Genomic DNA, 72,089 nt, shown 5'->3' with positions numbered 1-72,089 from the left:
CTGACTCATAGAGACCCTGTGGGAGCAGCTGGTGGATTCAAACTGCCAACCTTTTGGTTCGCTCTTAACCCCTGTGCCACCAGGGCTCCATCTTATAAGGACATAGTCATATTGGGTTAGAACCCACCCTAATGACTTTGATTACATCTGGAAAACCCGTATTACAGATATTGGATGTTAGAATTTTAGTATGTCTTTTTGGACGATACATCCAACCCATCATAGGTGGGAACAAAGTTTGGGGGTATATCCAAGTTACCACAAATACACCTTGGATGATTTTGTGGTTTTCCACTTCTTTTCTTCTTTCTACACTCTTGCAGTATGCTTTCATTACAACTGAGATGCTTGGCTGGGAGTAGGAGAGGGAGTGGAGGACTGGGTGGCAGGTTGTTCCTGTACCTATGTTTCAAAATCTCTTTTGTTGAGGAGTGAGACGGTGCTCTGCAGTTGGAACCTTGCCAAGATTCTGATAACTGTTCTGCCCACCCACAGCCTCTCCCATGGCTGGCCCATTTTCCCACAATGCCCTCATCTGTGTTCTCTGCCCCAATCATTAACTGGCCGTCTCCTTCCCTCCTTCCTTTTTCTCCTCATTTAGCATTTAGCACATGCCCTCAGCTGGATCTTCATACTTTTGGAATCAGAAATAGCAATGCTTTGCCTCCACTGTCTCCTTGAAGTGATTGGGTCCTACATGCAAGCGGGTAGAGAGCAGGGTTGGCGCCTTCAGGGTAGGATGGTTCTTTAAGGAGAGGGGCACTAGTGGGAATTATGCCATGACAGCAGGCATCACTGGGGGTCTTCTCAATGAAGTGGGACACGTGGCTGTCAGATTTGGGGTCTTGTCCTCCTCTTGCACCTCAATAGCAGAAACCTCAGGGAGGGACTAGACTAGAAAAACCTCACCATCTGTGCTCATTTCTCTACACCCATCCTGTTAACCGTGCTCAGAAACCCGACCATGCAGTGCTGCGTCACCAAGGCGGCGGGGGGGGGGGGGAGACGGGGTGCGGGGTGGAAACCTTAGTTGAGAAATGTTTCAGCAGGTGGAGGAGGGCGGGTATGTGTCTTGTATCCTGTTTAAAAGAGAAAAGAAAAAGCTCTGCTTTTCACCAGTCTATTTCCCCATAATAAATAACTTGAGGTCTTCAGAGAAACTGTACTCACTATGGAGCAAACTTGACAGAAAGCATCCACAGTGACACACCAAAGCACAGAAGGCCAGGTAGTGTTTGTTTGAAAGACTAGCCAAGAGTGACCCCAGAGGCACAATTAGGAGCTGAAGATTTATGAAGTGGAAAAGTGGGCATTTAGGTTCTCTTTCCTGTGGGCCAGAAGGAGGAAGAAAAAGAAATTACATATATTTATATATATGAATTAAAACCAAATGTTTTCACAGCATTGTAATAATGTGTTTTGTGTTTTTACCGTGGACTGCAATGGCTGCTCAAACAATAGGTGAAGATGAATTATGATGGCTCAAAGATGGCTAAGGACTTGGTCCCTGACTCCCTGTCCACTTCTATTTAACATTGCCTCAGAGTTCCTAGGCACCGTAATGAGAATATAAAACCAGATGAGCAGCATAAAGATAGGAAAGGCGGAAATACAACTATAGCCTTGGAATGTCATTGGGACTGGTTTGGTGTGGGAGGTCACACAGAGCAGGTCACAAAGAAGAGAGGCCCAGCGATGGCAGGAAAGTGGATGGCAGGATTTGTCAGATAGTTTCTTGCTCTCTGTGGGAATGAGGAACAAAGATCTCTGTTGTGACTTGTGAGGTGTTTTTTTTATTTCAACAAGTGTTCTTTTGGCTCCAAAGACATCATGTAACCTAAGACTCTGGGAGAAAGGCTCTGGGGAGCTCATGGCTCAGCCCTGGCCTGGGTCCAGATGCCCAGGCCAGCCCCTCTCATTGTCCTCCCTGCTTCTCTCAGCAGGAGAGAACAGGCATTTGCAGGGTGCATTTTTGCTCTCCAACTTTCACACTGTGCTGTTTGAATGAGATGTGGAATCGATGAATGAACTCCTAGCTGGTGGTAGAATGAGAGAAACTGAACCTTCTTCTCTTCCCCTAAATCATATCTACCTGCCACCTGGGTCTGTTCCTGCAATGGTTAGTTATAGCAGTGCCATTGGACCCAGTCTGCGGAAGTGAGTGTGCATGAGGGTGCATGCAGGCGTGTACTCCATGCACGTGGATATGCGGTGTGTATGCATACCTACATACACATAGAGTCACATATTTGCTCTACACATGTTCAAGCAGGAGAAGCTTGCAGAGTGTGCTGGCCATGAATTTTTGATCTGGCGCTCTATGCCATTACTCCATAATGAATATTGGTGAATATCACTTTAACTTAGGGATCATCCTGGGGTAAAAATGCCGTCCATCAGAATTTTGGAGAGGAAAGTTCCCGTGGCAATCCATTCACAAGGATGCAGATGTATGTGCATAAGCAGTGGAAATTGAAAAACTGTGTTAAGTGGTTGGAAAGCCTCCAGCAGGAGATGGAGACCAGCCGCATGGACAGCGCTGTCAGGTGCATGGTGCTGGGAGAATAAAAGCCTCGTTCCGCAGCCATGGGGAGGGGGCCCTGACAACACAGACAAGCAACTGCATCTTCCTTTGGACTATCCAGGTCAGTGTCCTCAGGCTCCTACCTTGATGAAGTAAAAACCTCGGGAAGGACAGCCATGGGGTGGAGGCAGCTTTTGGGGCCAGCTCTTCTTCTCCCCTGTGAACTAAGGCAGCCCTCAAGAGGGCTTGGTCGAAAGAGTGGACACAACACCCAGGCTCCAGCGTCCAACAGATGTATGGGGGGTGGGAGGGTGATGGTGCCACACTGTTGAGGCAGTGAGAGGCACACGGGCAGGCCCATAGGAGGAAGAGTTGATCTACCCAATATGCCAAGAGCACCGCAGTTGGGAGACCCAGGTGACTGCAGGGAGTTGAATGTTATCGGTGGGTGAGTAGGAACAGCAGGTCCACAGCAGACCACAGGTATACTCAGGCCTGAGGAGTGGCACCTTTCTGCTAGAAAGCCCTTCGCATGCTGCATCCCAGTCATAGAGGGAGGTACAGAAGTAGGAGATGGGGAAACGTGGGGTCCTTTCAGTAGGACTCTTTTTGGATAGGTGACAGAAACCTAGAATAAAAGGAATTCATCAGCATTCATATCTAAAATGCCAGAAGTGGTGTTGCCTCCTGGTCTACTGCCTTAGAGTTGGGACAGTGTGCTCACATCAGCCCCTATCTCTCTTTCAGCCTGTTAACAAAAGAGTTGCAGCAGCTCCAGCCCTCAAATACAGACTTGAAGAGAATGTGAACCTATAACCCAGCATTCCCAGAAATAATTGTTTAGCATCTCCTTGGCTCTGAATGGGTCACATATCTAATTCTAAACTAATAACTGTGGACAGAGAACTGTGAAATGCTGATTGGCTTAAATATAGTTCACATGAGCCACTTCTGTGCCAGGTATGGAAAAGCCTAAAGAAAAGTGCCAAGTGCTGGAAAAGGGAGTAGCCTAGAGCCAAACTAGAAAACCTGGGTAGTATTGCCAATGAAAGGGTGAATATGTAAAAGGCAGCAAAAAAAAAAGAAAAGAAAGATGCCCCCTGCAATGAAATTCAAAGGAAGGAGAGCAGGGAATGGGAGTCCAGGGACCTGGCTGCGGTCCCAGCTCCATCACAGAATATCTGCATGAACCTTGGTTACCCTCTGGGCCTATTTCCCATCCTAGGACCAGCGACTGCTGAAGTCCCTGTCAGACCCAAGGTGAAAATTCTCAAGAACCTTAGATTTAGCAAAGGTGGCTACTTTACACTTCAAAGGCCTCTTAGAAAGTCTTTCTTAAAATAAAACTTAAAAAAGAAAATACAAAGGCTATGGATCACTCCCAAACTCTGGGAAGCATGGTCCTTTGTCCTTTGGGGGGAAAAAAATGCTGATAGATTATTGATGAATTGTGGGGGGTAATTTTGATGGCGCTTTGTTTAGCACCAAAAGTCAGCAAGGACTTTGGGTAAAACTTTGGAAATTTTGTAATTTCCAACCCTGTGGAGAGAAAAAGCACTGTACAAATCACGGCAGGAACATAATGAACGCTATTTTAACATTAGCTTTCTTGGACGTGTCTTTATTCTGAAGATTGTTATCTCAGGGAGTTCATCCATTGGGCTCCTGGTGGCCCGAGGGGACCTGCATTCTCTGGCTTTCCTCTGCGGGCACTCTGCTGCCTGCTGGAAACACCACAAAGGGCCCTGCACTTTTGCAGGTTATGTTCTATCACACATCAGTCAGTAATCTCCCCCAAACATTGTGATGGGTTGAATAATTGGTGGTCTTCTTGTATTAAGGGGCGACCTAATTTAGACTGAAGGGTCAGGGAAATTCACTATGAGGAAGCAGCATTTAACAGGATAAAGGTGAAAAGGGGTTGGCCAGGGCAAAAGGGGTGAGAAAAGCCTTCTGGAATGTAAAGGGCATAGGGTTTGAAGGAACTTGGGGATTTTGAAGCCAAGTCAGTGTGGCTGGGACTGGCGACAATGTAGGGAGTGAGGGGAAGGAAAGTGGAGAAGTAGGCAGAAGCCAAACCATTTAGGTCTTTTCCGGTCAGGGGAAGGATCCTGGACTTCATCCCAATAGCCAGAGGACTTTTATTTTCGTGCATCTATTTTTTTTTTTTAAGCAGGAGAGTGTCTTGATCTGGGTAGCATTTTAAAATACCATACTGCAGGAGGGAATTTAACCTTATTTATATTTTAAGAGATTGCTCTGGCTACTGAGTAGTAGGGGAGCAAGAACAGAAGGCAGGTGACCAATGGGAGGCTATTTCAATAACCGAGATGAAAGCTGAATGGAAGATGGTATTTGTAAATCACATATCTGATAAAGGGCTTGTATCCAAAATATATAAAGAACTCTTACAACTCAATTAAAAAAAAAAAAAAGATTGTTTTTATTTTTGTTGTTAGCTGCTGTCAAGTCAGCCCCTGACTCATGGTGACCCCATGGACGACAGAATAAAACACTCTCTGGTTCTGTGCCATACCCATGATCAGTTTCAGATTGGACCATTGTGATCCACAGGGTTTTCGTTGGCTAATTTTTGGAGGAAATTTCTAGGTCTTTCTTCCTAGTCCATCCTAGCCGGGAAGTTCCACTGAAGCCTGTTCAGCATTATAACAACACACAAGCCTCCATTGACAGAGACGTGCACTGGTGAGGAATTGAACCTGGATCTCCCACATGGAAGGTGAGATTTAGATAAATAATCCAATTTAAAAAGTGGGCAAAGGATCTGAATAGAGCTCTCTCCAAAGGAAACACACAAATGGTCAAGAAACACAGGCAAAGATGCTCAACATCATTAGTCACTAAAAAAGAAACCCAAAACCAAATCCACTGTTGTCGAGTTGATTCCAACTCATAGCTACCCCATAGGAGAGAGTAGAATTGCCCCACAGGGTTTCCAAGGAACATCTGGTGGATTCAAACTGCCAATGTTTTGGTTAGCAGCCATAGCTCTTAACCACTAAGCCGCCAGGGTTTCCATTACTCACTGAGAAAATTCAAATCAAAACTAAAATGGGCTATCACTTCACACTGACTAGGATGGCTAAAATAAAAAAGACAGATAATAACAAGTGTTGACATGGATGTGGAGGAATTGAAATTCTCATCATTGCTGATGGGATTGTAAAATGGTGCAGCCACTTTGGGAAACAGTTTGGCAGTTCCTTAAAAATATTGAACACAGAGTTACCATACGACCCAGTAATTTCACTCCTAAGTATATACTCAAGAGAAATAAACATATTTCCACACAAAAACTTGTACGTGAATGTTCATAGGATCATTATTTATAATAAAACCAACCCCCCCCCCAAATGGAGTCAACTCAAATGTTCAACTGATGAATGAATAAATAAAATGTGGTATATCCATACAATGGAATGTTATCCAGCAATAAAAAGGAATAAAGTACTGATAAATAGTACAACATAGATGAAGCTTGAAAACATAATTCTAAGTGAAAGAAGCCAGTTACAAAAGACAACATATTGTATGATTTGTATGAAATGTCCCTTATAGGAAATTTTATAGAGACAGAAAATAGATTAGTAGTTTCCTGGGACTAGCATGAGGGGTATGGAGGAAATAAGAGTGACTGCTAACACATATGGGATTTTTTCTTGAGGTGATTAAATGTTCTAAATTAGATTATGGTGATAGTAGTACAACCCTGTGAATATACTAAAAACAATTGAATTGTACACTTCAGTGGTGTGAATTTCATGGTATGTGATTTATTTCTAAATAAAGTTAAAATTAAAAAAAAGCTAGATGTTCACATGCTGAACATTTAGAAAAAATAAAGAGCCAGGGCTGATGGGTAAAATGAGGAGCCCTGGTAGTGCAGTGGTTATTTACTCAGCTGCTAACTGAAAGGTTGGTGGTTTGAACCCACCAGCTACTCCATGGGAGAGAGATGTGGCAGTCTGCTTCAGTAAAGATATAGAGCCTTGGAGATCCTATGGGGCAGTTCTACTCCATCCTTCAGGGTTGTTATGAATCGAAATTGACTTGATGGCATTGGGCGGGTTTTAAGGGGTAAAACATGAACTCACATGAGCCAATGATCATGAAGATGGTGCAGGACTGGGCAACGTTTCTTTATGTTGTACATGGGATTGCCATGAATCAGAACTGATTTGATGGCAACAACAAAGGGTAAAATGCCTTGTGTCCTGTGGTAGGGGTAGAGTAGTTGCAAAGGGAAGGAGCTGAGGGTCCTCTGACTTTTAATGAATGTTTCCTGGAGTTGCTTAGTCTAAGACAGAACAGTAGGGTTCCTGGGATCTCGGTGGTGGATACACGAGGAGTTCTGGACTCCTCGAGCTGAAGGGCCTGGTGTCCTTCTCTTAGCATCTGTCTCCTGATAAACCCTGGATGAATTATCAGCTCTTGTGCTGAACATGCAGAACCTACTGTTTCTCATTGGAGGGTTGAGGATGAGTGTGCACAATTCAAAGTTCAGTGAGGGAAAACAGTGCCATCTGGTTCTCACCACATCCTTCTCACTGGTGTCCTTACCCCACCCATTTCCCAACTAAACTAGGTTAGTTTTCCAAAGCCACAAACTGACTGCATGCATAAAAAAAAAAAAATAACCCTGCCTAAAATCCCACAGTGACTCCAGGTACCTAGAGAATAGATTCCCTAAAATATCTCATGCTACTTGCACACACCTGCCTTTACAGTTCCATCTTCTGGCCCTACCCCATAACACCATTGCATCAGTTCTTTAGAGTCCTCAGATCTCTTCACTCCCTTCCCCCTCTAGACTGGCTTTGCATGTCCATTGTGGAGACCCAGCCCAGGTGTTCCCTCATCTAAGCACCTTCTTCTGGCTTTGACTTGGATGTTTCTCCTGTATGCAGCCCAGCACCTGTCATCAGCCTATTGTGCTCTGGATTGTATCATTGTTGCCATTTCTTTTCTGTTTTCCACTCCTTGAGGGCAGTGTCTGGTCCTGGAGCTGTTCCTCATAGAGGGTCAGTGATGATGGCTGAGTCTATAAACCACAGAACTGCCTGCACCTCTTTGGCACTGTCCTCCCCACCTCCAGTGTCCTCCCAGTGGGCAGTGAAGTGTCTCAGGTGTGGCCAGAAGTGGGGTTGCCCTAAGTGTTGGCAGGATAATTCCTGGATGTCAGAAGGAAAACCATGGATAGCATGACCAGGGTTAGACTCTTTAGAGATAGAGGAACCTAGAGCTGAGGCACAACCAAAGGAACAAAAGCCACTGTACAAAGGAGGGTGACATTGAGGCTTTGGGATTGTCTGCCCTGGGAAAGAGGAAGGAAGCTCGATGCCTGGGAACCATTTAATGGCCATTTCCATGTCCACATAGCGTTATTACAGGGTAGGTCATTCTGTTTTCTTTGAGGGCTGCATGACAAATAACCAGAAAACTAAGCTCTTCATTAGGGTTTACTGCCACATTTCCTAACCCTAACTGCCCACACATCAAGTGTTTCATATGCACTTCTCTTCTCGTCCTCCAAAGCTTAGCTGTCCTGCAACCTCCTTCAGGAAACCTCCCCAGTATTCCGCAGCTGAAGAGTAGTGGATCTGTACTTCCATTGCTTGTGTCTCTCTTTTGGTCTTGAGTTATAGTTCATCGCTTCATGCCAGGCTCCCAGCTAGCTTGTGAGCCTCTGAGTGCAGTGGTGATACTTCCTCCCACTGTGGCCATGCCCCACACTGGCACAGCAGGCACTCAGCCAATGTCCACCCATCTAACAACACCCCTTGTGCCTTGGTGTTTCATGTCAGCACTGCAAGACAGAAGATGACAGTCTTACAGAGGGGGATTGAGGCCACACAGCTGTGTTGGGCAGAGCAGGATCTGTCCTCTGGGCCTCTGCCCTGGCTTCCCCAACAAACACAGCACCTTTTACAGACTTAATGTTTGGTGATGAGAAAACACCTCACTAGAAAGTTGCCTTTACAGTGTGCTCCTATGGGCTACGGTGGAAGCTGTAGCCGTTGCTCAGGTGAGAGACAGCTGGCATGGAGATCCCATCCGAATCCTGAATGGTGAAGATGGTGCTTCTGAGGGTCAAGTGAGGGAAGTGAGTGAAACCCGAGAACAGTCTTCTTCCCCCGTTGTAGAAGAGTCAACACACACACACACACACCCCTTGCCCTTTTCTGGAACTGCTCAGCTCTGACTGTCGTCTGGAGCTGTTCTGACCCCCTGTCAAGGCCTTTCTACTCGTAGCTTGTCAATCAAACCATCAGCTGCAATGAACTGAGGACAGGCAGGACAGAATCGTAGACATGTCAGTGGGAAACCATCACCAGAAACCATTCTGTTCACTCCCCTTCCTGCATGTCATAGAGTTAACCGTCGTACTTTACAGAACTTTACAGAAACCAACACTCGAAAACTTCAGGTTGAGAACCCTGCTCAATTAGAGATTTCTTGTTCACATTTAAAGACTAGGAACACACTTTACAAAGACATTCACTGTGCGATTGCTTTAGATAATGGATTCCTTTCATTATTCCCTTTATAATAATTTTTTATCATTTCTTTGCTAATTTATAAATTAAAAAAAAAGTTAACTTCAAATTTCTGAAGTTTTTCCTGTACATTTTAGGAAAATTTGGATATACTAGTAATGGTGAAAATGAAGATCACCTGTTGCCTGTAATATCACCAACTAAAGAAAATCACTCAACGTTTTTTCGTATAATCTTTCAGGCTTTCCTTTATAAATATAGACACATGGTTCAAATCTGAAAGACATCTATACAAGTTAGGTTATACAGTGTATTCGTTTATTTGAGTTTAAATACAGTCCGATTTGCACCCAACTCTTCAAGGCACAGGCATGTAATTTCGAAGCACTTTCTCCTCTCTAACTGTCCCAAGAGAAATCTTTTGTCTCCCTGACCTTGTGTCCTATTTGTCCATTGTCCCATCACCTCTGTACCATGACACTTCCTGATACATTGTCAAACACACTTGTGCTTTTTTCCTGGTAAGATGAAAATGGGTAAAGGAGTCACTGATGCACATAATTAAGAAAATAAGTTTCGTTTAATGATTTTAATGATTGACATGTAAAAAAAAATGTAGTCCAGGGAAAATGCTCTTGTATGATTTTTTTTTTCTTTTAATTGTTGGCTAACAATTCATATACTTTCCCATTACTTTTCAGTCGATTCAAATTTATAGCGACCCTATAGGACACAGTAGAACTGCATCATAGCGTTTCCAAGGCTATAGTCTTTACGGAAGCAGACGACCACAGAGTGGCTGGTGGGTTCGAACTGCTGACCTTTCAGTTAGCAGCTCAGCACTTTAGCCACTGCACTACCAGGGCTCATTTCATATACTTTAGGGGATGCCAAAAAAAAAAAAAAATCTAATTTAACTTCTCTTGATTTTTTTTAAGTCTTTGGTCTAAATGCCCTGTCAATGAGAACAATGAAAAGTCTATACCTGCCTTTCAGAGACCTTACTTTGCAAAGCCGTGGACCAATGGCCTCTTGAATCTTTAATATGAGATAGATTTTGAAACTAATATTTGAACTTGGGTACAGAAACATTTCCCATCGTCCATCCAAACAAAATGAAGTCAGCTTTGACTGTGCAAAACATCGATGAATTCTTCAGAGTAAATCAGCCTTGTCAGGGTGATGCAGAACCGTCAGCTCTTTGTGACATAATATAATATGAAATGATATTGAACAACATGCTTTTGCCACTAAATTGTTAGCGGGTTTTAGCTTTGACAGCGGCAAGTTTATTGCTTTAATACCAAGGTCTTTTAACCCTCTTTGACATAAATTGAGGTTGGCTTTTGTGGAAAAAAAAAAACCAAAAAACAAAAAAAAACTCCACTTCACTCTCTCTTGCTTTACCTAAAACTGCTTTTAACAATTTATGCTAGCACATTAGACACTTATTTTGAGTGACAAAAAGAAAAGAAAAGAAAGATCTATTAGAATAGAAGGGAAAGAAGGCCAGGTTAGGCTTAGCAGTCTGTGTCTCTTTAGGCGCACATGCCGCAGTTTTCTTCAGGTGGATATGCACTTTTCCGTTTTTGTGGCTTCCACAAATCAGGTAACACTGGGTAGAAGGCTCAGGCAAGGTGGAGGACAGCCACTGCCAGGAACAAAGGCTTATAATCGGAAACAGAAGCCACTTTTGTATTTTGTTCCAATTGAATGTATTTCCATTTATGGGCCCATTCCACCCTTTTCTACCCTCTACCTCTCTCCATTGTCAGAGATCAAAGATGATTTTTCTTTTATATAAACAGTTTTGAAACACTGATTTAATAAGTATGGCATATAAATGGATTCCTCAAATTCTGTATCATAATTAAAGCACCAGACGACTGGATGGGCTGCTAGGCTGTCCACAGAACTAGAGAAGCGGTGAGGGCTGTGGGTCCTCTCCCTCAGCTCCCTCCCGTCCTTCAGCCAGGGAACCCCCCAGGCTCTGCTTGAATTCTTTTGGAGATGGGGCACTTACTACCTCACATGTGGGATGGTTAGAAAGTTCTTTCTCCTCCACATTGTTGTCCTCACTCAGCCCGTCAGCCCTTGTTGCGCCTGGTGGATGACCCCAGAGGGAGTCGGATCTTACAGCCGCCTGATCAGCCTGCACCTCTCTGAACACAGCGACCATGTCTTCTCTTTCCTAGATTGAATATTTCTGACTTTCTTCATCCCAGTGAGTATACTTTCGGGAATTCATGCTGAAGAAGTAGTCAGAAAAAATGCAATAGATGTGTGTAGACAGTAAAAAAAGACAGTAGATTGAGGTAATTCTGAGTTTTGGCTACAGCATCAGACAGACTTGGGTTTAAATTCCAGCTCTGTTCCTTGCCCAGAATGTCACAACTAGTTACTTACATTCCCTAAGTTCTTATTTTCACATCAATAAAATAGGGAAATTAACAGTATCTCCCTCTTAGGTTATGTGGATTAAAGGAGATAAAAGCATAGAAAATGCTTCCTTAGTACAAGTCCCACCAAAACAAAACAGAACAAAACAAAACAAAAACCAAACCCATTGCTGTTGAGTTGATTCCCACTCATACTGACCTGATAGGACAGAGTAGAACTGCCCTCTGGGGTTTCCAAGGAGTAGACGGTAGATTTGAACTACAGACTGTTTGGTTGGCAGCCAAGCTCGTAACCACTGTGCCACCAGGGCTCCCAAGTCCCAGTAATTATTATTGTACCAGCATCATTACAGTATTGTTTACAGTCATGAGAATCAGGATCAACCTGCCCTTGTTAGTAAACGACAGCGCAGGAATGCCATCCGGCCCCTGAAAGGAACCTTGTATATGTGCTTTATTGACATGTTGTACATGCGTATTTGCAACATAGATTGCTCTATAAAATCATGCTCACATGTATTGCTGATTGAAATAAAAGCAGACCCCGAAACCATATGATCTCAATTTTACAAACCATTTATAATATAATGCAGTGTATTAAAGTTTAAAAAGGGCACGAATCTCTGGTTGTTGAAATTGTCTGTGATTTCTGTTATCTGTTTTATTTTTTATCTTTTGTTGATCTGTATTTTCCAGATTTTGTTAATATATGTATTTAAAATCCTTGCACAACAAAAAAAGTTTAAAATCAAGAGAAAAAAGCGTGCTTCTCAACTGATCTCCCTAGGACGTTGTTGAAATTCCTTCTCCACCTTTCATATTAACTATTGGATCCCTTAGTTTATCAATGCCCCTCTTATCATATGGGTCCAGATGTGCACGTGGTACCCCAGGGGCTGACTCATCAGGGTGCACAGCCAAGTGGAGCCAACGTCTCCTTTCCCAGTACCAGTGGTGCCAATCTATTTGTACCTAACCGAAAACCACCTCCAGACCATCTTCACCAGATCTTTAGATTCTAGGTCATTGTCAAGACCGGATGATAGACCTTCCTTGCTTTCCCATCTCTGCAAACTCTGGGATTGTGTCTCATTTTGGCAGTGACCATCTTCCTCCACCATTTCAGCTTCCTTCCCTCTGTAGCATGTCCCAGTTGGGGTGGCATGGGGATGCTCTGAAGTCATTGCCAAAGACAGTGACCAGTTATTTACTCTTTACATATGTGTGTCTTATGACATAGGCTGTCAGCTTCCTTACTGCCATTTCTATTTCTAGAGGTTGAGATCTTGCTAATACATTTCTTTCCAGTTTGAATCTGTTATGCAAAACTAGGCTCAAGCTTCAATTATTTTACAAGTGGTTCAATAGTTCAGTAAATTATTCAGGGTTACAGTTCACATGCTTTAACCAAATAAACAGATCTGGATATGTGAGATGACGGTAATCAGACCATGGGTGGGCACATTACTCTCCCTTTGCAGTTTTTTCTATTAAAAAAAAATGCCAACAATTCATACATTAATTACAGCTGAGGAAGGAGGAAAACACCTCTCTACTAAGACTCATGACGAATGGCTCTAAAAGCCACTAGAAGGAGACAAGAAGCATGGAGGCACCTCTAAGGACCTATCAACAGGAACATTCTTAGGCCACCTTTGGAGATGTCACTTTCCTTCATTTGGAGCTAAAAGACCCCAGCTTCTTTCAGGCTGTGTCTGGGTAGGTTGAGAGGATGGGGTGGGGAAGATAGTGTGTAGGCGGAAGCAGTGTTCAGAGCAGAAAGAGCTATTTCCAAGGGAAGCCATCAGGACATCAGGATTGTCCCTTCTGCTCTGCTGATTGACAAACATATTACCTTCTTTAGTGCCTGAGAACACCCTGAGGAGGTCCTGAAGGCCTTTATATCTACCCGATAGCCACCTGCTGTCAAGACTGGCTGTGTGGGAAGCTGCGTCTGAGGTGCAGGGAAAGAACAAATGCCTTCCCTGTAGCTGTCCAAGGCTTTCTTTATGACCACGAGATGATACCCCACTCGGCATCTTTGGAGGGGCCCTCCAGCTCTGGGAAGTGAGTAGATCAGGAACAGTCAGTGTGGTTTGATGATTGAGTATGGAGAACTCAGAAGGTTCTGGAATACCGTTAGCTGTGAATCTGCACTTACTTTCCCCTGGGCCTGATGTCCCTTGGAATCTTGGCAGGGAATGACCTCCTTATCAACCACTGTGAAGTTGCTTGTGGTGTGTGCTCTGATCTTTGGGGAATCACAGCTTATCGACTTCCTGGCTAAACACGCCTCTCAGTCCTCCAGGCTGCTGAGGTCATGTTGACCTTTAAAATGACCTTCTGTTAAGGGTGATGGAAAAAATTGGGAATGGATAAGGGTAATAGTTGAACAACATGATGAACATAAGTTACTGTCACTTCACTGTACATGTGAAGAGTGTTGAAGTGGCCATTGTTCTGTCATACATATATTTACCACAAAGAAAGAATTACGAGCCATTTGGAGAACTCAGTACTTTAGAGCTAGAGGGAAAAAAAAAAAAATTTCTTGGCAGTAGGAACCAAAGTGTGAACCCTAATGTAAACCTATAAACTTTAGTTTGTAATAATGTATCAACAGAAGTTCATCAGTTATAACAAATGCACCACAAGAACGCGAAATGCTAATAAGAAGAGGAACAGTGTGTAGGAGCAGATGGGAGCACGTACACAGGAGCTATCTGTAATTCTGCACAAGTTTTCTGTAAAACTGCTTTAAAAAATAGAGTCTATTAAAAATACATATCTATTATAAAATGTAAATAAAAATGTCTTGAACCCAGTCCCACCTACTGTGGGAAGCCCAGAAACCTTCCCAATATCTCTGAAGATTCCCGTGTGACTTGTGTTTCTCTCATTTCCTTCACATACACAATTCCTGACCCTTCTGGAGTCTTCACTCTTGGGGCTGGGCCTTCTCTACTGACCACATCAACACTGGCGTGGAACACTGCACTTTCTCCTGATCTGCATACTCCCCTTACAAATCGTAGCTGGGTGTGGTAAATTTCCCTGCAGATGGGGAGATGGATAGTTTTTTTTTTCCTTTTGGAATAATTCTTAAAAAAAAAAAAAAAAATATTGGGCTTTAGGTGAAATTTCACAGCTCAGGTTAATTCCTTATTCAAAAATTTATACACATATTGTTTTGTGATGTTGGTTGCAATCCCCGCAATGTGACAGCATGCTCCCCTTTTCCTCCCCTGGTTCCCTGTGCCCACTCCTCCAGTTCCTGTCCCTTCCTGCCTTCTCGTTTTTATTTGCAGCAGCGCACAGCACAGCACACACAGGCCTCTGAACCCCACATTCTGCTGCCTTTTCTAAGCAGCAAAGATCTACCCTCTCCTTACGGACTATGTCTGGAGATTGGGCTGGGGAGGCTCTCAGTCCAGACCTACTAACAGGGCTTTGCGAGAAAACATCCCAGCCCAGAGAGAAATGATGCACCTCCCCCAGCAAGCAGATGTGGCTGCGGTCATTTGTGGTTTTAAATAAGAGTTATTTTTTTTTTTTCTTTCCCCTAGACATAGTTCATGGAGCCCTGGTGGCATGGTGGTCAAAGCGCTCGGCTACTAACCGAAAGATCAGCAATGTGAACCCACCAGACGCTCTGAGGGAGAAAGATTTGACTGTTCGCTTCCATAGAGATTTACAGCCTTGCAAACCATTGGGGCAGTTCTTCTCTGTCCTATAGGGTTACTATGAGTCAGAACTGACTTGATGGCAGTGGGTTTGGCTTTTTTTTTTTAAACATAGGTAAAAATTGGTATCAATGGTGACATCTTAGGACTGTGGTTGCAAACTCGCTGCCTTGGACAGTGTCTGGCTCACAGATGTGATTTGTTTGGCTTACAGTGAATTTTTTTTTTTAAACATCAAGCCAACATGTAAAAATCAGTAGATTTCACACATACACACACACACAATTAAATTTATATCTTCTCTTTAAACATCAGGTTACCTGTCAACACTGAGATCACATACCAGCTTGGGCGTGATTGGCCAGGGGTAGTGCTGCCCCAAAAGCATCCTTGCCATGGCGCCCACTGGGCACAAGGCAGCCCTACCATGTCACCTGGCTTTGGTAGGCATATGTTAGCCTCTCCAGTCCCAGAGCCCCAGGGAGTATTGGAGCAGCCCCAACTCTTGAGTTTGGCAATGATGTGTAGTGAACAGAAACTAGGAGTCAGAAGACATTTAGCAGTTCATTCTTTTTTTTTTTTTTTCCTCTGTAAAATAAGGATGTCTGCCTATTGTAAAATTTTGCATGAAAAATGTTCATGAAAAATGCTTTGAACTCTTCAGAGGTGGCTGATAAAGTAAAAGTGATGGTTTTAGACTCTTGGTACTTCAAACTTCACGAAACATCTGCATCGTACGTTCTTTTATACTTGAAATTGGATACTCTTTTAAGAAAGAAATTTCAGTATCATAGAAGTGACAAGTTGAAAGAGTTGGCAGTTCTCTCTGATTTGATGCCCAGACACATGTTGACTTGAACACTTTGAGAGTCAAAGCGAAGCCTTGGGTGTAAGTCTGGCATTTTGGGGTGTCACCATTTCTTTCAGGCCACTTGGACTACGTCTTCATGTAATTATCACATTTGCACGTGGGGTGTGTTTGATATTCAGGAATGCTGAGTTATATGCAACGCTCAGAGAGAAGTGATGATGAGAATGTCCTAGGATAGGCGGCCACATCTTCTGGCCCCGAGGGAATACATTGGATTATCAACAATGCCGCAAACCAGACCCCACGTCTCAACTTCAGGCAGTTGTTGCAAATGCTTGCATGTGAGAGCAAGTTTACAAGACTCATTTCATTCATTCGTCTTGGAACATGGCGCCTCAGCCATGTCAAGCCTCCACTGCAGTACTGTGATGGTCACCCAGTGGCATTTCATGGACCATAGAAGCCCTTCTGGGGAACAGGCAGGATCAGAGGCCCCTGGTAGACACTTAACCTCTCCTCATCCCAGGAACACCCTGGCCCAGGGGCCCCAGGAAAACCAGGCAGAATTTCTCTTAGCCTCTTTGAAAACTTGGTAGCTGCTACTCGAGGGTGACAGTTGTGGGCCTGGGACATCTAAAATAGATGTTCCTTCCATTCAGTGCTTGTGAGTGGGTTTGGGATTTGGGTTGCTTTCCAAGCTTTTGCATGAATCTTCATCTAAATTCTTACGGAGGGTTATATTCAGAGAAGCCAAGGATTTCAGCCCCCACCAAACTGGTGATTCGTTCCTGAGCTTGTCTCCTGGCACACACTGTTCTTGTGTCAGAGCCCCCGCGCTGCCAGCAGAAGTGAGCAGGAACCCCCACCTGGCAGGCCCACTCGCCCATCTCATTCTAGGAGGCCTGAAATTGGGAACAACCACTGTTGATTTTCACCTCCGAGTCATTGCCCAAGGATAACATCTAATCACTTAGCTTCAGCCACCAAACTTGCTCACCTGTGTGCGCGTGCGCTCACCTTGATTCACCTGGGACTGGCCTGGGAATAAGTGGGCGTTATGATGTTGATTACCCATGCTTTCCAGTGTGTTTGTTGTTGTTTTCAGCTCCTACTCATGGTGAGTCCATGCACAACAGAAGGAAATGTTGCCCTGTCTTGTGCTGTCTTCACTGTTGTTTGTATGCTTAAGTTCATTGCTGCAACTACTGTGTATTTTGAGTGCCTTCCAACCTCAGAGATTCATCTTCCAGCACTATATCAGACAGTGTTCTGTTGTGATTCATAAAGTTTTCATCCGCTAGTCTTTGGATGTAGATCACCAGACTTTTCTTCCTGGTCTGTCTTAGTCTGGAAGCTCTGCTGAATCCTGTCCACCATGGGTGACCCAGCTGTTATCTGAAATACTGGTGGCATAGCTTCCAGCATCATAATAATGAGAAAACCACCACAGTACGACAGACAGGTGGGTGGTAGTACATTGCGTTTAAACAGGTCTTATTCTAAGGTGGCGCAAATAGTTTGCACTCAGCTGCTACCATAAAGATTGAAGGAACAAACCCATCCAGCAGTATCATGGAAGAAAAAGTCTGCCCATCTGCTTCTGTGAAGATCACAGCCAAGGAAACCCTGTGGGGCAGTTCTACTCTGTAACACATGGGGTCGCCATGGGTTGGAATCAGCAATGAACAGTAACAACAACATTCTGAATTTGGGATCCCAAGCCCAGTAGGTAGAATGTACTCAAACCCACTGTCTGCAGTGGCTACATTTTCACCAAATTTATTTTTCTTCCTGGTTATCGCTTAACAACTTGTCCAGAGACAGGTGGGAGAATCTCTCCAACCCTAAGTGTACCATGAGACCAGCCTGGCTAACTTTTCAGTGAACATTTATAATATGTAACAATCCATAGTGGAAAAGAATAAATTCAGGAAGTATGGCCCATACATAATTCCTAACAGTCCTCCTGTCATACTTTGAGTTTTCTTGACAGACTTTAATAAAAATGCTGCTTCTATCAAAGCCTGGCTCCTGCTGCCCCCAGATTTCTGGAAGAATGCAGTCGACACCAAGGGTGCAACCTCAAGTCTACTGAATTGTCAAATGATAGCGCCAAGAAAAGCTACGTAGGGAAAGGTTGGTATGTTGGTTGCTTGACTAATGGGCTTCTAAAACCAATGATTTATTTTCTATATGTCATAACTGTGTAAGGAATACAGGGTTGGACTCTCCACTCTCAGGTCTGCTCCTTCTGTGTCCCTACACACCACGTGAGCAGCAGAGGTCTTGGAGTCTGGACAGATTTGTAGACAAGACTGCCATTCTCTGATTCTCCACCTCCTTGTGCACAGGCTGGCATGAGGAAGGCAGAGGCCTGGTGGGCAGCAAAAAGATTGAGATTATTCCCTTCCTCCTCCCCTCCTGCTTGGTTGCCACTCTTTACTTTCTGTACAAAGTAAGGAGACAAAAAGGCTCATCTTTCTTCCTAATCTTGCCATTCCTCGGAGTTCACTATATCCCATAGCGAAGGGTGGTTGGCGTTGCTTCTTGTGGTTACCTTTGAGATGGTAAACATCTTTGGGATGGTGCTTTGGCTGAGCTAGATGCCCCCATGACCCTCCTGAGACACCAGCTTTGCTCCTACTACCTTTTCTCTCTAGAAGCCTTTGGCATTATTTTTATCTTCTTTTTCTTCTTTTTTTTAAAAAAATTCAGGTTTGAAGTTCATTGCATCCTTTCATCATGGAGCGTTGCCATCATCGCTCTGTGTGAGGGCCTGCTCTTGTTTTATTTATTCCTTCACTTTATCTCCATCCTCTCCCCCCGTAGGCAACCATTTTGATGTGTTTAATGTGTACTTGCTGTTTTTCTTCATATGTGTTCTTGTAAGATGTATACTCTTGATTTATATGTATGCAGCTTAATTTTATATACATAGCTTGTGTGATACATCTTTTTTTTTAAACTTCCCTCACTCAGCACTATGTTTTCAAGACCCATCCACGTTGATATGTGTGCATTGAGACTGTTGCTTCCAATTGCTACTAGGTGTTCCCTTATTTGCTGCCGCCATATTTTATCCCCACTCTCCCAGTGACAGACAACCCGGGGCTCAACACTTCTCACACAATGCCACCATGAACATCCTGTACATGTCCATGTGTGGACACGTGTGGGAATTTTGGGAGATACATGCCAAATTGACTAAGAACTGCCTGATTTCTCCCCAGAATTGCTGTACCAGTCACATTCTTTCAGGCAGCCAATGACATTCTTATATACGCCCTCCAACACTTGGCATTATTCTGCTTTTTAATTCAGCCAGTCTAATATGTATAAAGTGATATCTTATTATTGTTTTAATTTGCATTTCTCTGATTATTAATTATTTTAAGTATCTCTTCAATGTGCTTGTTAGCTTTAGAGTTTTCTCATCTATAAATTACTATTCATATCCTTTGACCATTTTTCAATTCAGTTGACATTTTCTCCTTGTTCCTATGCAAAATTTCCTCATATATTCTAGAAACAGCAATTCCTTGTTATTTTTGATAGTGTAAATACATATTTCTTGTTCTATCATTTAGTAACTGTTCATGGTTTCTTTGAACAGAAATCATTTATTTCAACATAATAAAGTTAATCCACTTTTTTGTTGATTTACAGTATTTATTTTTGAAATTTTGTCTAAGAGGTCTTGGCTGAGGTTATGAGGGAACAAAAAGAAATCAAAGTTGTAAGAATTGGAAGGGAAGAGATAAAACCGACATTATCTGCAATTGATATGCTCATCTACCCAGAATAATCAAAGGAATCAACACACACACACACAATTAGAACTAAGAATAGAGTTCAGCCAGATTGCTGGATTCAAGATCAACATACAAAAATCAATAGCACTTCTCTACCCCAGCAATAACCAACTCAAAAATAAAACATAAAAATGAGTGGTGATTTTCTACCTGAGCATGTATTTCGTAAACTTTTTGTGCTTTATTTACTTACGGGAATTGGTTCTTTGGTGTGAAACATTAATGGACACACAGTGAAAACTACTATAGAGAGTAAAGAACAGGGTGGGAAGCCAGAGAGAGAGTGATCCACTAGACTAGAATGTGCTAGTGGTCGAAGGTACCAGAAGGTACTGGAGATAAAGGAACTTGAAGGTATTTTAGGATCTGTAGATTCAGTGTTTTGTTGTAAGTTTCTTTAGGTGAGGAACCCATGTCTGTCTTTCTCACCTTTCTATCCCTAGCACCTGGTGTCTGCCACGTAGTAGCTCATCCATATTTATTGACGAATGGTATACCATATTTACCAAGGTTTTCATGACCATTCATATATAGCTTTCAATGAAGTCCCAGGAGAAAGCTTTCTAAGGGTAGAATTTATTTTGACAGATGAGCAGGGAAACAAGTACAATATTCCCACCTTAGGGGATAGGGTACAGAAGTATTCTTGAGGGTAAAGATTTTCTACCCGCCTACCCAGGATTAGCTGGGTCCCCCATTCGAGGTCCCATGTGAGCATCATGTGGGCCAGATAAGTCATGGAGATGCAAAGTTAAATGTAATAACTGGCTGCTACTCCTTAGTTTCTTGTCGTTTTGGGGAGAAGTTATATATCTGAGCTAAGAATTTCAGTACAGTCTGACGAGTTGTACAACAGAGGTATGTAATGACCCCCACAGAATGGAGCCACTTTCTCCCTCTGCCTAGCTCAGAGGTTATAATTAAAACTGGGTCTTCTTGAAGGATGAGCCGCTCATCAGCCAGAGTGTGGGCATCTTGGTGCTTTTGGCAGAGGGAATAATATATACACAAGGATGACCAAGGGTAAAACTGGTTGCCATTCAGTCGATTCCAATTCACGGCAATCCCATGTGTGTCAGAGTAGAATCGTGATCCACAGGGTATTCAGTGGCTGATTTTGGACTTGAACTGCCAACCTTTGAATTAGCAGCCGAGTTGGTTAATTGTTTCTACCTCCCAGGTACTCCACGAGGAAGCCTGAGACTGTTGAGTGGCCCCATGTGGCTAAAGCATGAGCTGCATGTTGCAGGGAATAAGAATGGTTGAAAAATAGGTCAGGGCCAACATTTGAAAAGTTCTGTCTTAAAACTACAGGGAATAACTTACGAGCAGACAAATGATGTCAGTTTTCAAAAGATATGGGCCGTACCACAGAGGGTTGACAAGGAGAGGTGGAAAGGTTAGTTCAGTGGCAAGTTGAAGTGATTTGAGCAAGGGTTGTTGGAGGCTTATGCCAAGACAGTGATACCAGAATAGAAAGAAAAGCCAAATCGAAGGCATGTTAGGTGGTAGAATTGGTGGAACTTACATATTTACCCACCTTCCTATATAAAATAATACGTTCATATGATTTTACAAATACAAGCATGAAAAGCACTCGATGAGAATACTCCCTCCTGTCCAAACGTCCATCTACCCAGCATGCCCCCCAGCCTCAAAAGTACTACCGTTATCAATATCTTCTGTATCCTTCTGGAATTTATTTATGTATATGCAAGCTAACACAAATACATATTCTTATTTTCCTCTTTTTATACCAAAGGCAGCCTAATATACATAGTCTGCAAGTCTGTTTTTTTTTTTTAATGATCTACCTTAGCAATCTTTCTATATTCATATATAAAAACTGTCCTCATTATGATTTTATAGCTTCGTGGTACTATATTGTATGGATGTACCATAATTTATATAACCAGTTCCCTCTAGATGGACGTTTAGTATGTTTACCATTTTTGCTTTACAGGCAATGCTAATGAATCACTTTGCACAGACTTTTCACACATGTACAAATGTGACTGGAGGATAAATTCCCAAATGTACAATTGATGGGTCAAAGGGTATATACATATATAGTTTTGATAGATGGTGCTGATTTGCCCTCCACAGGGGTTATACCAATTCATATTCCTGCCAGCACTATGCAGTGCCTGCTTTTTTCCCACAGCCTTTCTAACATAGTCTCTTATCAAACTTTTGGATTTTTACCAATCCAAAAGGTGAAAAATGGCATCTCAGGGTAGCTTTAATTGAAAGATCTCACATTAGAGTGCAGTTGAGTTCCTTTTCTTATGTTCGAACCACTTATATTTCCTTTTCTATGAATTCTGTTAGTCCCCACTTTCGACAAGGTCAATTTTTTCGTATTAATTTCTAGGAAATTTTTTGCATATTAATCAGGCATTGTTGAATTTTAACAATTATTTTTGCTTAGTCTCTATGAGATGATCATACGGTTTTTCTCTTTAGTAATTGGATGACTTATTTAGCAAATTTCCTGGTTTTTACCATTTTTTTGAATTCTCAGAATAAAACCCACTTTGTCGTAGTGTATTAGTTTTTAGTATTCTAATGGGTGCTGTTTGCTAGTATCTCATATCTAGTTTTTGCATCAATATGCATAAATAAGGTGAAGCTAGAGTTGTTTTTATTGTTGTCTTTTGTCCAATCTTTAGCAGGTTTGGGCATAATGTTATAGTTGCTGTAATAAAATATTTTGAGATTTTTCCTTTTTAAAAAATGCTCTAGAACAGTTTAAACAGTATTGCAGCATCTTATTTTTAAAGACCTGATAAAATTTCCCCAGACTGGCTTCTTTTGGGGCCTTTATATCAAAAGCTTCTTGACGTATTTCTGTAATTTTTTTTTTGGAAAGGAAATTGGTCTGTGTACATTTTCCTTCCATTTTCTTGTACTTTCTTCTTTCTTTTTCTTCGCTAGGTTAGTTAGTAGCATATCTATGTGATTTTTTTCTTCCCCACTCCACCCCACCCCACCCCACCAAAGAAACAGCTTTTGGATTTATTCTTTATTTCTGTAAGTTTCCAGTTTTCTAGCATCCATTTCTGCTTTTATCTTTATTAATTCTTTTCTTTTCAACTCTGTTGTATTTCTAACTTTTTGAGTAAGTGGCTGATTCATTTGTCTTTATTCTTTATATTTTTATTTATATATGCTTTTGATTTTTTGACTTTTTCTACGAGTTCTTTTTAACTATGCTTTTTTTTTTTTTTTTTTTATAGGTTATAGGTTTAGATATATAGTGTTTTCATTACCGTCGTTTAGAAATTCTCAGGTTTGGGATTGTGTTTCCTCTTTAACCTAAGAATATGTCTGAGCGATTTTGTTTGTTTTAAATTTTCATGTGGAAATGACTGTTTTGGTTTTGCTTTTGTTATTTGCTTCCCTTTTTTTTGTGATCAGAGAATACCGTCTGTACTGCTCCTACTCCTGGGGAATTTTTTGTGGCCTAGAATGTGATCAACTCTTTTATGAATGTTTCATGGGCATTTGCAAAGAAAATCAATGGCTTATTTTCAAGGTATGCACTCTGTATGACTCAGTACAGTCTGTCTTATGAATTATGTTATCTAGGGATGCCACACTCTTGTTTTTTGTCCACTTGTTCTGTCGTGGACTGAGCTGTGACTTGTCTCCTGCTATTAGTGTCGCTGCTGTTTCTCCTTGAGCCTCCTGTAATTTCTGCTTGCTAAGTTGCCGCTGCTGTGTAATCTGATCCACAGGAGTTCAGAACCATTATATCATGACTGTGGATTTCTGCCTTTAACATTTTAAAGTACCCTTCTGTGTGTCATTTTATGCTTTTATCTTGAATTCAGGAGCCCTCGTCACACAGTGGCTAAGTGCTCGGCTGCTAACCAAAAGGCCGGTGGTTTGAACCCACCAGCTGCTCTGCTGGAGAAAAATGAGGCCGTCTGATTCTGTAAAGCCTTGGAAATCCTATGGGGCAGTTCTGCTTTGTCCTGTAGGGTTGCTATGAGTCGGAATCGACTCGACTGCATTGGGTTCTTGGTTTTGGATCCTGAATTCTGCCTTTTCACGTGTTAAGAGTATGGCCTCTGCTTCTTTTTGTTTATCTCTGTCTGGTGCGTCTTTGAATATCCTTTCGTTTTCATCTTTTTTGGCTGACTTGGTCTTACAAAGTCCCCTGAATACAGCATAGAGTTGGCTTTGCTTTGTAGGACATCCTGAAAATCTTTCTGATAAATCAGTTGAGCCCAGCTGGCATGACACATGTATTTGGTTTTAATTCTAGAATAGCATTGTATATTAATTTACTTTATTTTTTAAAAGTTCCCTCCTATGCAATCTCTTTGCTTTGTTTATTGTGTATACCAAAAACCAAAACCATTGCGGTCAAGTCAATTACAACTCATTGCAAACCTGTAGGACAGGGTAGAACTTCCCCACACAGTTTCCAAGGAGTGAGAGGTGGATTCGAACCATGGACCTTTTGGTTAGCAGCTGAGCTCTTAACCACTGTGCCACCAGGGCTCCTTATTGTGTATGGTTCTCCTCATATTTAAGAAAGTTTGTGTTTTGTTCTAAACATAACTCCAATAATTATAACTTTATGTGACACCTTTAATTCTGGTGTCTGTAAGCAATATCTTTTTTGTTCCCTACCATGACTAATGACACTCAGAACTTAAGCATTGGTGGGCACAGCCTGGACCATCCCCACCAACTAATGGCCTTACCACTGTTGGTGATGACATAAGGGTGTGGTGTAATTTCCTGCACTGGGTTGTCAATAATACTGATTCTTTTTGGGTGACATGGACATAGCCCTCAGGCCTATAGTTAATGTAGCTAATAGCCACACATAACTCTGCACCCACATGAATGCTGGGCAACCACAGGCTTGTGCCAAACACGCACCAAAACAGAGATATGGGGTTCTGGATTACAGTTTTTACTCTCCAGTTTATTAAAAAAAAAAAAAAAAAAAATTAACTACTTTGAGTTAGACCTAACAGGAAATGGTAAATGTTAAAAAGAGACCTGTCCAATTAAGATGGCATTTGTGTTTGAAATACAGTGTCCCTCTGATGTTCCCAGTGATACCAGGAGGAATGGATAGCAATGGGCGTTATAGAAAAGGCAGAGACACACTGATTTTCAGGAACTGTGCTCTTTCACTGTGTATGTGTGTGCTTGAAATAAATTGGTCACTAATATTTTACAAATATTAATATTAAAAACTAATATTTTTAAAATATTTTTTAACGTGGAATCACCCCGATGTGTGAGAAATGTTAAAACAGTTAATTTTGTGCTCTGCCTATTCATTATGCCTTTTGATATTTTCATTTCCAAATGAAAGAGGGTACTGCCATTGCAGTGGCTAATACGTGCCATGCTTTGGGATAAGTGAAGTCCCTTAGGTAATGTGATTAAACATGTTAAGAAATGAAAAACGCTGAGAACAGCGTCTGAAACACAGCACTATAAAAGTATGTGTTATTTTTATTATTGTTAGTTGCCGTCAAGTCAGCAACTGTCCCTCCCACGGCACTCTCTACTTCTCTGCTGGGTTTGATAATTCATTGCAATGGCCACATAAAACTTAGAGACAATACTCATGATTATGGGGCTTACTGGGGGAAATAACAGGTTACAATTCAGGTTCAGGAATGTGCAGGATACAGTTCTTCCATCAGCATAACCTCTTCTCAGTCATGGCCACAGGTACACCTCTCTCGGACCTCTCGGCCTTTTGGTCCCTTGGCGCAGCCTTTGCCGTGTTCCGGCAAGTATTACAAAGCTCTTTTAGCTCTGCCAATAAGTGCCTGGAGGTACCTCACTCTACCAGTAAGGCTGTGCCCGAAGGCACTCAGCTTTCTTGCTCCATGAGCCAGGAGCCAGCATCACAGCTGTTTCTTACTGTGGTCTCTCACCATCTTCCGTGTTACAGCTCCCTCTGTCTCCTGGACCCAGGAGGCTCTCTGTGAAGGGGTCCCGAGTCCTGTGGACATCCTTCATTCCTGGCTCTTCCTTCTTAGTGGTGTTGAGATGTTCCACTGCTCTGGAATTGAGTGTTCTTTTAAGCCTCGAAGGATGGCAAAACTAATCAATCTCCTTCTAAGGCTTCCATACACATTATTTGGGTGGTCCCATCCCCACAAGGGTGCCATTTCCCTTATTTACATTATTAGCAAGCTATCCAATACCCTTGGTGGGCCACAAGCACCTCATTTGCATAATTCCCACCCATTCATTTGGTGGGAGTTTAAAAAAAACTATGACTAGAAGGGCCATAGCAAGCAATTCACCACACGGCACAAGAGGCTACTTCCAAAAGAAACAGAAAGAGTGCACCTGAGTCTTCAGCCACCAAAGCGTTGTAACCACTGCATAGATCTCTCTGCTGTCATTTTGATTTGGGGAATGCTAAGAAGCCCATCGCAAGTCGGAATAGACTTGATGGCAACAGGTTTTTTTTTTTTTTTGGTAAGAGGCCCATTGTCAAGTGAGAATTACCATCTCCCGTAGCTCCTTCTCTTTGTCTTCTTTGGACAGGAAAATAACAACCAATACATACAGAGATGTTACATTTAAGGGTTATTACCTATAGACTCTTTATACATTCAGGTGTAAACTTCCTCCCCATCTCCATTTGTTACATCCTTAAGCAAGAGAATGAATTCTCTACATGGAGATTGCAATAGCCTCTGCTTCCATTAATGTAAATGCCACAATTACAAGCAGGAGTAGCTGGAATGAAGATTCTTGAACTGAAGTTAAATAGGGTCAGTTAATCCACATTTTCAGCTCCTTTCAGAAGTCTGAAACTAGTGGATAGAATTAGGGATGTGTCTGCCAAAGGGCTTTTGATAGAAAATAACAGAAAATCGAACTCAAACTGGCATAAACAATAAAGAAACTTTATTGACACATGTAAATGAAAAGTTCAAAGGTACTTAAGCATCAGGTGAAGGTAGATTCAGCAACTTAATGGCTTTTGTCTTAGTATTGGCTCCTGTTTTAGTTATATATTGCTATGTAACACCTTCCCAAAAAGTTTGGTGGCTCACAACAACAAAAACTTCCAGTTACTGTGGGCTAGGAATTCAGAAGCAGCGTAGCTGGGTGGTTCTGGCTGGGCTTTCTCATGTGGTTGCATTGAAGACGTCAGTTGGTACTGTCATTACCTGAAGGCAGGCTTGACTGGGCCTGGGCACCTGCTTCCATGGTGGCTCACTCACATGGCTAGCAACTTGGTGTTGGTTGTTGGTGGGAGGCCTCGGTTTTTCCCCACATGGGCTTCCTTACAACATGGCAGCTGGCTTCCCCCAGAGTAAAAACTCCAAGAGTTATGGATAGCCATGTGGTTGATATCCTTTTTTTTTACGACCTAGCCTTGGAAGTTACATAGCATGGCTTTCACCACATACTATCCATGAGAACCAGGTCACTAAGTCTAGCCTATTCCAGGGGAAGGGAATTAGGTGGCACCCTTTGAAAGAAGGCAAGTCACAAATTGAGTGGACTTATCTGAAAACCACTGGTGCTCAGCTCTGATCTCAACAGCTCCACTCACAGCTTCTTATGAGTGTAGCATGGCTCCAGCATCTCTCAGGCCTCAGGCTTCTCATTCCAGCTAGCAGAGAAGTGTGTGTCCCCAGAGCTTCAGTCTGATTGGACCAACTGAGGTCAGTGCTTACTCTTGAAAAGGATCCTTGTGGTCAGGTGGGTGAGATAATTCTGATTTGTTTAGGCCAGAGCCACATGCCCCACAATAAGCTCTGGGAAAGCATCAAAGTCTCTTGAAGCTCATGGGCTCCATGGGGAAAGAGAGGAAGCACAAACATAGCCCTGGTTATTTTCCCAAGAGGAGGGAGAGTGGATCCATGTCAAAATGACCTTTGTGTGCAGGCACCTGTGCACGTGCCACTATACTTGTGTATGCAGTGGGGTCTCGGTGGGGGTGGGGAAAGATCATCCAGAAATTGTTTAAAAGTGAGTTCTGTTGAGCAATCTGTTATGCAGTCCATTTTACCCAGTTTCAAATTAGTTGGTTAGAAAGAACAAAGAAAAATATCCACAAAGGTGGTTTATGATGATGGAGAACAGACAGAGCCATCAGCTCACTTGCACCATTTCTTACTTATTGACTCCTTTTCATTTTAGGAAATGGCCTATTCTAATAGGGTTGCTTGGTTGGTAAAGCTTACCTCAGTGCCCAGCTTCAGATATCCAAGAAAAAAGCTTCAATTTCTTTTCCTATCTCTCAATTAAATGTCTAATACAAGCCCTCATGTTGTTAGGTTGAGAAAAATAATCTTAGCCGAGTTGGGGCCTTTCCAGGTTTCCCTGGAGTATTATGTAGTGATGAGGTGTTCGTGACAGAACTGGTTGTGATACCCAGTTGGTATTTCTCTGTTCTGTGTTTGGCCGTCTCTGTGTCATGGCTCATTCTTGTCCAAGGTCACTGTGGGTGCTCATATCATCCTGTTGGGACTCAACCCTAGGGATGGCAGCGACCAAGCCCTTCTTGGGGACCTACCAGTGACTAAGCTCTTTTTTCCCTTCTCTTCTTCTCCCCTCTCCAACCTCTGGACCATTTATTTAGTCTCTGGGGCAGGAAGCCAATTTATCTTATATTCTTTGTAATCTATTGTTCATGCCTGGAGTTTGTTCTTGTTCCCTTCTCTGCATTTAGATTTCGAGACTAGAAAATCCTAAAAGAATTATGTTTCTTTATTTTTGGTTAGCTCATCTTTTCCCCTGAAGCTATGTGGCTTGAATAGGAGTGGAGGAGATCAAGTGGTAGGAAATAAAGGAGGACAAAACTTTGGTTATTGTGTTAAAAACGACGTCATTGGGAAATACAACTATAAGGCAGGCAGTGAGGAACTTGGAGGATGAGGGTCACTAGGCCTCAGGCCCTTTGGGAAAGTTCCTGGAGAAGGGACAGAGTGAAACTGGAAGGCAAATAGGAGCATCTGGAGAAAGGGCAGGGAGAAGAGAATGGGTGGATATGTGGACGTGTGTGTGTGTGTGTGTGTGTGTGTGTGGTGGAACTAGGGTAAGGATGGGGTGGGTGGGGCTGTGATTAGGATTCAGAGTAAGGAAATTGTGGGAGATAGCACTGAAAAGGTATTACTTCATTTTTAGAGAAAGGAGTGATGGAGAAGTAGCTTTTTGTCAGACAAGGTCCTGCCATTTAGACAGTTGGTCCCGGCATGAAGAGGGCCAGACAATGGACCATTACCCAGTTTGCTAAATTAGAAGAGGCCACCAGTCATGATAGGCCATGACCACTGTACAGCCCCCACCCTCCCCGTGCAGAGCAGGGGCTGCAGCAGCCCCTGCTGACCGACCCAATCCCCAGTATCAGCCTCCCTTAACTCCCAGTGAAGTAGTGTTCTTGTGAACCTCCAAGACGTGTGTGTGTGTGTGTGTGTTCAGGCTTCTTCAGAACATGTTTTCCACTCATCATTGCTGTTAGTTGAAGTCAAGTCAGCTGTGACTCATGGCAATCCCATGTACAACAGAACAAAACATTGCCTGGTCCTGCATCATTTTCAAGATTGCTGATATGCTCGAGCCCACTGTTGCAGCCACTGTGTATTTTGAGTTCCTCCCAACCTAGACAGCCCATCTTCTAGCACTATAAAAAAAAGGCAATAATTTTCTGTCATGACACGTAAGATTTTCACTGGCTAATTTTTGGAAGTAGATCCATAGACCTTTCTTCCTAGTCTTAGACTGCAAACTCTGCTGAAATCTGTCCACCATGGGTGACCCTGCTAGTATTTGAAATACCAGTAGCATAGCTTCCAGCACCATAGCATCACAAAAGCCATCAGAGTATGACAAACTGACAGATGCTGTAGGTGAGACTGATTAACACTCAGCAATACCGTCACTTTTCTCCTCTATGTGTCTAGTGAGCCAATAGTACTTTTGCTAAAATATCAGGATATAAGTTCTTTGTTCCTTCTGCGTAGGACTCAAACCAAAAAGGATCAGAGCATGATTTTTACTACAGGATCCCTGTAAGGCTTATCTGTTTATTGCCCTCAATAGAGGGAAAACACGGGTGAAATATTCCTTTGTATTAAGACAGGCCGACCATAAAATGATTACCAATGATAGGTTTACAAAGCAGATGGAGGCTTAGGGAGTCAGCCTATTGATCAGAGCAGGATGGTGGGGAAGGGTGTCTCATGGAGACTTACCTGTCAGATGCAAAAAACAGGGGCACCCCTCCCTCCGAGGATGTGGCTAGAAACCGGCCAAGGTGAACCAACAAGAAGCTGGATGAAATCCAACGGCATCTTGAACATTTCTAATGAAACTGGATTTCCTTATCTTCTCTTCCATAGAGAGTTTCTGATTAGTAGTTTAGAGCTTGATGGAATTAACCATATATCACTTTAAATGTTTATTTTATGTCCAGCTTATTCTAACATTTTTATTCATCTTAATGAGAAGTAATTGGGCTTCCTATTGCAGTGTTTCATTTTTTAAAAAAGGGAATATTAATACGGAATGATAGCGTGCTAAAATCCATAACTATCCTCCAGGCTTTCACCATGCTTCTATCTATCCCAGAAGTCACAAATTTAGATTGAAAAGAGTGTTCAGTACATCTGAACCACATCCTTCCTGGAGCTGGCAATGCCGTTATTGTATGTCATTATGTCTTCTGGGAATCCTGACATTAAAACATATCCTTGGTTCTCACTTAAGCCAATTTTATAGGGCAGGGAAAGAAAAGACAACATTTTGCAATGAAAGCACCTTCTCCCATCTGGCAAAATGGCTTTCTGGACTCTATTGTGGCTCATTGTCTAAAAATAGGATGAAGACAAATTGTTATCATTTGCGAAAGCCCATGACAATAATGATAAATGAACAAATTTTTTTGCCCTCTGAAGTCATTGCTTAAGGCTTTCTCTGGGATCAACAATGTTAAACTGGTAAACTTGCCTCATTTGCATCCACAGAAGGTTTACAAATGGCTTTGTAAACAATTTTAGCCAGAGCGTTAATCTCCCCTGCAGAACTAGGGCTGCGAGATAGATGATTGATTTGCAATTTAAAATGACACTGAAACCTCTGGAACAGATATGAAAGAAACTTTCAGTGAGTAATGTTTTAGTTGACAAGGAAAGATAAGGCACATCTTTCATCTGATAGGGGGCTGTTTTTGATAAATATTGTTCATAATAGAGAATTTTGGAATCATTAATGTGGGGCTAGAACACTACTACTTTTTGACTGGGACTTCAGAAACCTGTTTCTTTGGGCAGGGGTTTTGTCATACAGAAATAAAACGAAATTGGGGAGATGCTTAAAACGCACCCACAAAATGACTCTATGATGTGGTCTGAATCCAAACTGACAAATGATGAGGGCGACCCTGCAGAATGGGCTCCCCCTTGTCATCCCCGCCGCTGTCTCAGTCAGCATCAGCTTCCCACCGTGTCCGAACGTGGGGTTAGGATGATGATGCTTTTGAATTCCCCCGTGGTAGCATGGTGGATGAAATAAAAAGGGGGAGGAGTGCCCTGAGCTGGTAGATCAAATAAAAAGGGGGAGGAGTGCCCTGAGTTGGATATTTTGTCCCTCTGGTTGTCACTCCTTTATTCTGGCGGCATTATGGGTGCTCAGACTGGAGACGTGTTCCTAGCACAGTCCCTGTGGTGCCTGGGACAAGGCTCGGACCTTGAGGCTTTTGATTCCCAGTGTCCCCTGAGGAGCTGTGCTGACTGCCACAGATGGGTCACCAAATGTCAGACCCTTGAGAGGGTTTGCCTGTCCTGTGGGGTCATCCAGCCCCATCCAGTACTGGATATCCTATTCCCAGATCCCTCTTCTCTCCTTTCTCCCCATTACCTCTTCCCCTTCCTGCCCTTTAACACTTATAAAACTGGCATGTCAGAGGCATCCGACCTCCTCGTCTAAGCTCACAAGAGGGAAGGAGAATCATTATCACCATCAACAGTTCAAGGCTGATTCCTATGAAGTGGAGGTCACACATACCTCCTCTCTCTAACCTTTTTACCAATTTCAACACCAGCTATCCCTCACATGGCACTCTCTACTTCTCTGCTGGGTTCACTAATTCATTGCGATGGCCACACAGAACTCAAAGACAATTCTCATGATTTTGGAGATTATTAGGGAAGTAATTTTTTTTTTTTTTTAAGTAACAGGTTACAATTCAGGACCAAGAATGACTTAGGATACAGCTCTTCAGTCAGTACAGCCTCTTCTCAGCTGAAGGCCTTAAGCAAGTGTTGCAAAGATTTTTAGCTCCACTGATAAGTGCCCAGAGGCACCCCACTCTGCCAGCAAACCTCCTGCATGAAGGCGCTCATTTCTCTCGCTCCGTAGGTCAGCAAACCTAGCTCTGCTGACAAGTGCTCAGACACAACCCACTCCTCCAGCAAACCTCCTGCCTGAAGGCACTCAGCTTTCTCATTCTGTGGGCCAGGAAGCGCACTGAGCCATCTTCGACTGGTCTCCTGGTTCTGCTCCCTCTGCTGCTACTGTTTCCCTGCCACTTCTTCTCACCGTCTCACACCATCTCTAGTGTTACAGCTTTCTCTGTCTTCTGGGTCTAGGAGGTTCTCAGTACAGGGTCCCAGATCCAGAGGATACTCTCATCTCCTAGTTCTTCTTTCTTGAGGGTAGTGAGGTCCCCTCTGTCTACCTCTAGGAAGGCTCGTTTTAAGCCTAATCGGATGGCAAAACTGACCAATCCCCTCGTTAGGGTTCCACATACTTTATTTGTACGGTCCCACCCATACAAGCATTCCACGCACCTTATTTACATTGACAGCAATCTGTCCAATCCCCTTGATGGACCATGAGCACCTTATTTGCCTAGTCCTATCCAATCATTGTGTGGGAGTCACACAGACTATGGCTAGAATGGCCATATTAAGTAATTCACTGTACCACAACAGCAATACTACCTTGTTGTTGTTAGCTGCCTTTGTGTCAGCCCTCCACACATGGTGACCCCACATGCAATGGAACAGAATGCTGCCCGGACCTGTACCATCCCTATGATCAGTCATGGGTAGAATCATTTTGATCCATAGGGTTTTTATTGGTTGGTTTTCAGACATAGATCACCAGGCTTTCTTCCTAGCCTATTTTAGTCTGGAAGCTCCACTGAAGCTTGTTCAGCATCATAGCAACATGCAAGTCACCACTGACAGATGGGTGGTGTCTGTGCACGAGGTGCATTGGCCAAGAATCAAACTAGGTTCTCCTGCATTGAAGGTGAGACTTCTACCATTGAACCGCCAATGCCCCCTGATACTACCTTAAGAATTCTACCACTGAACCACCAATCTCCAGCCTACCAATACCACCTTTAAGAGTATGATTTATAGAACATTGGAATATCCCATATCTGTAGAACATTAAAATACCCTAGATTAGGCAGGGCCAGTGCAACCGTCCCAAAGCACACTTCAGGAGAAGATGGCAGTGGCCCTCACATTCTCATGGCCTGCTTGCTCAGCCAGTGCCCAGCCTCACTCCACTCTGTCTGAGAGACGCCCCCCTGATCACTCCATGTCAGCTGAACAGACATCACTCAGTCCTCCTCCATCATGATTTACAGATGGAACCATCCTTTTCCAGCAGGGCTTGGGCTTTGTCTCATAAAGCACTTCACATATCAGGGTGCTCTAAAATATGATACGAGTAGAATAATAACAATTATGGCCCACAGAGTACCAGATAGCAACCCAGGCTACTCATTCCTGGACTCTTCTGCCTGTCGGTGATGTTGGGATTCAAAGCACTCAGTGTGGGTCAGCTGGACATGCTTAGTGATGCTGAAACTGTTTGTACTTAGTTTTGTTTATTGTCACATTGGTGGTCAGTCATTCATGAAGATCTACTATGTGCCAGGCACAGTTGTAGGTGCTGGGGACACAGCAGCAAACCAAACAGACCAGATCCCATCCTCACAGAGTTGGCTTTGTACCAGCAACAGCCTTGCTGAGGATGGAACACAGGCACCATGTTCTAGTGTACTCATTAAAAACCTTGAAACATCCGTGCTCTGCATGACATTTTTCTTCTGCTCTAAAACTTTTCATGGCTTCCCTGGCCTTGCAAGAGAAATTTAAAACATTGTAGTTAGATTTTCAAAGTTCTCTCTCACTTAACTCCTGTCTATGCTACTCATCTCTAATCCAATATACAGAATATATTGGTGTCTTTGGATCCCGTCATGCCCCAAACTGACCTCCAGGTATATCTGCCAAAGTCTGGCTGCCAAAGTGTGGCATTATTAGCACCTGGTTTTCTGCTCATTGCCTCACCTTCCTTTTACCTACATGCCTGTGCCAGGGATTCAGCCTTCCTCCTCCTGAAGATGTCCATTGGGCCCTCAGTCCACCAAAGAGCCCGTGGCCTGGCCACAGTCTGACATTGCTTGCCACCACCTAACAAAGTGCAAATCCTTGAGGGAGACAACCCTTGTATGTCTTATGGGCCCCGGGCAGTTCAGCCTTTGATTCTTCCACAGCTGTACATGCCTCAGCAGGACACAGTCCCTCACCCACCTTGGGCTCACCAAGGAGAGCACGGTCAGTGTATGAGCTCTGCGGTGAGACCCCATAATGCTGGCTCAGAACCCCCGCTTATTCCCGCTGCTGTGGATGCTCTGTGTGTGGGGGGGGGGGCGGCGGGTGAGAGCAGAGGGGAAGGTGGAGGCTGTTCCTTCTCTCCTTTGCTAGTCTGGAAAGCTGGTTAGTGGTGTCTGGCCCCACCTGGGAAGGGGACACTGCACAGAATGGCCAGGAGCCCACAGACGGCGCATGTCCCAGAGGATGTAACTTGGGCATTACAGGGCAAGGAGGTGCCGGTGCTTGTGGGTGAACTCCCTGTGACCCACAAGGAAACTTGAGTAACAGCACTGAGTATGGGGGGTTAACCCTTTAGAAAGGCACCCCAAATCTTCTCGGAGGCTGTGCTTCACCAGGCCAGCCTGCAGTCACCAGTGGAGGTAACCCGGTCTGGAGATATGCAAGGGTTTTACTAGGCTCTGTTGACATGACTTCGACTGTCTGGTGGGCAAAACTGCTCCTGGGACCAGCTTAGATGAGGGCTCTCATCTCTGGAACAGTGAGAAGGGGCATGTGTTGTGATAAAAGCCTAGCTCCTCCTTATAATTCTTTACGTAGTAAGCAGCAGCTCCACCAAGCCCACTTTAACGCGGGTGCACAATGTATCAATGGCTTTGATAACCATATTCCTCCCCTGCCTTATGTTTTGAAGTATTTCAACTTGCTTTCGTTTTATTAATGCATTTCTTTTATCTTCCATCTGAAAAGTGTTCTCTATGTAAAGTGACCAAATGTGATTAATGATGAATAGATTAAGATAGGACAGGGTGTTTGAAAAATTACTTAAGGACTGCATGTAAGTCACTGGCTAGCGTCCCAAAATGCAAATTCTGGTTAAGTTAATGACTGGAAAATCATGATGGTCCTACCGTATGAGCTCTTGAATTATTTAAAATTGTTTTATAAACAATAAATAATTAGCATTTTATGTTAGAGTCAGTTAATTATTTCTTAATTGTTTCTATAGGCATTACTGTTCTGGAGTCAAAAGTTTCCGCGTAACTGACAAATAGGCGGCGTTCTGATGCCTGGCCATCCAGCATCAGTAAGTTACCGCTTCACGTTGCAAATGGCACAGGAGTGTTCATGTCCCATTATGGGCCGGCACTTTATTAAAACGTCCGGAATAATCTAGTTTACAGGAAGCTTCTTCCCCTAGGAAGAGCCTGTGCTTTCTCCTGGATGGGGTTTTAGGAAGGAAAATTGTTTTTATGCCTGTGCCCGCCTTCCGCTGACAAACGAGCCTTATCATCTGGGCGGCTCTAAGCTCTCACTCACCCTCTCAGGAGCTGGGAGCTTTATGAAAAATAAATTAATAATGCATACTAAATTACATCTGCAAGAGACATTTAGGTGTATATTGCAGTCTTCAAAGATGATTAGATTTATGTTTTGTTAAAGAGAACTTGTCGCCCATCTTCCAGGCATGTCTTGAACCACAGGTCTGCCAGCATGGCCCATACGTTGCTGGCTGCCCCACATGGGGCCATCACGGTTCCAGGACCCCAGACAGGGGCTGCAAGGGGCATTGTTCAGGCCAGCAGCCTAGGGAGCCCGAGGTTTAAGAGGACCTGCCTAGAGCATCCAAGCAGAGGGCTAGAAGCATCTGCAGGAAGAAGGCTGTCAGTGTGGTCTGAAAAGGGACCCCTTGTCGCTCAGCCTGCACTGTGTGGTACAGAATTACAAGGCATCACCACCTCCGGTACTTAACATTGAGGGAAAAAGCCACCCTTCAAAGTTGCATTTTGTTTTGCTTCTTTTTTCTTGTTCAACCGCAAAGAAGAGAGAAATACAGTAGCATCGATTGTTAAATCCTCGCGCCTGCTCCTCGGTGTCCACGTACAGAACATGCTGCTTTTGTAGCCGGAGAAGAGTCGGTATTTATCAGGGTTCAGAGCCAGTTCAGCCACACACTTGACAAATTATTTGTGGAATTGTTGTATTCATAGTCACTTAAATAAGAATCTGTCAACACGAAGGCTGAGCTTTGTTGCAGCCGGTCCCCTGGTTTTTCCTGCACACCCAGAGAATGATGGATTGGAAGGAATGCAAATTCACTACCATTTTATATGCTGGTGCCTTCCTCCGAGACAGGGAACATAGCTCAGGATCATCTTGTAAAAGGCCGTAACTGTAAAGGCCAGGTTCTCTGTTGGAAGGCTTGCCTTTTCTCCTTTTTTTTTTTTTTTATCCCCTTCTTTTTTTCTAACAGGAGTTTAGAACAGGAAAATGGAATTCAAATATTTTTCTCACGTCTAATTTTGGAAAGCGCTCCACACAGCAGGTGCACGTGCTGGCTTTTTAGGCTAACTCATGCATATGCTTAACCGCGCTCTGTAATTAAAACAAATTGATAAATATAATTATTTGGTTTTATGGCAACTTAAAAGTTAATACCCCTTAGCAGGCTGTTAAGTCTTAACTCTTAAAGAGAGAGCGGAAAAAAACTGCGGTCAGAGAGGCCATTGGCAGTGATGTGCGGCCGGCGTTCTAGTCAGTTGCCTGTATCCTCTGGGTTCCCTATGCTTGTGGTTCTGGAATATTTTCCCCCTCCTCTTTGAGGAGCCCAGAGCTGGGCTCTCACTGTCCCTCTGCAACACGAGGAGAACGGGCTTTCCAGGCCCACATTCCCATGACTCTAAATCTTGAAGGAACATTGCAAACTTGGAGTGCCCAGGTTTGGGGCACTGTTTCACATCTGGTTGGAGACTCCAGGGTTGGCTCAGGAAGCAGAGCCCGTGAGGTCTCCCTCTGTGGCCCGGAGGAGAGCTCTTCTCACACATGGCAGGAGCGCTCAGGATTGGTTTGCTCCACTGAGCCCTATTCAGAATGAGGTCTCCTCAGAAAGGACACAGGAGCCTTCTGGCTTCTGCTGTCTTCTGACTGAACAAAGTATCTGGGAGTCAGGAAGCCTGGGTTCTGGCCTTGGCTCTGGTATGAATTCTTTGTGAGCTTGTGTGTGTCCCCAACCTCTATCAAAAAAAAAAAAAAAAACCGAGCCTGTTACCATCGAGTCGATACCAGCACATAGTGACCCTATAAACCCAGTGCCGTTGAGTCGATTCCGACTCATAGCGACCCTATAGAACAGAGTAGAACTGCCCCATAGAGTTACAGTGGCCCTATAGGACAGAGTAAAACTGCCCCATATGGTTTCTAAGGAGCAGCTGGTTGATTCAAACTATTGACCTTTGGGTTAGCAGCCACGCTCTTAACCACTAAGCCACAACCTCTGTAAAATCAGGGGCTGGCCCAGCTGCCGATAAAGGCCTTTGGAAATGCAAATGCTGTATCTCCATTGATACCAAACTCCAAGGCTGGAATAACAACTAGAGAGTAAATCAAACCAAACCCTTTGTCTTCCAATGGATTCCCACTCATACTGACCCTAGAGAACCTGGAGGACAGAGAACTGCCCCATAAGGTTTCCAAGGAGCAGCTGGTAGATTCAAACTGCCTACATTTTGGTTAGGAGCTGAGCTCTTAACCACTGTGCCACCAGGGCCCCCAGAAAGCAACAAGGCTCTCTCTGCCATTGTCCTTCCATGAGAAGCTTTGCAAAGGAATCCTATCGCCTAGAACATATTTTTTAAGCCACAGTGATTTGCATGGTAGAATATTATATCTGTGGCCCCCATCTTTAAAAAAACTGCTGGAAAGCAGTAAGAAAAAATAGAGAAGCCCACTCTAAAAACAAAATCCCACGTTATATAACACGTCCCCTCAATACCACTGAAAAATATATGTAATATTTTGAAATCACTGACTAATTATTTCTAATCATTTCATAATAATTTATGGAGACACTCACTCCTTTGGACGAGTTCCTGTTTTGATTTAAATGTATTCCCGAGTATGCTGTCAAACCTCCCAGTTTGGCAACTGATTTGGTTTTGCTGAAATTCTTTCGTGTGTCCAGATCTCTTGCCAATGAGTCTGTGGAACATATTTTGACAGCTTTGTCGCTAAGTTTGTTGCTACTTGTGTCTGGAACGGGTATCAAATTTCAGAGATTAATCTGTTTGTTTCCTCCTCGTACGCGCTGTTTGGAGAATGCCGCTGGTTTGCCTGGAGCTGCTCCCACCCGCGAGGAGGGGTCAGCCCCTGTTTGGATTGCCTGTCAGTCGGCTTGTGGTGAGGGGTGCTCGGGGCATCTCAGAGACTGCTCTGTGCTTGGACGCTGGGCCTGGAGCAGGGTGCTGAATGTGGCAGATCAGTCCCGGTATGTCAGAGGGAAGCCAGGATGTCAGCAATGAGAGGCTGAATTCACAGGAGTGTTCACTTTGGACTGGGTGTGGCTGCCCCCACCCTAATGATTTTTGTTCAGGGTTTGGTGAATGCAAACTTGAGACAGAACAGAAACCTGAGTTTTCACTTTTTTTTTGCACTAATCCTAGTTTTATTGAACACGGTTGTTGCATTTTCCTCCAGTGTGCATAACATTACCATGAATTGGGGACCAATTTGGTCACTATAGGGTCACTATGAGTCAGAATCGACTCGACAGCAGTGGGTTTTGGTTTTTGGAGCCCCAGTGGCGAAGTGGCTAAAGAGCTCAGCTGCTAACCAAAAAGTGGGCAGTTTGAATCCACCAGCCACTCCTTGGAAACCCTACGGGGCAGTTCTACTCTGTCCTATGGGTCGCTATGAGTTGGAATCAATAGCACACAACAACAGGAACAACAACAACTGTTCTTTGGTAGACGCTTTTAGAATCTTCTAGAACAATGCCTTTCAAAGTGTGGCTCCTGGCCCAACAGCATCAACATTACCCTGAAACTTATTCAAAATGCAAATTTTCAGACCTCCCCCTCCCCCTCCAACCCAGATCTACCGACTCAGAATCTCCGGGGATCAGGCCTAGCAACTGGTGTCATAATCAGTCCACCAGATAGTTCTGATGCCCACCAAGGCTGAAAATCACTGATCTACAGTATCAGCCATATTGTCTCATCAACTGTCATGAGTTTTTTCTGATCTTTGATTCCTGCAGGCCACTTAGGCTGTGCGTGATCTGCCTTTGTTCACTAATAACTGTATTGGATCAACTCATTAAAACCCCCGGGCATTGCTGCCAGGCGCTGACATTTATCTGGAAACCACTGGGCTAGCTTAGCCAGTGAGAAGCCAAGGGTGAATAGAATGCCCACTGTACCTCAAGGAGCTGACAGTTTAATGGAACAGAGAGGAGAAAGTAAAAACAAAAAACAGCCCAAAGTGGTTATTGTTGTGTCTACCAAAAAGATGCGTTGAAGTCCTAACTCCTGTACCTGTAGACATGAACCTGTTTGGAAATACAGTCTTTGAAGATGTTATCAGTTAGGTTAAAATGAGGTCATACTGACGTAGGGTGGACCCTAATCGTACATGACTGGCATCCTTATGAAAGAGAAGATACACAGAGGCAGGGAGACGAGAAAGGATGCCATGAAATAGTGCAAGCCAAGGAATGCCTGGAGCAACTAGAAAACAAACAAACAAAAATCTCCAAACCCATTACTGTGGAGTGGGTTCCGACTCATAGAGCCCCTTCAGGGCAGAGCAGAACCATCCCATAGGGCTTCCAAGGAGCAGCTGGTGGATTTGAACTGCTGACCTTTTGGTTAGCAGCTGAGCTCTTAACCACTGTGCCACCAGGGCTCCAGAGCTACTAGAAGCTAGGAGAAAGGTATGGGACAGTTTCTCTCTGAGAGCCCTCAGAAGTAATCAACACAGCCAGTATCTTGATTTGGACTTCTAGCTGCCAGACTGTGAGAAAATGCATTTCTGTTCTAAGATACCCAGTTTGTAATATGTAGTTTGTAGTATTTAGCCCTAGGAAATGAATTCAACTTGCCATTACAGTCCTGTTGGACACATGCAGGGTAAAGGGGGGACACGGAAGATGGGCCCCTCGACTAGGCTTACAGGATCAGACAAGAGGAACTATATTTAGATTGAGAGCTTTGGGTCTGGTGAAGCAGAAGAAGGCGTTCTGGGTGGAGGACTGGCTTTGCAGTGGCCAGAGACAATAAATAAGGTAGAGCACTATTCCGAGAACATCAGGGAGCTCAGTATGTCTGAAGGGAGAGTGAGGAGGGAAATGGAAGAAGGCGCTCTATCTTTGTGAGCCAGGCTCATGGTTGGATTTTACCCCAACAGTGGTAGCGACCATTGAATGTTTTAACCAGGGGTTATAAAACCAGATTCCTGCCTGAGGACTTTCCATGGCGGCTACAGCATGGAGAAGATCTGGAAGGAGCATATTTTGAGCAAAAACAGAGACTAGAAGTTGCAATGATCCATTTCTTTATTTTACAAGTATTCACTAAGCCCCGTTGACACAACACAGCCCAATGATTAAGAAATCAGGCTGCTTTGGGGTCAGATGGAGCAGGCCTAGTTTCAATTTGTGACTCTGGAACTTACTAGCTATGGGACTTTGAGCAAGGTTCCTTTGAGCCTCATTTTCTTCTGTATAAAAGGGTGATGATAATAATACCCACCACAGAGAATTTTGTGGGATTACTGGCGTAAAACATTTATCAAAAGTGCCAACACATAAAAGTCCGATATAAGGATCCATACTATTATTATTGTGGTGGTGTTGTTATTTTTATTATGTATCAGGCATTCTATTGGATGCCGAGGCTACAGTGGTGAATAAGAGAGCTGCCCCACCTGCATCCATGTTGCTTATGAGTAACAGATGATGGTGGCCTAAATTAAGTCAATGGCAGTGGAGAAGAGAGAAGAAGACCAACTCAGTGAATCCTGAGGGTTTTATGAAGGAAGGGATACGGGCGGTGGCGGAAGAGGGGCAGTAATGACAGACAGGAAGAAGTTGGAGGTGTCTCTTGGGTGAGCAGTTGGAGTAGTTATGGTTGCATCTCCCTGGGACCAGGAACACAGGAAAAGGAGAGGTTTGGGGACAGGAAATGATGAAATGTATCCTGTGCTTGCCTTTGGGGAATTTGCACATGGCAATGTCTGTCGGAAGCTGGATTCAAGGTATTAGAACATAGAGAGCTATTTGGACTAGAGCTACAGGGCACATGTTTGTACAGCCTCCAGAGCCATTCAAGGCTCTTTCCCAGAAGTCGGCATGCTTCCATGCTCATCCTGGCATGTCCAGCAGAGCGGGCCTCCTTACCTGGAGACCCAGAGCCCTGGTCATACACTCCTTAAATTGGATTTGGTTGTGCGAGTGGTGCCTTGTGTCTGGGAGCTCCTGGGGTAGATTCTGAGTGCCTCTCGGCCTCTAGGATGTTGCCTTGCCAGTCCCACCTCATGTGAGTCCTCCACTGTGGTGAGCTCTGCTCCTCCCATGCCTCTCAGAACCCCAGAATCCCAGGGCCAGAAGAGAAGGGACTTTGAGGCACATTTGAATCCCCTCTCAGCATCACTTCCCAGATTATAGTAGGCTTGCTTAAGCCCCCCCTCCCCCCCATTGATGGAAAACTCACATTTTCTACCTTAACAAATAGTTCTGACTCTGGAAAAAGTTCTTTCTCCCTCGTATTGAACCCCAGCATATCTCCCCATACCTTGCATCGAGTGGTCCAATTCTGTCTGTCAGAACCACCTGGGACAAGACTGATGGTGCCTGTGACAATCCTTCTAATAATAATTGAAGGAAAAGATGAGGGAAAGGAAGGGCCACTGGAGTACCAGGGGTGTGTGGCAGGGAGTCTAGTCTTACTTATCTTTTAAGGTCCAGCTAAAGCCTCGTCTCTTCCAGGGGCTGTCTTTCATCACTCCAACCTTCACTAACCTTCCCGTCCTCTGAGCTCTTTTATCATTGCATGAAACAATTTCACACTTAATTTATTGCCAATATTGAGACTTATCTGCCTAAATAGATTATAAGTTCTTGAAGGACAGGGATAGTGTCTTATATAAATTTTCTACCCGTCACTGTGCCCAGGACAATATTGAATGTTAGGCAATCAGTGAGTTTTTGCTGATGGATTAGCATTTTCTCCTCAACTAAGATAGGGGCAAGATGGACCCAGGTGGAGGGGAATAGTGCAAAATTTCAGTAAAGCGTGGCCCCCAGGGGATGGTGATAATAAGACTAGCCTCAAAAGTAGTGGAGGGGATTGAACCTGATAGCATATGAACAATGTTTGGCACAGGGCCTGGCCATGGTAAGCCCTTGATACCGATTGTTGTTATTTGCTGCTGAGTTGACTCTAACTCATGGTGACCCATGTACAACAGAATGAAATGTTGTCCAGTCACGCACCATCTTCACGGTCATTGGTATGCTCAAGTACATTGTTGAGGCAACTGTGTATTTTGAGTGTCTTCCAACATAGGGGCTCATCTTCCAGCTCCATATGCAACTATATTCTTTTGTGATCTTTAAGATTTTCATTGGCTAATTTTCAAAAGTAGATCACCAAGCCTTTATTCCTAGTTTGTCTTAGCCTGGAAACTCCACTGAAACCTGTGCATGATGCGAGGCCATGCCGGTATTTGAAATACCGGTGACATAGCTTCCAGCAAAATGGCAACAGGCAAGCCAACATAGTACCACAAACTGACAGATGGGTGGTGTTGACACTGATCAGCTGCTCTTATTACGGGTGAGTTGAGAAAAGTGCGGGATCATGGTTACATTGCCGCTTATACAAACCAGAGGCATGTACATCTGGACAAGCTTCCCTGACGAATGACCAGGCCATTGAAGAGGTGTCTTTGGAGTCTCCAAATGATATGGGGGCCCGAGAAAATAATTCTCCACTGAGATGGGTAAGGAACTAACAGGGATAGTTAGGAAGGTAGTCAAAGGATCCAAGTTCAAAATCATTTATTGAGAACGTAGGGTCTCTTCTTGGTGCTGTGGCTCTGACTGAAGTGGTTTAGCAAAGGTCTGCCTGCTGAAGATAGCTTTCACTCTGTCCTGGTCAGTGCACTACTCTGCAGGGAGACTTTCGAGAGCCCGGAGTTGGGAAGACCCTTCTCCACCATCCTGACCTTGAGAAAGAGTTGATATGCATAACCCATAGCCTGGAAAACAAGACCTTGGGTGCACTTGACAGTGGGTGGAGGATGTTCTAGAGGGCGAAATGGTCATCACCTCAGATAGGGAACCAGAGAGGGAGGGTGAGAGCCCCCAGTGCAGAATATATTTATCAGCTCAGGATGAGAAAAAGACGGGGGGCGGGGGGTGCTGTGGACCAACCTTACTGTCTTCAGGGTGTTGCTACAGGTTTGCCTTGTCAAGAGCTAATACTGTCTAGACCAGAGTGCACAGTGACTTTAAGACAACCGAGAAACTACAGAAGTTGGGAAGCCCAATCACAAAGTCAGATATTTTCAGGCACAGGCTAATGAAAAACAATGTTAATGAAAAACGATGGAGTCAAATGCAGTACAACCGGAGTGGTGACACTGTGGTGAACAGAACGCACATCTACTCAAAGTTTGCAGCTATGACTCTGTTCTGTGTGAAAACAGGGTCCAGAGTGGTCAGACATTCCTTTTTTCCAAGAGAAATCTGGAAACCAGGGCTTTATGTGAGAAGTTCAAATTTTTAAATGTTGGCAACTAGTGCATATGTATTTTCTCAATCCTGTGTTGGCCAAATAGAACTTATCGTGGAGCTGGATATAGGATTCTGTGTTACCAATTTGTAATACCTGAGACATAGGGGAGGAAAGACCCTCAATGGAGACCTTACTACGTTGGGAGGACAGTTGGACTCAGAAACTCCCCTGGCTCTGATGCTCTAGGATGGGTGGCCTGGGGCACGCAAGCTCTTAGGGGTCATGCTGTGGCTTTGTCCTCTCTTTGGGAAGCCTGCCTTCTGAAATCTGGTTGGGATGGGATGGTTGCAGGTGACCCGTGTTGTTGCCAGCCCTAGGTTCCTGGAGGTCACCACAGACCAGAGTCATTAATGGCTGAAGGCCTGGCTGAGGATGGTTATGGGCCTGAGAAAGCAGGGATGGCTCGAGCCCAGGCCAGTTGCATGGGGAGAGGTGGTTTCAAAACACTTGCTGACATTTGTGAAAACCAGAACATGAGTGAAGCTCCCCTATTATGGTGTGCTACCCACTCAGGGACCTTCTGATGGCCTTTCCATCACCAGAGTGGAGAGGCCACTTAGGTGTTACATAAAATATAATAATGTCATTGACTTCCTCCTGGTTTTCTGTTGATTGACTTTTATAGCTTGCAAACATTATGCTGGATTGGTAAATTGCAATAAATTTAATCAAGAATTATTTCATTCAGCCCACTAATGAGGAATAATAGTGTATGTATCAATTAGACCTGTCAATTTGTGTGAAGAAATAGATTTACAAAGGGATAGTAAGGAAAAAAAAAATATCAGTGGTATCAATTCACTTCATTATTTTTAATTTGCTGTGAGCATTGAGTGTTTCTAACATAAAATCATTCCTCAATTAAAATAAAACAGCTGTACTGCTATCGGCTCCTCATCCCTTGTTTTTGCTTACAGATTAGCAGTTGTCATTGGTTTCAGTCTGTTGGCATCTCATTAATTTGCACCCATAAATGGGTAAAAAAAAAAAAAGTATTTTCAACTGTCAGTGAAAAATATAGCAGAGCAAAATGGCTTTCTCATGTTTCAGGGAATGGCAGGGTTACAGCAGCGACACGGGTGGGGGTGGCATGGAGGTGGGGCCATGGGAAAGCCGAGCGCCGACCTGCTCAATCTGGACTCCCGGTAATGCTCCAAGTCCAGCCTTTCCCAAAGCCCTTCATTATCTACCCTGCGATTAATTATCTGCAAAAATGGGGCCATATTTATTGTCTTCTCTACTCATGCCCCTTTTCCAATGTGACTTTGTTATTCTTTCCATCAAGGAGCAGAGGCGTTCTCCGTGTCATGATGCTGAGCTAGCCATGTAACTTCCTTTGGCCAATAGGAGGCCACAAAGGAACCAATATGTCAATTATTGTGCTGAGGCCTCAAGAGGCCTCGTTTGCCTCTGCTCTTAGAACCCTGCAAACCCCTATCAACAAGCCCAGGCCAGCCTGCTAGAGGATGAGAGAAGATGTACAGTGGGACACAGAATCTCTAGGGGGTGCAAACCGTTAAGTGCTTGGCTACTAACAGAAAGGTTGGTGGTTTGAGTCCACCAAGGGCACCTCAGAAGAAAGTTCTGGCAATCTGTTTCTGAAAAATCAGCCACAGAAACTCTGTGGAGCACAGTTCTATTCTGTAACATGTGGGGTTGCCGTGAGTTGGAATCGACTCAATGGCCACTGGTTTGTTTTATTTTTTTTTTTTAGAATGAGATGTACCATCACAGCTGAGGCCGTCTTAGACCAGCCAGCCTTCAGATGACCTGGCAGCTGACTGTAGACATATGAGTAAGCCTCACCAAGTCCAGAAGAACTGCCCAGTTGAGCCCAGAGTGAATTATCATCTCATAGAAAGCTGAGCTACAATCAGTTATTGCTTAAGCCACTACATTTTGGAGTAGTTTGTTATGCAGCAAGAACTCATACATACCCACTATTTAAGAGCCACCTGGAGCTGTGGGTCGATGTTGGAGGTGGGGAAGACTTGGTGAAAGATGCTCGGAGTCCATATAAGAGAGAGAGCCAGGGAACACTCCAAGTCACTGTATTTCCATAGCAGGCCTCCCATTCACCTGGGAGAATGGGAGAATGTGTGTGCTTGTGCGTACCTATATATATGTGTGTGTCCATATGTGTTTGCGTGAAAATGTCTATGTGTCTTTGCATATGTGCACATAAGTGCACAAGTGTACTTTTACATGTGGGCTTGATAATGAATGCACAATAGTGTCCCTCTGTGAAGCCCAAAGGAAGAGCTAAATGTAGACAAAGGTGGTCTCTCTCTCTTCCCACCCCCAATTCTGCTGCAGGCCTGTGACCTGCCTACTAGTAGATGGAAACGATTTCACCATCTGTACCTGAGTGGATGGCACAGCTTCCACATTTCAGCAAACTCCTGGATTAATACCAAATGCTTATAAATGAATCACTCAGAAGCTAACCTTGGAAGCCAAATGTGGGAAAATGGCATTGCTGAGACTCTGCGTATGGCAGCCAAAGCCTGGACCCGTGGCTGTCTGGATCTGAATGTGGCAGGAGCTATGCAGCTTATGAAACACCCCAGGACCCTCACATAGCCAGGTGAGGGGCAGGTGAGCCAGAAAGAAGAATGCCATGAGCAGGGTCATCCAGAGAACTGGAGACAGAGGCAGGAGATGGCTCAGGGGTACAGATACCACCAGTCCTTTACTGCACAAGGTTGTCTTCATTGTCATCTTGCCATCAGAGCCAAGGCCTCTTTCCTTGGATTCCAGGTGCTGGCACAAGTGGTGTCCTCTCCACTGATTAGAAAGTTTGAGAGACTCTCAGTGGAGTGAGATAACACTGACTCCCATGCACAGAAGGAGCATGTAGCAGGGAGTCTGGTGAGGGTCTTGGGCAAGCCTAGCGAAAGCAGGGCTGACCTGCCTACAGCTACAGCTGGCAGGCATTGCTGCAGACACCAAATACTCATGAATCTGTGAAGGCCTCCTCCTGTCCGCCCCAACCCAGGTGATAACGTTGGCCTGTGTTAAGAGCTGCATGTTGGGTCCTACCACGTACCAGCCTCTGTGCTGCGCTCTTACAGATATGATATCATCCAAATTACAGGACAGAAGAGGCCAATATCACCAAACCTCAAAGGGAATGTTGTTGGTTGCCATGGAGTCAGTTCTGACTCATGGTGACCCTGTGCATAACAGAAGGAAATGTTACCTGGCTAGTCCTGTGCCATTTTCATGATTGTTGGCATGTTTAAGTCTAATCAGCCGGTATTATATTGTGCTCCACAGAGCTTTCATTGGTTAGCTTTCGGGAGGAGGTCACCAGGTCCTTCTTCCTAGCCTGGCTTAGTCTGGAAGCCCCCCTGAAACCTGTCCACCGTGGATGACCCTGCAGGCATTTTTTTTTGTTAACGTTTTATCGTGCTTTAGGTGGAAGTTTACAAAGCAAATTAATTTCCTCTTCAGCAATTCATACACAAATTCTTCCATGACAGTGGTAGCTATCCCCACAATGTGTCAGCACTCTCCCCATTTCCACTCTACAGTTACCCTGCCCCTCTTTGCCTTCTCATCTTTGCTTTTGGGCAAATGTTCCCGGTTTGGTCTTGTATAGTTGATTGTTCTAAGGAGCACATTCCTCACAGGTGTTATTGTTTATTTATAGGCCAATATATTATTTGGCTGAAAGGTGACCTCCCAAAGTGGCTTCAGTTCTAGATTAAAAAGGCATCTTTGGGCGATAGTCTCGGGGGTTCCTCTAGTCTATCAGTCCAGTAAGTCTGGTCTTTTTTATGAATTTGAGTTTCATTCTACATTTTTATTCCATTCTAACCGGGACCTTCTATTGCATCCCTGGCCACAGTGGTTGGTAGTGGTGGCTGGGCACCATCTAGTTCTTCCCGTCTCAGGCTAGAGGAGGCTGTGGCTTAGATGGGCCATTAGTCCTGTGGACTAATTATTTCCCTGAGTCTTTGATTTCCCTCACTCTCCTTTGCTCCAGATAGGAGGAGATCAATAGTTGTATCTTAGATGGCCACATACAAGCTTTTAAGACCCGGATTGTTGTTAGTTGTTAGGTGCTCTCAAGTTGGTTCTGACTCATAGCAACCCTATGTACAACAGAACAAAACACTGTCCACTCCTGCACCATCCTCACAATTGCTGATGTTTGCAGCTGTTTCTTCTCATTTTAAGTCATCCCAAATCAGCCAATGAAAGTCCTGAAAGCTTGACTGCATCTATGTCATTAAGGTTGACTCTGCTTTGAGGACCCAGCTCATCCTCAGTTGTATCTTTAGTGCTTTCTAACCTGAGGGGGTCATCTTCCAGCACTATATCAGATAACGTTCTGCTGCTATTCATAAGGTTTTCACTGGTCAATTTTTTTTTCAGAAGTAGACTGCCCGGCCCTTCTTCCTAGTGTGTTTTAGTCTGGAAACTTCACTGAAACCTGTCCACCATGGGTGACACTGCTGGTATTTGAAATACTGGTGGCATAGCTTCCAGTATCATAGCAACACCCATGCCACAACAGTACAGTGAACTGACAGATAAGTGGTGGACCCCAGATACTACTCACCAAACTAGAATGTAGAACGTTTTCTTTATGAACTATGTTATGCCAATTGACATAGATGTTCCCTGAGACTATAATCCTGAGCCTTTAAACCCAGTCACTCAGTCCTAAGAGGTGTTTGGATATGTCTAAGAAGTTTCCACAACTGTGGTCCCTAAGTGCTCTATTATATAAATGAAGATATAAACAGCACATGCAAATATGTATATGAAAATGCTCACAACTATACCTACATATGGAGCCCTGGTGGTTAAAAGCTATGGTGAGCTACTGCTGCTAACCAAAATGTCGGCAGTGTGAATCCACCAGCCACTCCTTGGAAACCGGATGGGGCAGTTCTACTCTGTCTATAGGGTCACTCTGAGTCAGAATCGACTTGATGGCAAGGGTTCTTCTTTTTCTTTTTTTTTATACCTATATATGCATAGACATGCACTTCCATATGCCCTTCCACACCTTTATAACATATGTATCTACCTATGTAATTTTTTTTATGTAACCACTCACAAAGTTTTGGTTGTTATTGTTGTTGCATAACTCTACATGTTATAGCATTTGCCATAGTTGTCCTTTATTCCTGCATACCTCTCAGTGTCTTCATTTACCTTGGCCACATTGTGCTGTCTTCCCCCATATTGTGTATTGCCTTTCCCTTCACCAGAATTAACACTTGTCTACTATCTAGTAAGTGATTTTCCCTCCCTCCCCTTTCCATCCCTGGTAACCATCAAAGAATGTTTCTTTCTGTGTGTAAACCCATTCTCGACTTTTTATAAAAGTGGTATCATAAGATTTATCCTTTTGTGATTGACTTATTTCACTCAGCATAATGTTCTCCAGACTCACCCATGTCACGTTGTGTAGACACATTATTATTTTTTGTCTTTGCATAGTATTCCATTTTGTGTGTGTGCCACATTTTGTTTATCCATTCACCCGTTGATAAGCACTTAGGTTGTTTCCATCTCTTTGCTATTGTGAATAATGCTGCAATGAACATGGGTGTGCATGTGTCTATTTGTGTCACTACTCTCATTTCTCTAGGACACATACCTAGGAGTGGGATTACTGGATCATATGGTATTTCTATTTCTAGCTTTTTGAGGAAGCACATACTGTTTTCCATAGTGGTTGTATAATTTTACAATTTCGCCAGCAGTGTGCAAGAATTCTAATCTCCTTACAGCCTCACCAGCATTTGTTATTTTCTGTTTTTTTTTTTTTTTTTGATCAGTGTCATTTTTGCAGGGGTGAGATGATATTTCATTGTAGTTTTGATCTGCATCTCTCTAATGGCTAATAATAGTGAGCATCTCTTCATGTGTTTTTTAGCCACCTGAGTGTCTTCTTCGGTGTAATGTCTGTTCATGTCCTTTGCCCATTTTTTGATTACATTGCTTGTCTTTTTGTTGTTGAGGTACTGAAGTTTTCTTCGTATTTTATAGATTAAACCCTTGTCAGATACGTATGTCATTGCCAACTTTTTTCCCCCAGTCTGTAGGTTCTCTTTTTACTTTTTTGGTAAAGTCTTTTGATGAGCGTGAGTATTTAATTTTTAGAGAGCCCAGTTATCTAGTTTATCTTCTTTTGCTTGTGCATTTTTAGTTATGTATTTATGCCATAAATTAAGACCCTCAGCTTTGTCCCTATGTTACTTTCCAGGAACTTTATAGTTTTAGGTTTAGTATTTAGGTCTTTGATCCATTTTGAGTTAGTTTTTGTGTATAGTGTGTGGTATGGATCCTGTTTCATTTTTATGCAAATGGACATCCAGTTGTGCTAGCACCATTTGTTAAAGAGACAGACCATCTCTTCCCCCATTGGATGGACTTCAACCCTTTGTTGAAGATCAGCTGTCCACAGCTGGATGGATTTACTTTTGGGTTCTCAATTATGTTCCATTGATCTATGTGTCTGTCATTATACCAGAGCCAGGCTGTTTTGATTCCTGTGGCTGTACAGTAAGTTCTGAAACTGGGAAGTGTGCAGCCTCCTATTTTGTTGTTCTTCTTTAAGACCCTGCTGGTATTTGAAATACCAGTGGCATGGCTTCTAGAATCATAGCAACACACAAGCCACCACAGCACAACAAACTGACAGATTGGTGGTGGAAGGAAGGAGTTGACTATGGAAAAGGAGGTTAAACAACTTGCTGAAAGTCACACATCCACCAAGAAATGAAGCTGGGATAGGATCTGATGACAAAGTTAATGCACTTTCAAATACTTCATAGCTGTTAAATGCTTTCTGAGGTGTAACTGGTAACTCAGTCTTCAGTCACTAACACCTTAGTGTAAATTAGCATGTCTTATTCCTCTGGGACAGTTGACTAAAACAGGGCATCTCTTCAAGGTTGGAACATTCCCTGTGTCTGTGACTTGGGAGTGTAAGTTTGATGCTGTCAATGGCTTTCCTCAAGCCCGAGTGAACATAGCTCATCCAAACCTCAACAACCAAGAGAAAGGTAGAGGTGTTTCCTGAGGTGCATATATGTATTTTGTGACTACGAAAAATGAAAGTGAATGCTGGGCAGACCAGACAACACATGCTGCCTGACCCTTGCTCAACCCTCCAAAAAGTTGTAGAATGTCCTTTGCAAAGCTTCCCAGGCAGGAGTCATTGGACTGCCTCTTAATCATGCCCTCTGATGCTCCTTGATGGTCTCCTGCCAACACCACCAAGAAGGTTCTGTACATGGCTGTCCCAAAGGTCCTCCTTCCGAGTGCAAAGACCAGTGACCCAGTTTGGAACTCATCCCTCCTCTGAGAGTGCTCCCTCACATCACCTAATGGAAATTGATGTGATTGACTGATGTTTACAGATATCTTGGTCTTGATGTATCCCAGAATGCCTTGTAAACTGTTAGTCATATATTCTAAAATCAATTCTTGCATCTTTGGAATGAAAGCAGCAGCTGTTTAACTATACAGGATGGCCATGCTGGACAGGTCAGTAGGTGGGCAGAGATACATTCCTTCCCCATGGTTACTGCCCAGGAATATTTAATCCAAAGGAGGTAGGTTTTTCCCTAAGATGATAGAAAATGCCCAGGCCTCTGAGTTAGGGCCTTCATAATGATGCTACTTTGAATCAGAGTCTGATGCACAAAAAACTTTTGGCTCAGCTTCCAAATGAGTGATACATGATAGGTGGATGTGCACATGGTCTTTGCACTGATTTCAACTGAGTGCCCTGGCACCAGTTCACACTCTTTGTAATGTAATATGAATTAATATTTGAATAAATCTTGTAGTTACAATAATATTGCATTACAATTTTTTTGTCTTAAAGATGCTAATTTAGAAAAAGTAATTATTAGAAATATACCATACTTTGCAAGCCTTGCCTTGTCATTACTTCACTTTTTGACTATATCCAAAATTCTAAAACAATAGGAATGTCTCATTGTTATGGATTGAATTGTGCCCCCACAAAATGTGTGTCAACTTGGGTAGGCCATGATTCCCAGTATTGTATGATTGTCTACCATTTTGTGATCTGAAGTGATTTTTCTATGTGTTGTCAATCCTACCTCTATGATGTTAATGAGGCAGGATTAGCGGCAGTTATGTTAATGAGGCAAGACTCAATCTACAAGATTAGGTTGTGTTTTAATCTAATCTCTTTTGAGAAATAAAAGAGAGAAGCAAGCAGAAAGACTTGGGGATCTCATACCACTAAGAAGCCAGCTCTGGAAGCAGTGAATGCCCTGTGCAGAGAAGCTCCTAGACCAAGAGAAGACTGATAACAAGGACCTTCCCCCAGAATTGACAGAGAGAAAGACTTTCCCTGGAGCTGAATTCAGACTTCTAGCCTACTAGACTGTGAGAGAATAAATTTCTCTTTTTAAAGCCATCCATTTGTGGTATTTCTGTTATAGCAACACTAGATAACTAAGACACTCAGGGAGGACTTAAATGAGTGACATAAACTTGGGCCTCCACTTCCCAAACCAAACCAAACCCACTGCAGTTGAGTTGATTCCGACTCATAGCCACCCTATTGGACAGAGTAGAACCGCTCTGTAGAGTTTCCAAGGAGTGCCTGGGGGATTCGAACTGCAGACCTTTTGGTAGGCAGCCATAGCACTTAACCATAGCACCAGGGTTTCCCACGCCTCCGCTTAGTCATCAGAAATAGGGCTGACCCTTACCTGCCAGCTTTGCCAGACTGCTGCAAGGAGAGTGGGAAGGTGCTTTGAGAGTATGACATGCTCTGTGCAGGCATGATGCTCTGATTTCTACGTGGGCTTCTCTCTGGGCCATCTGCACAACCAGCAGGTCAGGGTGAGAGAATACTCGCTGAGCCCATAGTGCAGAGCTTGGCACATGGGACACACTTGGTAAATGGTGATGACTATAATTGCCAAGGTTTCTTTGATGCTGAACTTCTGTGCAACCAGGTTCTTACAGCCGAACCCTATGTAGTGAAGATTGTCATGGGTTGGGGCAGTGGTCACAGAGCTTCTTGTCCCCTGGATTGCCCAGCAGGCCATGTCATTCCAGCATCTCTGTTGCTCTCTGCAGCTCACCAGAAGCTGCTCTCTGGTTGGCTTAGAGGTTTGAATGAGATCATCGCCCATGTTGTCATGGATGCAGATTTTTTATATTCTAGTTTGTTTCCATATGTGAATATCCGACATTGTCTGTGGCTATCATCTTCTCAGGAAGGTGAAAGGTTTTGTGTGAGTAAGAACTGATCAATACCTGAACCAGTCACCTCCTGTCTGCCTTTGGGAGCTGTGTCTCCACTGGTGGGGGTGTTGGTTGCCCACAAGCCCAGGAAGAAGATAGATGCAGGGGAAAGAACAGCAAGCAATGCACCTGCCTCAGCCTTCTTCAGAGCAAAAAGGAAGCTACTGGTTTCAAAAGGAGCCACTTCATTTTGGGGCCATGCAGCCATTTGCTGGGTTGGAAGTGGGTTAGAAACATTTTTGAAAATGAGATGAAAATATAGGGCTTGAAACTATCTGATGTCAATCATCAGGATAAACCCTTAAATTTCAGCAAAATAGATCCATTTGAGGTATTTGTGATATGTATCAATGGCCTGGATGTTTGGTTGATTTCTTCTTGCTCATCTAGGAAGTCTGATCTGGGTTTGACATCTCTGGCATTCAAGTGGGAAGTGAGAAATGGAAGGCTGGGTGAGTTTAGACTTGGTACACAGCCAATCCTCGTAATTTAAGAACCAAAACTCTACTCTGCATGGAGCTATTAGCTCTCAATATTATGGAAGAAGCTTTTCTAGCCCAGACAAATGAGAAATGAACACTCCTTCCTAATAGTGGGTAATAACTCAACATCATTCTCTGAAGATCTATGGGCCAGCCCCCTGCCAGTCTCCTTTAGAAAACGGCTGACATGTGGATGTTTTATCCTCTGCCCCTCCTTCTCCAGCACATGTTAATAAAGTTCTATATAAAACAGAGTGATAAAGGAGATTAATACTTTTATTTCTCACACATGCTGAACTCTATCTTTTCATCTTGAATTACCCGATTGGAATGTCTACATCATCTGAATTCATTAACTTCATCATTGCCGACCCCCAATCCATCCAGATCTTCATAGACAAGACCCCTGCTTCCTAAATGGGAAATTCTCTGTACAGACAAATGCAAGGGTACTTACTACCTGGAAAATCGAGTAGGTTTGTGCCAGTGTAGCCACATTCCTGAAATTCTTTTTTCAATACTTGTCCCAAATAAAATTACTTGCATTTCCTTGATGAACAAATCTGAATCTTGAAGGTCTGGGACTGTTGCCCTGGTATTTAGCTCAGCAATAATAAAAAAAAAAAAAAATACCTTATCTGAATTTGAAATGTCTCCTTCTAAGAGGCAGAGAAATTAACAGAAATTATTTCTGGATCTGTTAGCTGTGTAGAATATTGCTTGAGGTTTAGCGTAGTGTGTGTTCTCATCTTGTTTGCCAGATCCTCACTCAACTTTCTTCACTTTGGAAATTTCTAAGCACTTATTGAACGGTCTCCTTCAAGGTGGGGCTGTGTGTAAGGTGAAATGAGAAGAAGTTTCCATAGCCGAAGCTCTGATCATCAGCCTATGTTCAGGTATGGGAAAGGTGTGGCACACTTAGAGATTTGCCACTAACTAGTCATGCAATCAGAAGGAAATGTGGTTACTGAGCCTCGTGGAAGAAGAACTGAATTTCTCAGGTGACCCATAAGAGGGGAAGTCCCTTGGGTCACCGTATTTCACAGCAGCGGGGCCAGCGCCACATCTTAGAGATGTTTCTCTAAGGGAAGAATGCCTACCACCCGAAGATGTGTGGGGCAGTGGGAACTGCTTGTCATTGGTGGGCAGAGGGGCTCTAGGACCCCAGACCATGCCTTTTTTTGCATTACTAGGAAGATCAGCCCCAGTTAAGAGCTAGCTTCTATTGAGCATCATCTAGATGCCAGCACTCTGCTAGATGCTTTACATAGGCATTTACAAACCCTATAAGGTTTATGAGGTTAATGGAGCCCTGGTGGTACAGTGGTTAAATACTCGGCTGCTAATCACTCAAAAGGTCAGCAGTTTGAACCCAGCAGTCGCTCCACAGGAGAAAGATGTGGCAGTCTGTTTCTGTAAAGATTACAGCCTTGGAAATACTATAGGGCAGTTCTACTCTGTCTTATAGGGTTGCTGTGAGTTAGAATCAACTCAACAGCAACAGGTTTTGGTTTTGTATGAGGTTAATATTTTAGAAATTCCCATTTTTATAGAGAAGGAAACAGACTCAGGGAAGCTGAGCTACTTTGCCTAGGACTCACAGCAACAACTGAGCATGGCTAAGAAATCGGCAACTAGTTTCTGAAGCCCTAGTCCATGGCGGGTGATTTATTCTGACCAGATGATCAGATCCAGTATGTCCAAAATGCCACAGTTAACTGAGTGGAAAGACAGAAATCAGCTCATTAAAACCATAGATTTGTAGTTGCTTCTGTGTTTGGGGGTATTAAAATGAAAATCTTGTTTACTTGGCTAAGTTTTCTCTGTGTTTCATAGTGCCTGGCAGTCATGGTCATCACCATTTACTAAACATGTCCCATTGAGGTGTGTTCAATAGCGGATGTTAACCCTCAAGCAAACTGAGATCCAAAGGGGTGTGGACAATAAGGCAAACAGATAAGCAAACCCATAAGAATGTGCTTGACTCAACTTATGTGAAGTTTCTTTTGTCTGGGCTGAGGATAGGGGCTGAGGAGGGGAGAGGAGAGTCCTGCGGGTAGAGGGGTATTCCATTCCCCCACCCTGGTCTGCGGAGCTGTTTCCAGAAAGAACTTTGAGCAATGGCAGAGCCCAGAGAGCACTACCGCAAAACCACATTAAACAATAGAGCCACAGAGCTGGAGTAAGGGTTCTTGTTTTCATTGCACCAGAGCCGGGCACTGCTCCAACCACTGAGCCCTTTAGAGGCTCAAAGTGACCAATGTTTGGTGAACATGGGAAGGCACAAGACTGACCTTCACAATCTGACACATCCGTGAGCCCCCGTGGGGCCCTACCAGGGGACATTCAGAGACACTAGGGGAGGCCCCTGCATGTGAAAGCTGGATGATTAATAAGGAAGACCAAAGAAGAATTGACGCCTTTGAATTGTGGTGCTGGAGAAGAATATTAAGTATACCATGGACTGCCAAAAGAACGAAAGAATCTGTCCTGGAAGAAGCACAACCATAGTGCTCCTTAGAAGCAAGGATGACAAAACTGAGTCTCACGTACTTTGGACATGTTGTCAGGAGGGATCAGTCCCTGGAGAAGGACATCATGCTTGGTAAAGTAGAGGGTCAGCAAAAAAGAGGAAGACCCTCAATGAGATGGACTGACACAGTGGCTGCAACAACGGGCTTAAGCGTAACAACAATTATGAGGATAGAGTCCTGGGTGTCCAGATTGGGGCCAGCATCAGCAAAGATGTAGTATTCCTCTTATAAGCCACTCTGTAGCCTGAAATGGGACAGGCCCGGGAAACTGACATTGCACGTGAACTCTAAAGGACCAACTTGGCCTTCAGGAGAACATGACACGGGACTCAAGGAACTGCCTGGTAGGACGTAGGAAGGAAAGAAGAATATGGTGGAGTGGTCAAAAGCAGGGACTTTGTAGCCAGACTGCCTGGGCTGGAGTGCTACCTCCGCCATTTATTAGTTGGGTAATCCCTGGGCAAGCTATGTAATCTTTCTGTGCCTGCATTTCCTCACCAAACTGGGCATCTGGTTGGTGCTCTGCCTGGCAGAGTAGTGGTAGAAAAGGAATGTATTTATATGGGTAAAGCCCTGGAAGAGGGCATGGCACGTCGTGGACACTGTGTGGGCTGGCCATTTGTATTATTTTGTTCTAAAGGACGAAATCCTAATTCGAGAGGCTGAGAAAAACACACGCCAAAGCACGTGCCCACACACACCCACATGGTTAAAGAGGACGCCTCTCTGCTCTAATTAAGTTAATGTAACCTTAATTAAAACGTTACGTCCATGCGCCCAGCTAACTCTGTGGTCACCCTGACCAAGTTTTGTCACAGCCAGTGACATACTTAAAATAACCGTAGCTAAACCAGTCGAGATGGTATAGCAAATAATAGCTTCGTAAGATAATTACTTATGTGAAAATATTTTAATTGCTAAAGAATCTTTATTGCTCAGTAAATTTGTTCCAAAGGGTCATTATTTTTTAGCTTTAATGATCTAGTCAATATGTTTACCACTAGTTTATAAATATAGAACATCACTTTTGTTCATAAATGAAAGTTCTTTCCCATCTGATCTATACAGCCTTGTATGGACTGCTTTCATAAATGATTCTTCTCCCCAAATTACTGTGTTCTATTTATTCTTCTCAAGTAGTGATGGCGATCCAAGGATCTTCTGAAAGTCTAGCTGAAATTGTAAAGAATGCATTCAGTCTCCACTCTGCCCACCTCTCTGCCTCCAGAGTTGCAGCCATGTGAGAGAAAGATAATAAAAGTAAGTGGGCTATTGGCGGAAGGAAAGCTGGAAGTCTCTGGGAATTCTATTCTCTGGCTTCTTGGGGCCAAGCTGGCAAGGCTGGGAGCCTGACTTTTGGTGGCTGCTTGTGAACATCGTGTCTCTTCTCTGCAGATGCATTTGTTTAGCTCCATCTCTATGATTAAGAATCGTTCAGATTCATCATGAAGTCAGTGCTAAAAGGGCCACATGAAACTGCCTTTGTGGAGGGAATGATGCTTTATTTAGCAACTGCCCAAGTTATGGTGTGAATTCCTGAGCTGGAAATAAAATGCATTTCCTTCCTTGGCAAGCAGCTCTCCCCATGAATAACCAACTGGCCTAAGGAGTGCTGGAGCAGGGAGTGGGTCGGGGACTGGCCGGGAGCCCCCAGGATGCTCTGGCCAGCACCACTGTGATTTGTGGACTAGAAATTCAAGGTCCAGCTTCCCCCTCACCCCTAACAACTCCCCTTGTTGAATGCAGCTGTGAGTGGGGTTCTGGGGCACCTCTGGCTCCCCAAGGGCCTCTCCAAATTGCCTTGTTCCCAGGGTCTCCTCTTCAATATTTCCTGAAGCGTGTACTGGAGCCTTTGTCACATGGTGATGGATAGAGGTGGTGGGAGTGGGGGAACAGGGTCCCGCTCTTAACACGTCTTTTCTTTCTTGGTGGTGAGGAGGCTGCAGGGGTAGTGAGAAAATCCCAGACCCCACTCTGCACCAAGCCTGGGGCATGTTTATCACGGTGCCAATAAAACCCGTGCGATTTATGGTTCTGCTTTTTAATTCATTCAATTCTCTGTTCATTGGGAGGTTAATGTTGTTGATCTATTTTCTCTTGAAACAAATAAAAACAATATGTGCTGACACTGGCTCAGACTTTTGACATGGACCATAGAGGTCAGCATTTAATTTTATATTTATAGACTACACGGACAATATTATCTTGTATTAAAAACTGCTCACTCAATCCTTGTCATTTTACAACTTGGGTCAGGGGTTTCTGTCTCAAATCTGGGTTTTCTCCTCCAGCTTCCCCTTTTCTCTTTTCTTCCCCCTCTCCGCCTCTTTTCATTTGTTTCTTTTTCTATTTTTGTCTTTCATGAATTGGTGTCCTTTGGTATTTTTTTTTGCTTTTGCTTTCTCTGTGGTATACACGCATCCATTCTCTTTCTCTGTCTGTCTCACTCTTTCATTCTCTCTCACCTTTCTTCATCTGCCATATTTTTTGCCATCCTTTCTTTCTCTGGTTCTCTTTTTTTCTCTGTTATCCCTTTCTCCCTTTTCTCTTCCCCTTCATCCCTGTTATATTTCTCTGGAAGCACCGTCACATAGGCCAAAAGTGAGAATCTTGTTGGTCTGATGATGTAGGGGCATCCTCTGGGCTTTCACTCTGGGATTGGGGCTGTGGATTTGGGGAAGAGGCAAGAAGAGGGACAGTAATGCTGAACAATGTTGAGTTTTGCCGGTGAGAGAGCTGCTTTCCTCTGAGGCACCCTTCAGGTAATTTCTGAGTTTAAAGTACCCCTTCTGAAAGCCTGACATACCAGCCAGCCCACAAGTAGCCAGCCCTCAATGGTGACGACCCCAGAGGAACAGTTACGATCAGTGCAAGTGTCTCGTGCTGAGCTTCTATCTCCTAGGTTTATCCAGGAGAAGTCACCAGAAATGATGGCCACATTGCTTAACACTGGATCTAAACAATCAAAATGGTTTGAAAAATGAAACCGTGGAACAGCAGGAAAGCTGTCTTAGAAAGGACCCTGGTCTCACCCTGAATGAGCTCTTCGGTTTGAACAAAGTAGTTAAGCTGGTGTAGGCTCAGTCTTGTCTCTATGAAGTGGGACTGATACTAGGTGCGCTTCAGAGTTAGGCAACCGGAGGTTTTGTGAGGTCTATGTCCGGCATGCTGCTTGGTACCAGGCAGGTGTAGAGTAAATGAGAGTGAAAGATGACCTGCACTGTTAGCTGGGGATTTGGCAGAAGATGCCATTTTAGTCCAAGGATTGGATTAAGTGATTGTTTTTAAAAATAACCAGTCTGTTTGTGAAGATGCAAAAGGCAAGTGATTCATTAGAGATGTGGTCACCTTGATCCTGCCTTGGAACTTGTTGGTGAGGTGAGTCACTTGCTCTCAGAGGCAGAGATGTCCCACCTTGCCTGTGGCATCTTTTTGGTGACTGTGCTGGCTGTAGTCTGAATGCTTTTGTGGTGTGAGGATGAGGAATGGCATCTTTCTAATGAGTTTGCCCGAGGATGCCCCCACCGGGCCTGGCCACCATGGTATGGCCAGAGACTATTGATTGGAATTGGGCTGCTGGTGCCCATGGACACCCCTCCCTTAGCTACTGTGCCCTCACCTGTGAAATCGGGGTAATGATGCTGCTCCATCCAAAGATGACAGGAGGATTAATTAGATGCTATATTTAAAAGACTTTAGATCCTTGGAGGATAGTGCAGTGTAACTGATATCTAAGAAGATAAAATATTTAAGCCATAGCCTCCAGGGGTCGTTAATCTTATTGTATTTTCAGCATTTTAGGAATTTTGTATGAAAACATTCTTTAAGAAAGCTTCTCTGCCCCGACAGCTGAGGAAGAAACACTTCCTAAGAGAATACAATAGCCTGGTATCATTCTCTAAAGTTCTGCCTCCTCTCTTTCTTTGTCAGGCCTACACCTACCAAGACGGTAAACATGAACAGCTGCCCTGAATCATCTGGCCCCTCTCTCCAGCCCGTATCAATGAAGCAGAGGAGTGGTCTACAGGACTGAGGTATGATAGAGTGACACAGAGGTCCAGAGCCATCAGAAGACCCAAGCAGGCGGGGCAGGACACAAAGATTTTCATCCAAGCAGATATTGAAAAATCTAATTTTAAGCAATGTTATTTCTTCCACAAAGGAGATTATAGAGATATAGTGCGTTTGAACTGAATGAGATTTAACTTCCATCAACCATCTTTCTTTAGGTGATGAAACTGAGGCCTATGGATATTAAGTGACTTTACCAAAGGACCTAGGGGGAGATGACGAATATCCCCTGAGCCTTCTAACTACAATAAAGCCAAAGAAACAACTTTCAGTGCCCCTATTTGTAGGGGCCCTTTACTAATCCCCGCACCTATTTTTGTAGTTGTTGCTATTGTTAGGTGCCATCGAGCAGGTTCAGACTCATAATGACCCTATGTACAACGGAAAGAAATACTGCCTGGTCCTGCACCATCCTCACAATTGTTGTTACACTTGAGCCCATTGTTGCAGCCACTGTGTCAGTCCATCTCATTGACAGTCTTCCTGTTTTTCGCTGACCCTCTACTTTACGAAGCATGATGTCCTTCCCCAGTGACTGATCCCTCCTGGCAACACGTCCAAAGTATGTGAGATGTAGTCTCACCATCTTTGCTTCTAAGAAAGGTCTCCCCATGTAGTGGCAAAGATTGCCACCAGCAATTCCCAGCTTAGCAAGCTTCCCCAGAAAATAGTGCTTCTTTGACAGTAATTCCAGCAAAGTGCTCAGGTGAAGACCCTCAGTGGACAAATCCTGAAAGGTCTATCCCTGAACCAGTCAGTTTAACTAGGGTGATAAAATGGGCTGGTTAGATAAGTCATGTGTCCTCTCCTGGAGCTGAGATGGAGAGTCAGCTTTATGCAAATTATTTGGACCAAGATGTGAGAAGGGATGGTTTTCCCAAAATAGAATCAATATGGTGTTACTAGAAGCAGGGGCAATGGATGCAGGGATGGCTAAGTTAAAAGATGCTTTGCTTCTCATGATCTTGTATATTTATTTCTCTCAGAGACACCTGTTTCTTGACTTGTCTCAGATTCTATTTCCTGTTCAGATAATTAGATGCTGTGAGCTGTAACCTGCTGAGGTGAATAACCAAGGATCACTCAAAACTGTGCTCTCTGTGGTGGATGGACTGAGGACCAAGGGCTAGACCTTCTTCCTCCTCTCAGGCACTGAGTTCACTGTCCATATTTTCCTGGAACTTAGACCAGTCTTAGAGGAGAGCCCTGAATTGTCTGAGGTTAATTTTCTCAACAGAATGGAGACTCAAATTAGATGCAAAGTATCTGTAGAAAAATGAAGAAGGTTGCGTTCATGCACACCTGATTTTATGGATTGAGATTCATACTCTCTATGTGTTCTTTGCAGATTATGTCACCCACAGGAAGCATCTGATATTGGGGCAGTTCAGATGAGACACGGGAAACAGAAATCTGTGGTATGAGATTATTACTTCTTCCTGAAATATGGACCGGTTTTAAATCAAAACAACAGGAAAGACAAATTCCATAAGCAGGAGACTTATGAACTGTATGTCTGTCCTTCCGTCCTCTGAGTCAGGCTGTAAACCCTGTGCACTCTGAGCACCTTGGGAGGTGGAGCAGGGGTCCAGGCTGCAACACACGGGACATATTCAATATAATTGCACCATTGGTTTCCCGGGTGTGACACATCTTGCCTGATTACACTGCATGTTCAGGGAAGCAAGAGGTGGATGCGGGAGGCTCTTGTCTGGTGACCTTTATTTTGGCAGAAAGCTAATAGACATTCCACTCTGCAGAGAGGATGCTCTCATGGGGAATTTGCACACTAATACAGACTTTGCCTCCATCATTGTGCTTAATTGAAAGAAGAGTTACATCAAATTTTTACCTAATGATTTGTACAACATTCTTACATAATTAAAGGAAAGTGATGCAAGTCAATCTTTGGTAATTTGCTAATGCAGCCATTTCCCTCCCCCACCCCCTCTTATCTGGGAGCTGTGGGTAATTGTATTCTTGTGACAGTGCAAGGAGAGGACCACAGAAGTCTGGTGGTGGTGAGAGGTGCAGAGCAGTGGAAGGATACAGGGCTGTCTCACTATGCTGGTCCTGAGCTGGTTGATGCCCAACCAACCAACAGCCATCCGCACACAGAGGGTGTTGAGCATCTAAGAGATCCAGAGGCTTTCCTGGCACTTTCTCCACCATGTATCATCACCTTATGCAAGTCGTACCCCACACCATTTCCAACTGGAAGGAGAGGAGGGCACAAGGTGGAGGATAAGAAGAGTAGGTGAATAGTGCCTCCTACGAAAGGGTCACTCAATCCACTGCCCCTCCCCCAAAGAAAAAAACACCCAGAGAATGCCTTGTCTGGCTGACACAGTGTTTTAATATTTTTGATAAGAGTACTTCCTGGTGCATGTGTTCTCCAGTTTGCCATAGTCCCTCCATTCCCTAATGCCCACTACTCATCTTCTGCTGCCGGGTCTCTGCTACCTGGTCTCACTGCCTTCAGTGTTACATTTCTTGCTGTCTCTCTCCTGGTTCCAGGGGCTTTTCAGGACAGGAGTCCCAGGTCCAAAGGGTGTGCTTGCTCCTGGCTGTTATCCCTTGGTGGTGGCAGGATCATCTCTTATTCTCCTCTAGGGTGGCTTATTTCAAACACACCGGGATGGCAAAACTGATCAATCCCTTTGGTGGGCCACAATTGCCCTATCATGCAATCCTGCCAAATCACTTGGGTGAGAGTTACAAGACCATGGCAAGAAAGGCCACACGAAAGTGATCCTTCACACCAAGACTTCTTCCTCCTCAAATGGCATCACCACAAATTAATCTTCATAAACTCCCCTGTTGCCCCCCACTTATCAAGGTTGTGTTCCAAATTCTTCAAAGGTGCCCCACTTGCTTATAAATATTAAATATACCATGGACTGCCAGAAGAACGAACAAATGTGTCTTGGGAAAAGCACAGCCAGAATGCTCTTTAGGAGCGAGGATGGCAAGACTTGATCTCACATACTTTGGACACGTAATCAGGAGGGACCAGTCCCTGAAGAAGGACATCATGCTTGGTAAGGTAGGGGGTCGGCAAAAAAGAGGAAGATCCTCAACGAGGGGGATTGACAGTGGCTGCAACAACGGGCTCAAACATAGCAATGATTGCAAGGATGCTGCAGGTGCGGGCAGCATTTCCTTCTGTTGTACATAGCGTTGCTATGAGTTGGAACCTATTCCACAGCACCTAACAACATCTCACTTAACTTTCATGATTACCTTTGGACGTAGGCATGTCTTTATTACTATTTTACGGGTGAATAACTAACACCAAGAGAGGGGTAAGTGGTAGTTTGTCCAATTACCCGTATGTTGAGTGTAGTAGAGCTTGAATAGCATCTCTCATGTGCAACAGCCTCCCACTTGTCCTGTCTTTGCCTGAGCATCCTGGTCTCTGCTGTGCTGAGAGTGGTGGTGTGCGGTCTTCAGGAGGGCAAGTGGGGAAATGTGTTAAACCTCTGTGGCTTTTGGTTGAAATGACAATGCCTCCCTTAAATCCAATAATGAAGAACTCCTGTTCTATTGGATAGAATTGTAGTTACTATGATTGTTGTTAGCTGCCATTGAGTCTCCTTGGACTCATGGTGACCCCTATGCACAACAGAATGAAACATTGCCTAGTACTATGTCATTGTGATGGTTAAGATTGTGTATCAGCTTGGCTGGACCATTATTCTCAGTGTTTTGGCAGTTCTATAATGTTGTGATCACTTCTCTGTTGAGATTTGATACAAGACCACCCCATGATGGGGTCTGCTGTAAGTTGGTACAGGTGGAGGTGGGGCCTATGGCTGCTCGCCGCCCTCCCTCAGCCTTTGTCTTTCCTCCCTGTGTTGCCTTGTCCTTTCTGATCTCCTTGCTGGGGCTTTTACTTGTTCCGGATCCTGCAGCTGGCTCCTGTTCATCTGACCTCTGGTTCTTGGGAATTGAGCTAGCAGATTACCTGCTCCTGGCCATTTGTGTGTGTGTGTATATGTGTTGTGTGAGTGTAAGCTCACAGGCAGTGAGGAACCATAGGGAAGAAGGTATGTCTTTCTCTAGCCAATGATTCCTATCAAGCAAGTCAAGCAATGTTCTGTTGTGATCCATAAGGTTTGCATTGACTAATTTTTGGAAGTAGATCACCAGGGGTCTCTTCCTAGTCTGTCTTAGCCTGGAAGCTCTGCTGAAACCTGTCTATGTGGGTGGCTCTGCTGGTATTTGAAATACTGGTGGCATAGCTTCCAGCATCACAGCAACATGGAAGCCACCACAGTACAACAAACTGACAGACAGGTGGTAGAGTTACTATGATACCTCCCACTTAATATTTGACTAATGGATTTTACAGTTAGTCATTTCACACTCACAGGGGTGTACCTTGCAGGCTAAGGCACTATCTCACCATGGAGATTTGAATTTTATAACCAGGTAGTACTAGTCCAGGTTCTAGCTGTTATAATCTATTATACAGTTTCTCATTAAGTATTTTGCAGTTCTCAAACTCTAATAACTTTAGTTATAGGTAAAATAAAAATGATCTTCTTGGTAATGAGCAGAGAATTTTCTTCTTGCAGATATTAGACTTGGATTGTGTTTTCCAAAGTACACAATTTCCCTTCTCTGTTATGGTGGCAATTTCCCCCTGCAGGATTCAAATGATGATGTTTCTAACCATGTAATGCAGTTACCCCAAATTTAATAGATTCGGTTTTAAATGCCACTTAGATATTGTTTCTATCCTACCTATAATCCAAGTTATTAAAATTTAACAGTAAAAAAGGACTTTATGAAGACCTGTATTACAGCATAACAGACAAGCAAGTTCAGCAACGTGCTTAAGGAGAGCAAGAACATTGTGTATCTTAAATGAGAGTTTGGAGGCCACTTTGGTAAGCCTCCTTCAATGCTGAATACCGCAGGCAGAAACTTGGGCCCTGTAATATTTTTAACTTCTATGAAACTAGTAAAAAAAATCCAAAAAACTAATTCTGAAGTCGATTCCAACTCATAGCAACCCTATAGGACAGAGTAGAACTGCCGCATAGGGTTTCCAAGGAGTGGCAGATGAATTTGAACTGCTAATCTTTTGGTTAACAGCCATAGCTCTTAACTACTGGGCCACCAGGAACTGGTAGAATTCAGAAAACTGTTATTTCTGACAATAAACAGTTCCAGAGGAGGTGTGATTATTCTCTTGGCACATAGTTTCTTTTTCCTGAGACAATCACCTGTATGAACCTGCTAATTACTTGGAGATAGAACAAGTACCTGTCCAACTTTAATCTTTTGTTCCTGGAGAAACAAGAAAGGCAGATGTTTTAGGCTGGGTGTGCAGACAGGAGCTTCATTTACACAAAAGTCAGGGATTCTTTGGAAAGTAGTGTGATGGTGCATACTCTGTGTCTGCTACAATGTTAGACAGCGCTCTGCATGTCAACCGATGCTCCAGCTCCTGGCCCTTTGTGTGTGTGTCTTGTGTGAGTGAAGCTCAAAGGCAGTGAGGCACCATACGAAACACATTAGTTGTCATTGGTTGCCTTCAAGTTGGCTCCAACTCATAGTGAGCTTATGTACAATAGAACAAAATGTTACCAGGTACTGTGATATTTTCATGATTGTTACCTTTTTTGGACCTACTGTTTCTGCCACTGTGTCGATCCATCTCACCGAAACCCTCTCTTAGCTTTGCTGACCCTTCACTTTATTAACCGTAATGTCCTTTTCTAGCGATTGGTCTTTCCTGACGATGTGTCCAAGCTAAGTGAGCCAAAATCTTGCCATCTTCACTTCTAAGCTTTCTGGTTGTATTTCTTCTAAGAAGGAAAGACATGGAAACGTGAATTTCATCTCAGGATAGAGCAGCTACACTAATGGACATGGAAGAGGCTTAGTGAAGTTCAACAACTTGTATCACTGGCACCCTATACATTGTGTGATTTACAGAAGAGTAAGCCAGGTTTAGGAATTACACTGCTGTGTCCTGAGGTGTTTTTGGTGTTGGGTCTGTGGGGTAAAGCTATTCCCCTGTGGCTAGGGAATGAGGTTTTCTTGGAAGGTAGTTGCCTGCTAATTATACCAGAAAAAGATAGATTCTTTGATGGAAAATAGGGACTTGAAAGATGGATAAAAGGAGAACATTTTCATTTCTCTTGGGCTCATGTCCACATGGACTTGTTTCCAAGGAGGGTCTATATGCTTTGTTGCACTGGCTTGGGGAGGGGGGAATTGGCCCCTGGAAGCTGGTCTGTTGGGATGGACCTGGGAGTGCAGATGCCATCTGACAGATGGCACGGGCATTCCTCCATAGATGTGTGTGATCATTTTTTGGCTTCCTTTTAACACGCAGCAAGGCCTGAGCCTTTCCAAAGTCATAGCCTGGAGCTTCTGGTTCAACATGGCAGACAGAGAGCTGACATTTGTTTCTGCTACCTCCCAAGGTCCCATGAAGTTCCCATGAAGTATATGAAAATAATATAAGGAAGGAGCTACACTCAGAGAAGCAAAGAAGAGGAAGAAGCCTCAGAAGGCAAAGGATTTCAACAGATTCATGGGGGCTGGAGAGTGAATGGAACAGATGACAGGGAGAGTGAGGGCTGGGAGACAGCAAGAGCCTGTTTGCCTGGTGGAAGCTGAGAGCCTGCCAGGATAGGGGACTCTCCTCTCCTCTCCCCTGTAGGCTGCAAACCAGACCTGACACTTATCCCAGGTGGAGGACTCCGCTCTAAGCTCTGCTGATGCTCCCTGGGAGAGCCTGGGCTGCTGGTGTGATCCTGATGGCCCCAGAGTCTTCCCCTGCTCATGTTGGCATTTCAAGTGTCCCAGGCCTGATGGCAAGTCCTTTGCCACTCACCCACAAGCCCCCACTCCAATGATCTCAGAGACATCCTCAAGTCATCCTGTTTAGGGGAGAAACCTAGCAAAAAACATAAATGCACAGTGGTAGATGAGGCCTGGACTGACTCTTTAAAATCATCACCTTGAAGAACTCAAGAGTCCATCAGCAGAGGAATGGATAGAAAAATGTGATACGTACATACACTGGAATATTATTCAGTCATAAAGAGAAATGAAGTTCTGATACATGCTACCACATAGATGGACTTTGAAAACGTTATGTTGAGCAAAATAAGCCAGACACAAAAAAGACAAATATTGCATGGCCCCACTTATATGAAATATCTAGACTAGGCAAATACATAGAGATAAAAGCAGATTAGTGGTTACCAGGGACTGGGAAGAGGGGAGAACAGGAAGTTATTACTTAAAAAAAAAAAAAAGACAAATAGAAGCACAGAAGCAGAGCAAGAAAAAAAAAATCTTTCAGTTACCAATTTTTCCCTATCAGAATGAAAAAAAAAAAAATCTAACAGTTTGTTATTTCATTTTCAAGGCACTGGGGGAACTGATACTCTGACAATGCTTAAGGAATATAAATTGAAGTAAAAGTAAATATGAAGTTCAGCCAAGGACACAAGACCATGGAAGAGAACAGCACACCAAGAGAAAAGCCAAAGAAAGTCATAACCAGGCCTTGTTGGGCTGTATGGACTTGAAGGGTGGATCCATGTCTAGTGTCAGCAACAAGATCACAAGGAGGACAGTGGTCCTGGAAGGACCAGAGCTGAGAGTGAGAGGCCAGCTTCAGTGACTTCAGGTCAGATGGGTACCTGCATGACCATGGCAATGAATTTTCCACACACCCAGCTTTGAGATCCTTGGCTGTGGTGTCCAGCATCCAGGACTCCATCTGTCTGAGGCCCCAGGATGAATTCTCAGTCCCAGGCAAGCCCCAGCAGGAAGTCTCTGACAAAGTCAGGGAATGGAGACCCCAGAAGGTAGCAGGATTTCTGCTGGTGAGACAAAGAGGTGCTCTCAGCCAGATTTCCCTGTGCATAAATATAAATGTGACCTTATCTATACTCACACTCACACCTAGTTTCCATGAATTTAGGAAAACTATTTGATTGTAAACAACTTGAGGGCAGGAGTTGATTGCCAATTCCTTGGCATCTTCCAGTCATGGCCAAGAGAGTGATGAATGTGCGGTTAGCAGCTAGTCAACAGCGCAATCAACATGTGTTCTAAGTCTACAACTTCTGAAGGAAATAGACTTTATTGACAGATAACCATGCCCTGCACACAGTAGGCATTGAGTAAATGCTGGTGATGCTGATACTCCAGTACAGTTAACCCAACATCATTGGTAGCCAGGACACAACCTTCATCCCAATTACATTTCCCCAGCTTCACTTCCAGTACGAAACCAGGCAGCCTTTGGGGTCCCCCTAGACTAATATCTTCACCACTTTGGTGAAGGATAACTCCTCCTTCACAGGCTGGGACCAGGAGGTCAGAGTCAGAGCCAAACCCACTGATGTCTGGGGTTGTGAAATGGCAAGTCAGGAGTGCGTGGTGATCCTAAAGAAGGCCCGCTGAACTTGCTTTCCGGAGCTAAGCACACCTCTCTTTAGAGATCTAAATGGCGCAGCCTCGCATGGTATCTCGCCACGTAATAAATCGTAGCCCTCCCATTAACCGGTCAGGCTTCAGTGATAACCAAAGTGCAGCCTGCCGGTGGGACCCTGATCAATACAACTTTCTATTTATAGGATTGTTACAAATGGAAGTTTTATTTAAATGAGGCAATGCTGAGGAGTACATACACCAAAGATCGATCTGATAAAATACAGTAAAAGATTTAATTTGGGTTTGATGTGCAGCTTACAGTCATGCACGCACAGACTCACACGTGCACTCACACACACCTCTGTGCACACACTGACTCACATACACACTCACATCCACCTCCATGCACACATAGGCTCACACGTGCACTCACATCCACCTCTGTGCACACACAGACTCACACATGCACTCACACCCACTTTCATGCACACACAGACTCACACGTGCACTCACACCTACCTTCATGAACCTCGAAAGAAAGGCCTGGTGATCTACTTCTGAAAATCAGCCATTGAAAAGTTCTAATCTGATACACAGGGGGGCGCCATGAGTCAGAGTTGATTCAAGGGCAACTGGTTTTTATCTGTTAATGCAACTTTGTAGTTCTGACCCTCCGTGGTTCCCCAGGAGGGACATCATTATAAGACAACACCCACAAAAGGAGAAGTAAACCTTTGCTGCCCTGCTCATCCCTAATCTCCTGTTTCCTACTCCCCAGACAACCAAGATCTGAGGACATTTGGAGAAAGGACTTTTGGAACCCTGGTGGCACAGTGGTTAAAGAGTTCACCTGCTAACCAAAAGGTTGTCATTTTGAATCCACCAATCCCTCCTTAGAAACCCTATGGGGCAGTTCTACTCTGTCCTATAGGGTCACTATGAGTTGAAATTGGCTCAACGGCAATGGTTTTTTTTTTTTTTTTGAGACAGGGAGGCTAGGGTTTAAACACCTAAACATCCCGATCGTGCAACCTTGAACATGGGGTTGGGGATGGGGAGGGTGGGAAGAATATTTATCTGGAGCCCTGCGGTCACCACTTTATGTGTACAACCTCATTCAGACTCCCCAACCACCCATGGGTCAGGGCCAGGAGGCCACTAGCCTCTCTCCTGGGAGGGAAGGAGAACAATGCCTCCCCTGCAGAGCAGATGTGAGGATTCAAGGAGGTGAGTCTGTGCCTTACCTTGGCATGCTTGTTCCCGGAGCTTGGCCGTGTACTCCAGAAGTCGATAATGAGGTCAGCCAAACAGGGAAAGTTCAGGTTGTCAGGATGGAATGTCTAATTGCAGACACACCACCAGCATTGGCCTGGTACTGACTCCACCCCATCTGAGCAGGGTGTGGAGACAAAGGTTGACCCCAGCCTTCCAGGTGAGGTGCTGAATTCTCAGTTGTCATCGGACTGAAGGTAAGATGGTAGCTGCAGCCACTGTCCCATTGCCCACACCTTGTCCTGAAAGTCTTCCACTGCTTGGTTTTTCCAGGTTGACATGCACTCTGCAGAGGGCAGTGGTGTTTCAATGGCAGAATTCTTGCCTTCCATGGGGAAGACCCAGGCTTGATTCCCAGCTAATGCACCTCACACGCAGCCACCATTGTCTGTCATTGGAGGCTTGGGTGTTGCTATGATGCTGAACAGATTTCAGCATAGCTTCCAAAAAAAATTTTTTTTCCAGACTAGGACAGACTAGGAAGAAAGGCCTGGTGATCTACTTCCAAAAATTAGCCCATGATAGCCTCATGGATCACCATGGTCCAATTTGCAACTGATCATGGGCATGGCAAAAGACTGGGCAGCATTTTGTGTCATCGTGCAGTTGTGCATGGGGTCGCCACAAGTCAGGGGTCAACTTAATGGCAACTAGCAACAACAACGACAACAACAAATACACTCTGTGGTGGTCAGAGAATTCTCTATTTCATCTCTGAGACTTTCAAAGGCACACTCATTTCTCGCTGTAGGTTTTCCTCTACAGGAGAGACATATGTTTTATGACTAGGTGGGGCCATTTCCTCCTGGACACAGGCTAGGGAGATGCTTGAGAACCTAATCCAGGTGGATGCTCCTTTCTCCTCTTCCTCCTCACAGGATCTGAAGTTTATCTGGGACAGGAAAAGTGTGAGACTTTGGGATTCCTTTTCAGGATGAATCCATCTGCTGCAATCTTGGGAAATGAAGTTTATCTTTTTTAGTAGCATTGAGAGACTTCATCTTGCATATTAGAAGTTCACCAGGTATTAGGTAATTTATATCATAAATTCTCTTTAGAGTGACCCATCATCTTGGTATTTATTTTTTTCCACTGAAAGGATAGGAGGCATAAAAGCAAGCTTTGTAGTTTTATATCTGTCAGCTTGTCACATAAATATCTCAGTAACTACTGATCTTATCATCATAAAGCTTCCATTTGTATAGTGAGACGTGTCACATTGGCCAGTTACACAAAAAGTCCTCTTGATGCCTCTGCATAGGCTGCAGAGAGGCATGGTGTGTGCTGGATTTGGAATGAGTGCCAGCAGAGAGCAGAAGTAATGGCAGAGCAGCACCTTGAGACCTTCGTTCCCTGCACCCAAAGGTGTTCTGGGCAGTGTTGACAGAATAAAGTTCTTCAGAATGATGGACGTCAGCTGCCTTCTCGAAGGGCTCCATTAAGGAACAGCCTGGCAAACATAATTTAAGTCCTTCATGATTGTGGTAGAAAATCAGGACTTAAGCCCACTTGTAGGTCAACTCTGTTAGAATGTGGGGTTAGAAAATGGCAAGACTCATCACAAGCATTCATTGACAGCTGCTAGTGTCACCACTGTGCTGGGCTTGAGGGACACAAGGCAAAGCATCTGTCCTCCAGGGGGACAGATCGTAGGTGAACAGCTACAGGTTTGCGTGGGAAGTGTGACAGAGGTATACACAGGCCTGTGGGGGCCCAGGGGCTTGACAGACTGAGAATCAGGGAGGGCTTCAATACTTTGAGGCATGAAAGATAACCAGGAGTTCACCAGAGATGTAGGATGCAGCCTAGGGAGGGAGAAAGATGGAGTTGAGGCACACAAAGCCTACTCCTCTCAGTTTACATCATTCTCCAAGAGGCAGCTGCACAAAATGCATCCCAGCCATAGTACCAATGGGCATGTCCTTATGGGGAAATGCTTTCCAAATCCATTGCACTGATTTGTGCAGATTTTTCAATCATTGATACGAATGCAAGGTCACATCAATAGGGTTGCAGCCCAAATGACCACTCCTCAATGAGGCCTTCCAATCTAAAAGGTGCAACTCCCTGCCAGCCACTCCCATAATACTCTCTATTCCATTTTCTTCAGAAAGCTTGCCATTATCTGGCCTTTCCTGGTGTGTGAACTG

General features: G+C 44.0%; 1 long non-coding RNA gene across 1 annotated transcript; it reads left to right on the top strand.

Annotated features, from left to right (window-relative positions):
- Nucleotides 1-57,327: 57,327 nt before the first annotated feature.
- Nucleotides 57,328-67,205, top strand: LOC126065067 (uncharacterized). Its single transcript, XR_007514720.1, has 3 exons — nt 57,328-57,444; nt 60,115-60,218; nt 66,699-67,205. It is a non-coding gene; the product is annotated as an uncharacterized LOC126065067 (long non-coding RNA).
- The last annotated feature ends 4,884 nt before the right edge of the window (nt 67,206-72,089 follow it).

The sequence above is a fragment of the Elephas maximus genome, chromosome 21 (genome assembly GCF_024166365.1).
Source record: "Elephas maximus indicus isolate mEleMax1 chromosome 21, mEleMax1 primary haplotype, whole genome shotgun sequence".
In the NCBI taxonomy this organism is placed as follows: domain Eukaryota; kingdom Metazoa; phylum Chordata; class Mammalia; order Proboscidea; family Elephantidae; genus Elephas; species Elephas maximus.
This window is presented reverse-complemented; position numbering and strand designations above follow the sequence as displayed.